Raw genomic sequence first — 72,089 nt, 5'->3', positions numbered from 1 at the left:
TAATGCATTAATAATTTCAACAAATACATGCTTTTAAATGTAATTTAGTAGACGCACATAATACCTGTTTAATCTACCCTTTTCGTTTAATAAAATTTTGGAATTATTTAATAGCAAGGAATAAACATTATATAGACAGACATTATCTAAAACCTTCACGAATCTTCAAATTACAGGTTTTATATAAAGAATTATTAATAATTTCAACAAATACAATTTTGCTCACCATGTATTTACAAAATAATACTTCTTTAGCAAGGTTTGGAATTATTCTTCAACAAAGAGTTAACAGATATTCCATGTAAGCAGACATTGTTTAGAATCTCCACAGATTTCATCTAAACATACATTAATAATATCAACAAATACAAGAATTTTAATGCCATTCTGATTTTTAACTTTCTACCAAACCTCCAATTTCGAGTGATAAAATTCTGGAATTAATCATCAACAAAGAATAAACACCCGATTACAATAAATGGGCCCATTTGGTATTTATTGTCGGGCCACACAGCAAGAGAACTACTTTTAATGATTGGACAGGATTTGATGAATGATATTTACACCGTTGAACAGAAGAAAAAAAGAAGTAATTCTTGTTTTAGTGATAGCAACACACCTAAAAATGGCTTCTGGCTAAAACCACTCATTTATCCGAACCTTCTGTTGCAAACCTTATCACAAAACATGTCGGATCACTTTTCAATACAGAGCTGATTGTTATTACCAAGCGTTTGGGAAATGTAACACCGATTGTTTTTGAGCCAGCTATTAAATAATGATAAAGCTCACTGTGCAGAAGTATTTTAAACATATTATATATAAAGCCAAGTATATAAAAAGAATTCTCTAAATATATATATTACGCTAAGGTGCATTAAAACAAAAAGCGGCCTGAGAAATTCCAGTTCCAATTGTAAGATAGAAACAATTTTCACTTTTATTAAAGTATTTAGGGTCATTTTCAAAAGGAGATTGAATCCCAGTGATAGGACATATCTTGTTTGTGGGTAATATTGTTTGTTTAAATATTTTATGAAAGCTATTATAAAACTAGTGGAAGAGGCTTCCCCCAAACTTTCTCTTATACTTTTCAATAATGGACTTCCCATAAAATTCTGGACCTTAGGTAAAAGTCACGAATGTCTTGCATGATAATGTTGAAAGATAATTACGAAATATAGATCTTTAGTATGAATCTAGTCTTTTTAATGAATGACAAACCAAAATTTGGCATGTAACCTATAGTATGTAGTCACATGATAACATTCTGAATTTCTTTGATTTAAATCATTGCTTTTATGTGTTTTTACGTTAACTTGTATGCGAAAGTACTGAGTCACAGAGAGTCAACCCTTTGACGAATTTGGTTCAAAATTTGATAAGTAACTATATTTTGCATTTTAAATCTGTGTGTTTACATGTCCTCGCCAGGCTGGTAGACTAGCTGTGAATGGATTTTGTTCAAGATTTCACAGAAATCAGCAAATTTAGATGCGATTCTACATACTAGATTTCAACCATCCAGCTTTAAGCGTTTTTGAGTTATCGTGTTCATAGAGAGACATAATTTGAAAAATGAATTTTCAAATTATGAAAACTTCTCGGACTCGGGGGAGGTCTGGAACGAAACTGAAGACGAAAGGTGAAGATTCCTTAAAATCTCTAGTTCGGATTGTTTTGACGTCTACAATACTCTCATTAGTCATGGTAACTTTAAAAGTTACTTGTACAAATTTAATTTGTTTCCGTCATCTTCCTGCGATTGTGATATTGGTGGGGAGGAAAATGTTGAACATGTGCTCCTTCTATGTTCCAAGTTCGTCAAAGAAAGACAGATCCTAAGACTGGCTCTTAAGCACATGAATTTAAATTGGCCTACAGAGTTTCACCAACTTATTTCCACTAGAAGTGCTTTTGAAAATTTCTGTAAATTTATTGTTGACATCTGTAGTCCTTCATAACTGTTAAATTTTCTTATTTTTCTTTTTGTAATGTGTTACATACTTACTTCTGTAAGCCCCGTGTGATACTTTGTGGTGCACGGGGGATTCATAAATGTTCAATAAAAAAAAAATACTCTCATTATATTCCGTATACGAGAAAGTAATTAACCTTTAAGCACTGTTATGAAGAATTTTTAATAATCTTATAATTGCCGTAACAATGAGTTATAAAATGAGAATAAAACAGCGCAGCAATGACTAACTATGCTGAACTAAAAATGATAGCAGTTAAATTATGACAAAATTTCAAACAGTGACAAAGCATCTTTTCTTCTAACATTGTTTGAGAAAAGCATTTGGGAAGAGAAAAAATAATTTAATCTATAGTAAAAGGCAAATACTTGGCATTTTTCATGTCTGAGAAGGCTAGGTGGAATCCTAAAGCAGATGCTTGGAAATTAATAAATAAAGATCTTCGAGATATTTTTTGAAAAAGATTAACAAGAAAAATATTAGAAGGAGAATATTTTGTTAATGAAAAGAAATTGAAATAGTTTCCTGATAACGAAATCATACATTGCATTATGCATCATGATGTAGCATATGAATGGAGTTGTCATACGTCACATATGTGCAAGACTGTCGCTACTCAATTCCGTATACACAGTACCGTCAATATTCAGTCCCGAATTGTTATCTGAACCATTTTCAGCCTAAATTCAATACTAAGCATCGATTTCACTGAGGTTCTATTCGACCAATTTTTATATCTAAAAAATTTAGAGAAGAGTAATATCAGCGAAAACTGCGAAGCAACCATGGAATCGAGTATGGAAGATAAGCAGTTGACTTTTTTTTTTTAGATGCAAAGAATACTGATCAGAAGTCATGTTTAAGACAGTTATACAGATACTGCTTATTCTCGAATTCGGAAACCCTCTATGCTTTTGCGCATGCATCAGGAGGCATTTATTTCGTCAAAAATGGCGTGAGAAAAGAGATGGAAAGAGGAGATTTTTTTTTTAAATATTTTACTGTAGATTGAACTATATTTGAAGAAATTAGAAGGCGTAATTTTAGTTCATCTTTCTGCCTATCACCCCTCAGTGGAGTTCAAGAGACGAAAAGAATTAGTTTAGGGATCTTGAAACGAAAATTACTTATTTGCCATTTCAGTACATAACCGAAATTTGGAGTACATTTCCCTACTAATGTCAATTCAACGGTTAGATGAAAGAAGCTGGTCCCCAATGGAGAAAATTTTAGCAATTTTGATTTGTCACTATAATTTTGAAATGATTTGCACCCATTTTTTTAATTATGTAAAAGAAGAAAATAATATCATTAAGAAATTAAAACCAACTTTGAAATATGACTGGGCTAAAAAGAATTAACTTTGTATCTTGTTATTAATATCATAAATCAATGTTCATTTAATAAGTGATGTCCTCTTCAGATGATATTAGTTTGTTTATGGTTTCTTACTGTTAATAATTAATCTTTCACAACCAATAGTCAAGAGACTATCGTTTTTTTTTTTTTTTTCTTCTTCTTTTTCAACCTCGCTTTCAGTTTAATTACCGCATTCTTGTAATACGCAACTTATGTTTATTATTTTAGAGACTTTTTACATACTTTATAAACGAACGTTTACGACTTATTCTTATGAAATGTAAATGTTTTTCAAAAAATCTATAAATATGCTGTTAATATTAAATTATAATTTTAGAATCAATTTGCGCTATGTTTAATGAATTTTGCTATACATGCAGTAGCTTTCAGAATATTCTAGTAATAGAAAACTTGTGATCAAATTACTTGCTACTATTTTTTTTTATTTCAATTACTGCGACCTAAACAACAAGAAGATTGCTTAAAAAACTAAAATAAATCATTGTCCATCCACTTTTTTTCATGTTTTACTTATATAGCATTTAAACGTCTTGTATCAATGCTTATCAATTATGGAAACTTTACGACTGAAAAAAAAAGTATATTTATTCATTCATAAGTAGAAAAATATAAGTATTCCTCTTCTTATAAAAACTATGTCACATAATAATCTTTTACAGATGATAATATAAATAGTATTTATTACAAATGCAATGGTTTAATTAAATCATATATTAACATGATAGATAATGTTTACAGTTTGGTATAGTTTGATGCATGTAAATTATATCACGCGACAAGCATGTTAAAAATCATGTAAAACGAGTTATAGGGTAGAAGGGCCTTGAATGACTAAATTTGACAAGTAGTTATTTCTTGGATAACTGGTGTTCATTAAAATGTGGGTTTACTAAATTTTAATTATAATTAAAAATCAAAATTTTATTGTTTTACCTCAATGGCTTTGAAATATATTATCGCTCAATAATCATTTTCACTCTTAAAATTCTAAAAAATATAAGCTTTTCAATGACATGAATTTTTTCCGAACAATTTTTCATTCTTTTTATAATAATTCTTTTCAAAATATTTTAAGTAGATTTTACAACAATACTTTACAATGTTTTAGCAACTACAGATATACAAATACAAAAAAGCGTTGTGAAGATTTTTTTTTTTTAATATGCGTTAATACTTTATATTATATATATATATATATATATATATATATACATATATATATATATATATATATATATACATATATATATATACATACTGAAGAAAAGAATTTTAAAAATAAATTAAAGATAAATGAATATATCCTGAAACATTATTATACAACATTTTAAATTAGAGACTTGAATCACCTTCAAATTTTAAAAAAATTTATACCTAAAATAGAAAAGTATTTCTTGAAGAAATTCACAGATCATTAAAATGTATTAAATTTTTTTCCTTATAAAATGCGCGTTAAACATAAAAGTTTCTGCATTATATTAACCTTCATTCTGTTTTTATTTTCATTTCAAAATCTATTTTGATATTTATTGAAGTAATAGATTCTTGTATAAACGAATTAGTGATTTTATGTATTAAACTATGCACCAAATCTATTCTTAATGCAAATATTTCTTACGAATAAATCAGCACTCAAAAACTGCTGCAAGGATTCATGATTCGTTTGGATTTCCCGCTTTACATTACTGGAATCAATTCATTCTGATACGATTCTAGTCAACTGCGCAAAGCGAATTTTAACATCCATTACGCATCTTATATTTATTGTTTACTGTATATATATCACAACGTATATATAGCATAGTTTATCACAATTATATCACAAAGCAATGAATAATCAAGCCATGAAATTACAAGTGTGATAACGTTAATAACACGACTGATATACTTATCGGACACTCAATAAATATTTTCCAAAACGATTGCAAAAAAACTCGTTTATTATCATGTGAGAACATGTTTTGGTTCGGGGTTTTTGAAGCTCCAATAGAGGCAATGAACATTGAAGCTCGAAATCGCATAGGCAATGAATAAAGAATAAATGTCAATTTTCCTCATCATCTTTTAATCGCATATATTTATTTACCTGCTTTTACCGTAGTGCATTATCATTATGTGTACTTCTTTGACATCAGATGCGTTTTTAAAAGGTTGACGTAGTTAACTATGACAGCATAGCTGTCATTTCATCTCAAAATCAGTCGAGTTCCAAAACTTTGTTTGCCACCTAGAAAAATTAAATATGAAAGTTTTAAAAGATATATATATATATATATATGGATAGAGACTAACAGAGAAGTCTCGTGATTGTTTCAAAATGGTTTAAACTGGTTAATGAATGATTTAAATTAAGAAAAATAATGACTTAGAAAATAATAATGTTCTCACAAGATAACTTGAAATTTGCCACCGTAGATTTCATTTTTTAAAAAAATTTTTCTTCATCTCCTTTAAAAAATTCCATTTATGCTTTCCCTGCAAACAGTGCAGTAGATTACTTTTATTATTATTTTTCTTCACGAACACGCGATTTTTTTTAAGGACATTAAAATTTAGATCTCGTCTCATTAATTAATAAACAGTCAAAATTTTCACATTTACATATTATTTAATATGCAGCATTTGGTTAAAAACACTCCTCGCAAATTTAAAAATCTGACTTTAAAAAAAATGCTTTTATAAAAATACGATTGATTAACCAAAATATTTATAAAAAAAATTTTTTTTTTTCTAACGACAGGGAAAATTAACTGAAGCATAATATTTCCCCAATTAATTATTTTTTTACTCACTCGTTAGGGATTAAATTTTTTAATTTTTAAATCTCCCATTATGTAATCGTAAAAATTAAGGTTCAGCTAATTAAGATTATACAGAAACAATTCTTTAAAACTGGAACAGACAAAAAAAGTTTAATTTTTTTATTTATTTATCTGGTAAAATAAAGAAATTGATTTTTTTATTTAAACTCATACATTTTCCTGTATTTTTTTTTTTTTTTTTTTTTTGAAATTCTCTGGATCCTGCCTAGATATCTTGATTTCAACTTTATGTAAATATTTATTCCAAATAAAACAGAAAATGAATAATCTATTAATCAACTGCTCTAAATACATTTAATACTTCCTTTTTCCTCTTTTTTTTTGTTGCAGATTAAAAAAGGCAATGTAGAAAGTTTTGAAAACTCTTATAACGCAATTAGAATAAAAACTTACATTAAACAAAGGAACAAAACATTTTGATAATCAGTAATATTGGAATCATTTTTAATGACATTTCAGAATATTGATTTAGGAAACTTTTTTTATAGATTTAATCTCTATGTAACCACTATAACTGACATCGAAAGTAATGATTGAGGCGAATTAATGAATCCAAAGAACATGGTTTGATTTGATTTTATGGAGCAAAAGCCACATTTGACCATTCTGCGCCAAAAGAACGTGTTGGGTTACTTCCTTTGTTGATGCCATTTTGATAATCGAATGTAAAATCATTATTTATGCATAAGTTGCGTTATCTGTGATACCAAAAACAATTAAGAATACGACTATTCCATAGTAAAAATTCTATAATATATTCAATCTTTTTTTTTTTTATGTCTGTTTGACTCAAAAGAGAGCGAGAGGGAAACAGGAGCTTAAAATTATCTTTAAAAAACCATAAACAAGAATCTGACAAAGAAAAGTTTTTGAATTACGATGACACCATTAAAAGTTTTGCTTTGTGTTATCAAGCTTCTTTTCGTTCTGCTTCGTCGCAGTATTTTTTCCAAAATTCAAGCTGGCACTAATAGCAACAATAAATAATCAAGTAATCAAGCCAAATTCTATCAAAGTAGAAATCGGAGCTTCTTATATTTTTACCGTTAGTATCAAGAACAAAAAGAAAAATGAACAATTACCAATTGCCTAACGATAATAATATTTGAACTAATAGGTGAAAATATAAAAAAATTGTATCCATCTGTATCAGAAGGCAATTATTTACATATCTAGTTCAAATTCAACTTCAAAGTTAATCAAATCTTTAACAATTTATTCGTAACTTTAATCTGAGTGGTCCTGTAATCAGTTTTAAATGCTGTTTAGCTAAATTTCCAAAGCTTTCGAAAGGTATCGTTTTATATTGAGGAAATATACATAATCACTGGAACAAAAATATCTAATTGAAATATCTATTAGGACTTCCATTATTGTATTTAAAAAATATTCAATATAGTTTGATTAATTAAATCAATAATTCCAACATTTCATATATTTTTTAATTTTAATGTTTTCAAAAATAAACCTTATTATTTTCTAAAATAATCGTTTGGAGTTAAAAGAAGTCTGTAAAAGTAATATCTATTTAAGCAAAAGAAATATCGTCTGCAGATATATTTATTTATCTAAGTATAAGATCTCTTTTATGTTGAGAAATAATTATATTTATTATCCTCTTGCCTTTATAAATATCGTTTGGTTCTATTCTTTTACTTTACTGCGTTTGTGGAAAAATTAATTTAGAATTTGTAAGTATTCGTTATTTCTTATTGAATAAGAGTTAAATATTATTTGTTTTTTATAAATGCTTATTTGTTCGTATGATTTTTACTAATTTTATATTTAAACAGAATCCAGATTGTATATTTCTGTAAATCTATTAACTGCTCGAATAGAAAAAAAAAAATAACTGAAGTCGTAATTTATTTTGAATTTTCAGTTATTTTGTCTGAATTTTACACAGTAATTTTGATATGAATTTTTTCCTTTAATAATCATTGAGCTCTTTTAACTAAAGCTGCTGTTCTTCCTTGACTCAGCTGAAGATTTTTTTTTATATATATAAAAATGAATAATTAGTGATTTTTAAAATTTGGTTCGAATAACAAGCATACGAAGTTACTGAGATTTTCCGTAGTAAAAGATATTCGATGTAAGTACCCATTCTTTAATTGTGAACTTTATTAACTTCAAAATATGGTTTGGAAGAGAAAAAAACTATTTTTCTTACAATATCTTGTGAAATGAATCCGCATATCATATAGACTATATTCGTTCTTATTAAGTATTTATTCAGGTTTATTAATTATAACTCTAAAATAGCTATAATAGACGCACACTGGAAGATTCCTTTTATTTTTAGACTTCTGAAATTTAGTTTAATCACATTTCTATCTCGTTAGAAAGAGCAACATGACTTCTGAGATTAGCATCGCAATTTTTAAAGAATTTCTTAACGAATGATATGTATCCTTAGATTTTAAAAGGATACAAATTATAATTTGTGAAAAAAACATTTGTTCTCAGTTTTATTACTATATTTTGCTGGCATATGCATTAAAATTTAGTTATTTCATCATTTTTGATGAATTATATTATTTTAGTCATCATAAAGTTATAACTATATATATATCTTTATACGATTAAACAATTTCTCGTAGCATAACAATAGATTTATGAAAATTTTTAAATTTATTCTATTGTTTATGAATTGCAAGTTTTTCTAACAAAATACCATATATTTATTTGATTTTTTTTAATGTTTAGTTTTGCTTACTTATTATCAAAATATTCTATGCCATAGACAGAAATCGCAGTTTAATATACATAAGAATATATGGAATAATATAAATAAGAGTTTAAACAGGAAAGAAAATATAAAAATATAAAGTAATTTATATAAATTTATAATTTTACATCTAACTGTATAACTATACTTTATCATATGATTAAATAATTATATATTTTCATCACTTTATAAAACAAATTGCATATTTTTATTAATTTTTCTTTCCTGTAAAATTATTCTTATTTCCTACTATAGTAAAAAAAAACAAAAAAAAAAACTGGGGTTTAGTTAACACACTTTATCTATTCTAAGATAAGGTGATCAATCAACTTTCATTACAGATAAATACTATCTAACAAACTGCAGCTCTCTTTAATCAGCATAAAGCTGAAGATAATGGTCTCACTGTTCTTTATGATGAAGTTGATAAATGAGCCTTAATTCTCCGAGATGAAGATGATAATCTTCCTGTAATGAAGATATCGACTTATGGCTAATGATTTGTTTTTACCCTGAGATCGTGTTGATAATTCAACATTCATTACAAAAACGATGTATAGGATTTAATTCTATTCTTTTCAGATTATAAATAGCTGTTCTGTGTTTCAACTTTGAATTTAAAAGAATGCTTACGTTTCTAATAAGCAGAGAAATTTTTAAAATATTATGAAATGTACATACGTTTGTATGCAAATAAAGATATTTCTATATTGTAGGGAAAATATGTAATGTAGTTTGAAAAATAATTTTATATTAATTCAGAGAAATTCTGATTATTATCAAATAGATGAAACAGCTATAGAGAAACAATGAATTTCTTAAAATATGAGTCAAATAAAATAATTGATTAAAAAAACGGAAGTTCAAAATTACTATTTTTAAAAAATTGTTTATCTTTTTTCAAATTTGCTCTTAAAATTGTATTGAATGCATCCCCATTTTCCTTGTTTCAGTAAAGTTTTGGAAGGGAAAGATTACGTAGATATTTAAATTTACCTTTTGAGTTTCATGTTGCATTAACAAATCGAGTTCTGTCTTTGTATTCCCAATCTCTTATTTTATTTTGTAAAAAATAATAATGAACCTGAAAAAAAATCTTTACTGGAAATTTATTCAAAAACGCAAATAGGAAATGAAACTAAGCAAGAATGCGAGAAATATCACTAAAAATTTATGAATTCGATAGGAAAATTTTTATTTCAGAATTAAACATACCTGAAATTGATTTGAATATATTTTATCAGAGAATTTCGCTCGATAAATAGAATTTTGTCAAGCAAATAATAAGAAGAAAATAATGACAACGGGATTTTTTTAAATGAAATATAATATTTTTAATAAAAATTTTAAAAACATTTACATGGCTTTGGAAATGTAAAATTGTTTACTAAAATTATTTTTTTACAGAAATTTTTTTTAAAATTAAAGCTGCAATTTTAAAATTACATGCATTAATTTAAATACTTTTTTTGGGTGTATGTTCGATCACACATATACATTACTTAATAAATAAAAAAAAAAATATCACGACATATATTCATTAAAATCAAGTTATCTGTTTTCTCTCTCGAATTCATTTTATAAAATTACGAATAAATAAACGAATCAATCTAAATATAAGAAACTGTCAAACAATAATGCAGCATTTTTTTTAAATGTCAAACTTTCTTGCCGAAATCAGACGGAGAAAAAAAGAACCTCGTCCCCCCCCCCCCGGATCACAAAACCTTCAAAAAAAATTTTTTTTTTTTTAATTTCTGTGTAGAAAAGATGTATTTAAAAAAAAACACATGGAAAAGAATCACTACTATCTTAACAACTCCATACTTGATATTTATAGTCAATACAAAAACTGCCAAAATGCTTTCGCTCAGCCTTATAATCTAATTAACAAGAAAATAATCAAATATGTAAATGAAGATTCATTTTGCGGGTCACATTTTTTCCCCCTAAGAGAGTAAGTAGGAAATACATTTTAGTAGGTCGGCCGCAGCACAGGTTCATAAATTAAACAGACTCACAATTGGCCTTTGACGCTGACCAATAATCCGGTTACTTCTCCTCAGCGTACGAATTGGACGAAACCATGGTTACGGGCGCGCACGTGACGCCGAGAGGTCGATGACCCAAGGTGATCGACGCACGCGTACTTTGCTTGGTATGTCGCTATAGAGCGAAATGCCATACGAATCGGTAACAAAAATCTCACCTCCAAATGAAATTAAAAAAGAAAGCACTCTCGAATTCGATTTGGAGAAAAAGCTACAGGTAGAAGAGGAAGAAAAAGGTTGAAAGTGTCTAGATATTAAAATTCATCGATGTATGGTACCAACTATCATTTCTAAAAGAATAATTACTTCTTTATAATATAAAATATACAAGATAAGTTGTTTCATGAGTAATTTGTTTAAACTAAAAATACAAAATATGAGAGAATTTGCAAAATTCTTCATACTTCTTTTCGTTCAATGGAATGAAATGAAAACATTTAAAATTAAATATTTAAAGAAGATTGAAATAGTAGTAGAACAAAATAAGTATCGACTAAAATGTATGATAAAATAATACATTTCCCCAAACTTTTAAATAATTCAATCTTTTGATTTCAATCAAACAAAACCTCGAATTTCTTTTCAAGCTGATGGTTTTGGCGAAAAAAGAAAAGTGTTTTCTCGCTTATCTTAAGTCTCTAGAAGATAAGATCTGAGATTGCCCGTAGGGATCTTAATTTTGTCTTCTTTCCTCAGTTTAACCAGCAAACTTGTTCAGAAATATATAATTATCAACAAGTAATTTAAGGTCCTTTTCCTTGGCTATTTGAAAAAAATTAAACAGAATGTGACTGTATAGATTAGATTAGACAGTCAGAAATTATATAAACCCCTCGACCTACAAATTTATTTAGCGTCCTTATTAGATATATTCTATTCGGAACATTTATTATTATTTTAATTCCTATTATAATATAAGAGTATTTGGAATAAATAAGGGTTTTTAAGCGACTTTTGCATTTTAAATGACATACTACCGGCATTTAATTGCAGATTCAAAATTAAAAATTGAGTAATTCGATGCGCGAATTATACTCGGCATTGCATGTGAAAAGTTTAATATGTTGGGACTGCCTGACATTTTTTTTTTTAATTTGTAAGAAGTTCTAAAAAACTTTACTAGATTTAAGTGTTAGAAAGTAACAAAAACAATACTAAAAATTTTTTTTCCAAGCTTTCATTATAGATAAAATATGAATACACTAATTAATATTGCTGACGGCAGACTGAATAAACTGTTTTAATCTGTCAAGTTTTAGTTTAGCTCACATTTTGGGAATATTTTTTAATTTTTATTTAATTTTTTGTTTTGTTTAATAACCGCTTTCCCACATGTTGTATGCATGAACTTTAGGGTATCCGGAATTGTACTTCAGATAGCCAGATTATTTTTTAATGTCCCAATAGTGTGACAGTTATAGCATTTCACTATAAAGTAATCTTCTACTTAGTATTCGTATCATGCATAAAATTCAAGGTAAACGAGATGCGTTAACCACTAACAATTTTGTTTTTTCTTCTGTAGAAAGCTTTTTCTTCCGGGAATCTATTATTCTACAGATTCAACTAAAAAAATTAAATACTTCGCGTGTTTATACCTAATTTTGGCATCAAAACGTTTTAGATTGCGTACAACTTTAAGAAGGGAAAATTTGAATAACAAATGATGGTTGAAAGGTAAATTAAACATTATCTAGGCATATGGTGGCCTTCCTTTTTTAACCAATTGGACATTGCTGACGTCAACGAAATTTAAAGCAATTATCAATCGATAATTATAAAAGATGTAAAAAGAGTGGTTAATAATAGCTCGTAATAAGAAATCATTAATAATAATCAGCTTTTTAATAACTTTCGTTCGCTTTTATTAAAATCCCTCTTGAAAAAGATTCAACATTTTTCAAATATCTTGAGCATAAATCTAATATCTCATTCATGATTTCCATTTTATGCTCCTGACTAATATATATATATATATATTTCTGGCATATACAATGCCGGATTTTCAGAACGTTATATTCAGTGAATCGTAAATGTAAAAAAAACATATAAATATTCAATAGATTCCCAAATATACGAAAAGTGCAGGCGGATAACAGGGATGTGATTCTTCTGCGGATTCGCGGTTTCCCATTTTTTTTTTGGGGGGGGGGTATTTATCCCCCCGCATTTCTAACAAAATGAAATTCTTAGCAAAAAAAAAAAAAAAAAGTTTGTGGCAACCAAATTGAAGGAGAAAGTTCGTATCAAAGGAAGCTAGAAAAAAAAATCTGGTAAAGCTGCCAAATTTCAGAGAAAATTCATTTGAGGAGGGGAAAAAATGTGATCCCAGATGTGATCTCAACATTTTTCCTACATCTGAATCTTGTACGCAAAATGAAACTGCTTGTTGCACTAATGTGACTGATGCTTAAAAGTAAATTATGAAATGTCAACTGAGTGACGTAAATGAAAGACTGCAAAAACAAAAAGCCAATAATGTGTCCAAGATATGCTGCAGTGGTCCATTGATGGTTAAAAAAATGTTTGCTAAAATATGCTAGTGAACTGTATTTAACCCTTATGTTTATTTTGTATACTATACCATACATACAACTTTATAAAAAATAACTACCACTATAAAATAAAAATATATAAAATATAAAAAATATAAAATATTAAAAAATATATATAAAATAAGCTACCTATATACATTTTTTTGCTTTTCTTCAAAAAAGCAATCTTGCCATGATAAGGGTTAAAATGAAGTACTGGCCTTTCCTTCATATTTGTTATCCTATATAAATTTATTTCTATAGGATTATAGTATATTTAAAATTAATTAATTCATAACAATTAATTTTAAAACACTTGTTAAAGTGTCTTTAGGAAAACCATATGCTATTGATTTCTCACTTTCATGAATATATATATTTTTTTATTTAAAAATCAACTGGGTTGTAGTTTTGAAAATTTTTTTCGGTATATTGACAATTTAATTCATACATTTTGCATTTTTTCCCCCTCAGGCGCTGCTTCGCATCGTATTTTTGGTTTTCCTTTTTCTTGCCTTTTGATCAATCATATCCTTGGGATAACAAAAAGACCAGAGAAGCCAGAATTCTATAAATACTCATTATTTTTACTCCACTCATAACTATTAAAAGCGAACCTTTTTACATGAAAATTCACTCTCGTTCATATTTTCTATTCTCTTAGATAAACTTTACTTAAAAAAAATCTTTAAAAATATATCACGGATAAAAGAAGATCTAGAATAAAATACAATACAGATTTTAATAAAATTTTTAGAATTAACAGTTGCAAGTAATATAAGATCATGTGTACACAGTATAACAGGAAGTCAGACTTAAAAATATCTAAACATCAACATAACACCTAGAACAACAAAGCAAAAAAGTATTTAAATTAATCTTGATGTTTTTTAAATAAGCTTACTTTAATGCAAGAAGACAAGCGTGAAATAACAGAGGTGAAACCGATACATTTTAGCACTTGATAAAAATAAATTTTTCTCTGAAAAATTAAAAATTTCTTACTTTATTAACAAATATATACATATATTTTCGACTGGTGCGAACAGCATGGAGGTCGGTAAGTTACGAGACAGATAACCGAGTATCACTGTATTTTCAAGTATTTTCATAAATTGTAAGAATTTGTTTAAATTCAGTAAACCTTTTAAAAACTTATTATTCTTATTCTTATTATTTCTATTCATGAAGCATTTTAAGATGGAGTTGACATTCAGAAGTAACTCAAAACAAAGTGGTTGAGCTCGAACCGCAATCATTTATTGTTAGTCCAGTACAAAATATAATTGGGGATATTTTGTCGATTAACTGAAATCATTGTGTATGCATAATGCTGCGGATTTCCCTTTCTTTTACATTATTCTAAAATATTTCGGATCAGAGATTCGAATCTCTTTAAAAATTCTCTATTTAAATAAAGTTTCAAAAGCTCCCGGAAGACCCAGAGAAATCGAACAAGTAATTTAAAAATTATCTATAAAACAGGGGACAATGCAGGGAGTTTTAAAATTTCCTTTAAAAATCAGGAAAATTTAGAGAATTTTAAATTACTAAAGGTTTTTTTCCCATCATCTAAAACATGCCGATCTTTGCAAGAATAAAAAATCGTTGCAGTTGCTTTAAAAACGAAGCAACATTTGAAATTGTTTAACCGGGGAAGTTCGTACCCTTTCTATTTATTCATCTTTTCTTTTACATAGATTAATCCAATTTCAAAGCAAATGTATCAAAATTGGAATAGTGATTACCAACTATTTGAATACGATTGAAGCTACAGAAGCTGACAAAATACTTTTTAGCAGACTGTTTTATATTTGAGAAGAACATTACGAAAAAAGAAAATATATTCGAATGCATGCCCAAAAAGTTTGATGGTTTACTGAAACTTAACTTAAAAGTATTATGTAAATTGCGAAGAATTGATTTGCTTCAACTTCTTTATTCCAAACTACAAATTTTCACTACATATTCAGAGCGTAAAAAATCTAATTTAAAATTTTCCTTCAAAAAATAAATACAAACAACAACATAATTAATTGAGAAATTTGTTTAGATGATTTCTATTCTAATATTTTTACATCCAAAAAGTCTTTTTGGAAGAGTCCTAAAAATATTTCTTGTATTGTCATATTGCAATGCGGCTGTAGAAAGTGGTTTAGTATCAACAAAGATATACTTGCTGAAAATCTGGAAGACAGTTCTTTAACCTGTTAACTGGGTGTAACGAAATATTTCAATGCAAAACGAATTAAATATAAGTTAATTACCCAGTTAACAAATTAATTGATCTAAGAACTGTGCATGCTGACGTTAACTTCTATGGAGGTGTCTTAAGAGGTCTCAAGTGATTTTTGCTTCAGTGTTTAAAACTAGAGCTTGTGAAGTAAATTAGATTAGTATGATTAGCGCGTGAGATTACATTAATAGGATTCTAGAAGAAATTCTTTTCATGGAAACAATTCTACGAAAAGTTGCTCATCCAAAAGAAGATATGTAAATAATGAAATTACTGAGACTGAAAATCCATGCTGTAAGTCCATATGTTCCGTGCTTATAGGTCCAATGTTTTTTTTTTGTTTTTTTTAATTAGTACCATCTGCGCACACATCTTGCAAAAATTAACCACCTTCTTGTATTCCATTTGTTATATCCTTCCATTGATTCTTCAGCGCATTGATCATCATAAAATGTTATATAAATTGGTTGGTCAATAATTGGAAAATTTCAAACTTATTCCATGAATAAATGTAACCATTTTATTTTTTGGTGCATTTCTAACGAAGTTTCACGTTTTAACCAGGGGCCAATAATGGGATAATTTTACTACAAATGAGTATATATTATGCTTCTTTCAAACAATATACTCGGGTGAAACTGCAGTAATAAACAGAAAGGTCAGGCTGTTCATTTTATACGGTGAAAGGAATAGAGTGTGACCGACACAGCTGAACGACAGCTCAAAGATCAGTCTACTCTGCTGCTCACCTATGACCCCCGTGGCGCTACTGAAATAACGAGATGCCAGTCAAAAGCGGCCTCCCATGAAGACCAAAATGTTAACATTAAATGGTACAAGCAGGTGTATGCAATGCGGCTAGGATAGTACAGGGAGATATTATTCTTAATAATTTTGTTGTTAAATTTCTATTAAAATGAATTATTTTTAATGAATTCAAATTTTCGTTAGTACAATTAAGGGTCTAGTAAATACTTATAATGTGAAGCTTTGCATTTCTTTAAAATTAGAATTAGTTTCCATTGTTATGCAAATTCTATGTATTGTACTTAAAAAAAAATAAAATGCTTCCATTTCGGTTATTTCATGATATACTCTGAAACATTATTTGCAAACTGCATATAAAAAAGCAAACATTAAACGTTTTAAATTTCACTTAATGCATTTTGTATAAAAAACTTTATTTTTGCTTTTTTATGTTACTTGTAATAAAGAAGTAATTTCATCAAAATATATCAAAATCATACACATCAAATATATCAATATTTCATCAAAATCATACACATCAAATATATCAAAATATTTCATCAAAATCATAATACAAAATATATCAAAATCCTCATATAAATCATTTTGTATAAAAATAATCAATCTTCATTGTTATCGTACTGATATAATCTGAAAAATTAATATTCATTGAATGAAAAAAATCCGACATTTCTAATAGCTTTAAAAGAATGGAAAAGAAAAGCATAATCATATTTATCAACATAATAATAATAATAATGATTGTTTGTACTGTTTATTACTGAAGCTCTTTAAACTGGAATATTTGTAAATTAAAAAAAATATATATATTTTTACATTGTAAGAATTTTTACATTTTACATGTGATTAAAGTTCACAAATAAATGCTAATTCGGGTATATAAAATATAGATAATGATTAAAAAAATCTTATCAATAAAGCAGTTTGTAATTATAAAAGTATTACATAGTTGATTTTTGCTCTAATTTGATATGCCAATACGAAATTTAAAACGAGCGTGCATTAAATCTGTTTAGATCCCTCGCTCGTAACTAATGAATTATTTAGCTGACCTTTTGCCATAGGCCTTTCAAACATGATGCACAAAAAAGATTTCTGTATTTTCAATATCGAATCAGTTTCTATTATAATATCAATAAAGTAAGAAAAATAGAAACAATTTAGCAAACTGAAATTAACTATTTAATTATATGTCATTGTTAATAAATATCGTGAATACCATTTGGTTTCCTGAATTAATGAAATTAATTTACATGGCGTCATAATCATATGATAAATGTAACTGGCCTGCTACCGTGCATCCGAAAGTGTGTCTTCTGCTTACTATCCTTTATATTTTTGCAAGATGTTCGATGGGCTCTAATTTATATTGTGGTTACATGTTTGAAGCCGTTAATGCATCTTTTAGAAATATACGAGTTACTTTTAATTAATTTTTTAATATGAAATGCTGAAATAAATAATAATCATCAAACTGAATCACATTGCTTACTATCTAATTAGATAACAGCAATTTTGGGAAGATTTTGTTATTTTTATTTAACTAAGATTCCTCAAAAAGGTTGAGATATTTTTATATACCATGTAATCTTTGAATCGAATTATAATATCTATCTATAATTTCCATTTAAAAATTTCAAAACAGGATAATTCAATGCATTTACAGCAAATCGTTAAATGGTTAATTAAAGTAAGCAAAAATTTTATAAATACCTGCAAAAACTGTTGTTTGACAAGATTTTCTATGTGGCTCTAAGAAAAGCGTAGTACGCAAAATTCAAATTGAGAATCAGTGACAAGAAAATTTTACACTATCTCTCTTTCTACACAGTTAATGGTTTACAGTTAGGAAATTTATTTATTTTCTATTACATCTTGGTATTTCCATGGAGTAATAAATTATACGTCTTTTATTATAATGTTGAATTATTTTAATTATATCGTTGCAAAAAAAAAAAAAATTCTTCAAAAAAAGTTAAATAACTTTATTTAAAAGTCTTTTTTTTTTTCGTTTGAAAATATGCATCTAAATAGCAATTAAAATCTACATATACATATAAAAAATTAACGTCCGTGGCACAGAAATCGGGCTTATTACTTATTGCCGAATGGCAACGTCAGACATAAACAATTATGCTTATGAGTGTTTCAGTTCTAATTGTTACGTCGGTCGAATTTTTTATACTGGATTATGTCAATGCTTATCTAATGGAGCTGCAAAATATAATTAGTCATGTTCAAAAAAAGAGCTCGCCGTTTGACTGAAACTTCCATTCAATCAAAGAAAAGATCAAAACGTGGAAACTTCAATCGACCACTGAAGTAGGCTTACTATCTTTCTTTATATATAATCTTTTAATCACAGATGGTATTTATCTAAAAATACATTGCAAATAACAGATCAAAATTGCTGATCCCTAGTTGTTTATCAAACTTTTAAACTCTGTTAAAAATGCTTCTTTTGATAGCTTAAGTATAAAGTAAAATCACTGATTCAAGAGGTGTTTTTGTATTTTACTTATATAATGGATATTTCTTCTTTTTATCTGAATGATTTTAAACCAATAATATTTATTTTTGAATTTGTTTCGTTATGTAATGTGTACTTGAATGTTGTTGGTTTTCTAAACTTCTGGTTATATATGACAAGATGGTTAGTATTATAGTAATAAGTTGAATAGAACTGTTACAATAAAAATGAACAGCATTTAAATAGAACTGGTATGAAATAAGTAATCATAAAATAATGCATATATCTTTATATAAGTTTTTAAGCATTGATGATATTTATTAAAAAACACATTTCAAATTTAAAAAAAAATTTGTTAATTTAATTAGTTTTTTTTTAAACACAGATTAAGAATTCTTTTAAATATAATTTACAAATATATTGCATTCTTTTCTTTTTATGTATATGATTTTAAACAAACTATTTATTTTTAAATATGTTTTATTTTATAATGTATATATTATGTACATGAAAGATGTAGTTAACTATGACAGCCACCCAGATGGTCGCCAAAAGCGGCTAGTAATTCTTTAAATATCTAACAACCAATAACATTGACTTCTTTATCAGAGCATTATTCAATACCTTCATCTCTAGTTGCCTTAATCTTCAAAAAGATTATAAAATTTGGAGGCGCCGGGTATCGATCCCGGTACCTCTCGCATGCTAAGCGAGCGCTCTACCATCTGAGCTACGCCCCCGTCGAGAACCGATAGATATTATTTATTGAACTTCACATGCGTAATAACAAGTTTGATTAGTAGGTTACATAAACGTAAACTTATTTTGAAAGCAGGTCAGGTTTCCGAAAGAGTTTGATTGTTTGGTCAGCTTTTGACAATGAAAACAAGACAAAATTAAGTGTTTAGACGTAAATGAAAGTTTATAAATATGAAGTTTATAGTTTAAGAAATTATAGATTTTTGATTGGAATAAAAAAAAAAGATCGTGGTGTAAAATGGCATCGTTTTTCTTTACCACTGATAGTATCGACTAGTTAAGGCATTTTAATTTAGAAATATAATTGCAATATCCATTCTAGCCCATTTAATTGATCTTTAATATTTATTTCTTCTTTAGAATATCATTTTAAAGTTCTGACTTTATATTATCAAAGCAGAATTCTTTATTACGTGATTTTGTAAATGTTAGACACGTCATTGTTTAGTAGTAGTGCTTGTTTTAATTCTGTAATCTAACAGTTTCTCGGGAAAAAAAAAGGATAAGAAAATTCCTTTAAATCATGAGTATTTTTAAACATGAATATAAGCATATCTTTCGCTTCTTGAAATCTTGATCACAATTGAAAACTTAATATAATACTGAAAATGGATTTTAGTAAACTTTTCAAGATATTTATCCTAAAGCAACTTTGAAAAACGTATCTATAATTAATTTTTTGTCTCTAAGTTTAATTGCTTGAATTTGTAATTTTTAGGTATATAATATAATTCATTTCATAAAGGATTACTTTCTATGGCTCCTGTAAATAGTTTTAAATCTTTCTACATCAAATGAATAAATAAATCATATCTTGATATATGAAAAAAACATTTTAATGCTCACATAGAAATTATCTTTAATTGCATATTTCTTACATCCTATAACAAATATGTGTAAAATTTTCTCAAACGAAATTCAGTTACCTATGATATATTTAATTTTGTAGATTTTCCAAAGCACTTAGATTTTTTTTTCTTCATTACTCCTTTACTTTTGTTTTTCACTCCTGATTTTTAATATTTATTTTATTTTAAATATGTTAAATAAAAGGTGAGAATGGCCTCCTGGGAATTGTCTCGTATAATAATAATAATGTCTCGTAAATACATAATAAATGTAATTGTGTATTAATAGCCGCATGCTAAAGTTACGAAAGCCCTATTAGCATGTAAATATTTTTAGCAATTAATCACTGGGATGCTACCAGAAAAATGAATATGCATTTCAGGCCTCCTTTTACCAACTGATTAGAACAAAATTTGATTGAGAACTGCGCTTGTTGTCCCGAGATCAGATGCCGATTTTCGTTGATCCAAATCTTTGAGGTCTTGAGCTGTCGCGTTTATATGGATATGAAAGAACATACAGAAAAACTATCAACTTTTCCCTAGATTTACTTTGATAAAAATCCAGAGTTTATATGCTAAAACTGTGTACCGACTGGTTCCAACTGGTTCTTTTCATTTAGTAGTTTCGTGCAAACCTATGTTCGGACAAAATTATTACCTCTAAATTTATTTCGTTCAAAATTTGATAGAAATCTACAAATTCTGTGTAAAGACTATATACGAAATTTCACCTATCTAGCTCAAAGTGTTTTGGAGTTATTATGCCCATAGATAGGCAGAATTATAAAAATACGTCTTTTGGGCTGTGAGAATTTTGAAACGCGTAGAGTTGTGAAAAATTCGAGTCCGAATTGTATACATCTTTAATACGTATTTTGTTATACATCTTTCACGAAGAATTAAATATAGATTAATTACATATGGGAATAAGCAAAATTCTGTAGATACTAACTTATAAATAATTCACAACCATGTTATAGACGCATATAAACTTTCTTTGTAATCATATCCCAACTTATGTCGCAAAATTTGCATACAAATTGTTTTTCAAAGAAAGGAACCTGTTTCACTGCAACAAATCGCAATTTGAACAAGCTTCTATGAAGAGAAAGATAAGACCTTATTTCATTCCTACCGGATTTGTAACGCCAATCAAGCCATATATGGTCAAGCCTAAATAAATCTTTTCTCATTTTAATATACGTAACGTCATAATTGAGATGACGTTTTATCATGATATAATTGTTTTTAATTGCTCCTGGTTTGTAAATTTATGGGGTGGTTTAATTAAGCGGCAATTACAGGGTTTAGTTGTATTAAGGAAATTCCATTTATATCGATCATTAATTAATAAATAGATTTTTTCTTCTAATATAATTATAGGAGGAGGAATTTATGAGCTCGCGGGCATTTAACCAACTAATGTCCAAATCACTTTTAATTTAAGTTTAAAAATTGTTTACTTTCAATCGAAAATTATAGGTGGTGTTGAGGTGTCAGGGTTTGAATGAAATGAATTCGTGAGAAATCAATTTAAATGTTTTGTCATGTAAACCAGTGCATTTTTTTTTTTTACTGGTTTACATGAAAATATGAAATGAATAGGAAAAATGGTTAGATTTAAAAACTTGTCTTTGAGTTAATGATTTACTTGTAACTCAGCACGAATCAATGACTTGACTCCTATCTGATCCTTTTCATCCAAAAATAACTGATTTGATATCGAATTGGATCCGTCGGCGGGGACAGTTTGTCCCAATCAGTACTTTCCAACTTCTGGATAGGCTGTAATGATGAAGAGAGCAGTCTAAAGTAAAAACACAAAGCGAAGCCTTATTACACATTTACTTTTACACACATTACTTTATTGCACATTTAATTTACTTTCGTGTATATAAATTAAATTATAAAAACAAGAAATGTTGTAATCGTCAAACAAAAAAATCTACCTCGAGTTTTCGGCCGATTTCCACATTTCTGATCATGAATCGGACCTCTGTGGCCCATTTTTAAAAATTTGTTTTAAACCAAATATAATAAGAGGTTGACCGTTTCTCAATCTGTACTTTTGCATGCACGTAAACGCTATAGTTTAACAAAGCAACGATTTAGATGAATGAAATTTGGAATGTTGTCTAGTGATAACAATTGCAGTTCTTTGTAAAATTCGCATTTTTATTGGTAGGGAAAAACATGCCGGAAATACATATTCAATTTTTAGACACTTGTGTATCTTGTGCTAGAGTTCGCATAAGACCTCATTCAGTAATAACAAATCACATCAGATCGCATGCAGTAAAATAAGAAGATTCTCGCTAAATATTTATATTCTGGAATCATTGTTTGTCAGTATCATGCAAAGCATTCACTGCCCCCAATTTTATTCTGAGAAAAGGGATGACACATTTATTAGAGAATGTGTGAGAGACTTGAAGAGATCACTCATGCTGGTTCTTTGGATGAAACCGTTCTCCTTGCAATTGTTACTAAGATGAGTAACAAATAATGCTTTTAACAACATGAAATAGCTTACGTATTTCTTGACATTTAATAATTTAACTACAGAATATTTGTTTGAGGCTTGCCGGAATGATTTATTGTTTTTTATGAAAAGAAATAGATATGTTTGAGAATCAGATCGCAGTCTCAAAATTTAGTTTCATAGCCATTTTGCACTTTCTTATGCTTACTATACAGTAATAATGGATCATAAATGTTCCTTTAATTGAATTTCAATGATCTAAATACCCACTATGAATTGGTAAAGAAATAAAAATCATAAAATCATTACTTAAGACAATATAATATTCAAACTATTCTAAGTAATATAAGAAAGATTGAAGATGAAATGAAAAATAGACTCAGTACAAGTTGAACATGCATTGAAAAAATTTATAAAAGCATAGGACGAAAGTTTGAACTTATTTTTAAAAAATAATAATAATAAATAAATAAAAATAAAAACCAAATTGAGTATTAGAGTAATGCAGAGTTGCCATTATGATATAAAATATTCTCCAATGAATTAGACAAACTTATTGTGAATAATATATAACAGCATTCCCTTGGGAAAACTGGAAATATTAATATTCCATTGGAAAGCCAAAATTGAAATTTTATCATGTTCAGAATTCATATTTAGGTTGGATTAGGACTCGGAATGATTATAAAGTGCCTCAAGGATTGCTGGTTCAAAGTCGGAAGTTAGGGATACACAATCAGCATATGCTTATAGACAGTCATTTCTCATGTAATATTTTAGAGTAACAACTCTTGCAACTCGGTTTCTTGTAGCTGCATGAGAGTTCATTTACGAGTGGCATCCTGCTTATCTTGCTGTAATAAATAAATATCAATCTTCATTGACAGTTTAGGCCCATGGAGTACATTTCTCATTCGTTTTCTCAACATATCTTGCATCCTTATCATTTTTCATAAATTAGACACAACGCTGAAATTAAGAATGCATATTGTATTCTCTAGGTTTACCTACTGCCAGTCTTCTGGTGATTCTCGTTTAATTACTTCATCCAGACGCCGAATTTTCTCGTTTTGCTTTGAAAATTTATTAAAAAAATTACATGATAAAATCAAGGATCTCATATCGTATGTGAAACTAGACAGTTACATACAGACTGATGTTATGTATGCCGAATGAAAGCTCAGATAAGGCTAAAATTTCTTTATTTACTTATTAAATTTAATTATATTCTTGGAAAACATTAAAAATTTTTTTAAAAAAACATAGAAAGACTTCTAAGTATAGAAGGTAAAAACTACATATTTATTTATTTTGCATTTTTCTACTGAGTGAAAAAAGTTTCCCTGAAAAAAGGCAGGAAATGAATTCTTTGAAAGCAGTGATGAATATGTGTTCCTGGAACGAGTTCCCGAGACCAGCAGCAGAAACTGATGTTCGAATGTGCTAATTGGATATCATCTTAATTGGGATTTATTACAGCTCCCGGACGTTTATACGGTTTCTCATAAGACTGCTAATTAGCTGATTCAGCCATAAATATCTAATAACGGATTTCATATTAAACTATTAAAAACATCATCGTGATTGTTACGATTTTGCTTCTACAATTCTTGATTCTAATACTAAGCAAATCTTGAGGATTAAGATTTTGAGAAATAGTCTTAAAAGGCAGCAAAAATAAAACGGTTTAAAGCCAGTCAATTCAAGTTACATCATGTGATTCTTTAACTTGGAAATACCATGTAAAATCTGAAAGTACACTTACTGTGTTGCACCATGACGTCATACTTTTTTTCCTATTGCAAGATGCGCAGTGGATGCCAAAATTAAAATGAATCAGCATATTCCACATGCAATGCTGTGGATTCGTGTTCTAAAATTTTCAGTGGCGCTATTCGGAATAAAAAAATAAAATAATAATGGAAAAGCCACAAACGATGTCATGTAAATTTCGAACCATAAAATAACTCATTAGAAATTCATTACAAGGTTGGAAATGAAATATCAAAAAATAGTTTAAAAATAAACGTAAAAACGAAATTAATCCATTTCAGTTTATGATTTAAATACAATCATAAATTGGAAAGGATTGATTTGTTTATAAGCAAGTGCGTCTTTGGATGGGAAATGCGAAACGAAATTTTAAAAAATTTGTATTTTACTCTCCTCATCATAATTAAATAAGCAATGAAAAATCTTGAGGTAAAAGTTCATCTGATTGAATTCAGTTATTGAAAGAAATGGAAGAATGAAATACTTTGAAAATATTGTGAAACAATCAATCTATATGCTATCTAAATTCCAGACATTCCTTTGAAAATAAAATTAAACAATCAAAGAGAAGAAACAATTGAAGAAATGTATCCCGGTACTTTAGAGAAAGAAAAATGAAAAGAGTAATAGTTTTTCACCGCAGAACAAAAGGTGAAAAAATAAATAAGTCAGCAGAAAATAAGATCTACGATACAAACAAGGGGAAAAAAGTAATGACGCCAGTAGCTAAGTGAAACTTGTTAATAATTGTTCATCTCAGATCAATTCTTGCGACTTTTGGAGTAAAAAACAACTGTCAGGTGAGAATTAGGTTAATATTAATAGAAGAATTACAAGAAGCGAGCAAAAACAAAAACAAAAAAAAAAAACTATTTATCGAATTACGGAACAAAAAATGACTTTCCTATTCTGTTCTTCCCTAAGCTGTATTTTTGTTTTATTATAAAATAGTCGTCTTCTATATGAACTCGAAATTAAACATTTTAACTTATTGAGGTTAGGTTTCTGTGAGTTTGTATTAGCTCTTTTGAGCTGCATTGACGGAAACGAAACTATATTAGTCAATATGATAAGGGATATGGAATATCATGATGTAAGTCAAGTTTTTTCCAAAGCAACGATTCTTCCAAATTTTTAATGAAGTTGATTAAATTGAATATTGAAACTCGTAGATTACTTTTATTCATGTATAATTATTAATAATAGCCAGCATGTATAATCTCCCCGAAATATTCTCGCATAATCACTAATAAAAAAATCTTGTCCTCCTTTCCCCATGTAAGATTGGGGACATGGATAAATCTGCAAATTCCTTGCATGGCATTGGCGAACAATAGTTACGAATTACAGATCTTTGGCATGAATTTAGTATTTAACATGAGAATATATATTATAAACATTTTATTCTGCATATTCTCGTTTGGAATAAAAATTTAACAAGGAATGCATTTGCAGCCACTAATCACATATTGATTTTTTTTTATTTAAGACATTGAGTTTTTGAGTTATTGCGTTTAGATGTATGCGAAAGTACAGACCAACAAACAATCAACCCTTTCACAGAATTGCTACCGAATTTGATAAGAATCTACACTTTAGATACTGAAACTGTCAACCACTTTTTATCTATTTGGTTCCTTAGGTTTTGCAGTAATCGAGTTCACTTATACTCGAACCTCCAGACAGATATATTTCCTTTGAATGATTTTTTTTTCAAAATTTGATCGAAACCTATAAATTTGGGCTTAAGTGCATATGCCAAATTTCATGCGCCTAGCTCAAAGCAATTTTTGAGTTATCTGTCCAAATAGACAGACATGATATCAAAAATGTGTTTTTCGAAATCGGAAGTTTGAAATGTGGAGATTCATTTATATCTTGAATTTGAATTTTTTGACGATAACAATACTTTCTGTACACTTCAGACACGATAAAGTAAAAAAGAATATGTATTACGTGTCTATTGAAGCTTTACGAAGCAGATCGAAAAACCTATTCCTACAAATTTGATCTAAACATATTTTTTATGACGGAAATTTGTATCTCGTAATGATTTCTTTGAAATTTTAGCTATAATTTTTATTAATTGAAAATTATATGAAGTTGTAAATTTTTCTGCTATAATTTAAATTAGAAAATATTATTGTAGTAATAGTAATTAAAGTAGCTTTCACATCCTTTCAAAAAGTAAGAAAAACGATACCAATTTAATATTATGTGATAGGACAATTTCTTAAAAAATATTTTTATCGTTCTTTTCAACAATACATTAGGTTTTTGCATTGAAATTGAAATTGGTTACATTGTTTCGTCGAATATTTAATGACGCTCTTTTCGCCCATTGTTCAAAACTAAAAGAAAAGAAAATATTCTGCTCATTATCTGCTCAAGAAAGTGAGGAAACACTAAGTACAATGTGCAATTAGAAGATCGATCCCCCCCCCAAACAATTGCCTTTTAATGGCACTTTGATATCGCAGACTTGATTCCATTAGGAAGACTAATTTACTCAATGAGAAATCAGGCGTAAAGCTATTAAAAAAAGGCTGCCTAAATGTCTGTCACATTTTGATTTTTAGTTAATGCTTTGATGAGGGAATCTGGAGCATCAAAATATGCAGAATAGTTCTAACGCAATCATTATTCCCGGATAATAGCATGTTACCAAGATCGTCTAATTTCATAATGAAGTAAATAAAACCATCCTGTCAAAGACTTTTTAAGAAACCCTTAATGATAGAAGCATATTAATTATATATTAATATCTAAAAATAAAATAAATAAGTACAGTATAAACGCTAAAGCGGCATGCGCTAAATGATAGTAAATATCGGCATTAGGTCCACTGATTATTACATACTGGCCACCATTGGCTATTAGCTAGTTCGTTGAGATTATTAGTTATATTTAATTTCAGTTGAATCATTTAGGCATAAATTCATGTCCATGATTTCGTCACTTTGCCAGATATTAAAGTCGTTTTATTTAAATGGTCTTACACATGTCCAGTTTGTAAATGAATCTACCTGACTTTAGTGAGCCTTTAAAAACGCAAATGTGGTTTCAGCTATTTTCAGAATTTCACTTTATTGTGCTTCACTTCTTTTTTAATTCATGGATTCACATTTTTTGTAATTCATTTGTTAATTTTAATTCTCTTTGGCAAACGTAAAAACATATCCTTCAATACACAGCTTGTTTTATGCTACATTTTGAACGAAGAATAAATTTAAAACTAATGAACATTATTTCACATTTCAAATAATAAGCTGTCGCAAGGAATGTTTTCCGAAAACATAATTTTTTTGTAAAATATTCTTGAACGAAATCCTTCTAAAAATATGCAAACCACTATCTATATATCCTTCTTGAATGTTTTATAACCTAATGAGAAAAAAAAATCAGAGGAAATTAGAAATTCTACACATACATACTTTTCATGATGGGAATAGATATATATTTTAAACGATTCTGCAATCATAAAGGGAAAAAATAATCATTTTTTTTTCATATAGTATTTTAAAAAATTCTTATCTTTACGTCTTTTCGACTCCCATACTTCGAAAGAAAAAATAAATTCACATATTAGTGGTTCTTCATAATCATAGCGGGTCTTCATAATTTTGGATTCTTATTTTAGTGTTGGTTTTTCTAATTTTAACATTACGAAATAGACCTTCTGCAAAGAATTACTTTAACGTTATTTAGTAAATTTTTCAGAGCAGCTGTTTCATTAGTATGTAATGCATCTTTATCTCTTTATTAATTGCATATAACTCAACATGATGGATCTTTCTTTTAAACTCCAGGTAAATGTTTTAACAAATAAATATGCTATAATCAAATAAAAAAATCAATTCATCAGTAACAATTTCAATTCCGGAATGGAATAAACCATTAAAAAAGCACAACACAAAGGTAAATGCAAGCAAGATTTTTAAAAATGCATTTCAATAATGAGTGAATATAAATAGTTTAGTAGAAATGAAGCGAAAGCGGAAATGTTTAGAAATTCCTGTCAACCCTTGAAAGTAAGAAAATAAAGAATGAAATTAGAAATTCAGAAGTGTTTAATTTCTTTTAACTAAATTTTGAATATTTAACTATTATATGTATTTACAACATGCAAAAATTACATTAAATACACGCACACACAAACTTAGAAATGGTTACAAAATGCAAATTTTAAATAGTTCAAAAAGATGCTTCTTTTCTTAAATTCTGTCAAATATGTTGGTATATTTTATAGTATTTTCCGAAATTCCATTTGTATAGTAACCAGCAGGGACAACACTTATTTGAAGAATCATAATGAATATGGATAAGAAAATTACATATGAATTTCATTCCTTTAGAATAAAAAAAAAAATTAACATTCCATTCTAAGTAACTAAAGTAACTGATTTCATGCTTATTTCAGTCATTATCTGAAAGCTACATTCATTAATCAAAAAATTACTTCACTTGTATTGTTCATATTGTGTCAAACCTTTTTATTTAGTTAGACTGTTTAAATCTTGCAATTTTATACATATTTTTTGCTATATTCCACATTGGAAAATTAATGCTAAATTTTTTGATTTATAAGATGTTTAACTAGAACTTCAGCATTAATATAATAATGTATTGATTATATATATTTAGCAGTAACCTTTCAGCTGGCTTTTTTTAATTCTCTAAATAAATGGAATTATCATAATTGAAATGATTAAATTGAGTTACATAGTAATAAAGGCCACTTGAAATATTCCGTAATATTTTTATTATTTAACTCTTATTCGGTAATACAAGTAATGCTTGAAAAACATTCTTTCATTAAATAAAATTTTATGGGAATTTTTTTTCTCTTTTTGTTTGCTCTATTAAATTGACACTGAAATTTTAAAAACTGACAAAAAAGTTTTTAATACTTATTTTACGATTAAATTATGGTATTCATAACGAAATAGAAAGTCCTTTCTTACAGATATTAAAAACAAATTTTATTCTAGGATTTCAAAAAGTAATAATACTTTACATATTGATACACTAAGAAAACACTAACATATTCATAATATATTTATGAAATAGGAGTTTTTTTTTAATGTGATATCTTGTTTATTTTGTAAAGCACATGTTCAGTATGAAAAAAATTATATTCTCAGTATATAATATCCAAAATTTCTAAGTACATACCTATATTTCCAATCTATATGTAAAAACAAGAGGATGTACTCTGAAAAAATCGGGCAATAATATCTCATTAATTTATTTTTAATCTTTTTGTCCTTACTTGTTTCGTTTCTAGAATGCAAATGGATGAAAGAAGCATGGGCTTTAAATTTTTTCATTAAGTGTTCAAAACAGAAACAAACTGTGTCTGAAAGTTATATGCATTATTTGCTTTTATTAAAAAATCAATAAATAAGTAATCGTGTGTAACAAAAATTCGTTTAAATGAGACGTTGAATATAGAAAATATGCAAGTAAATATGATTGATACACATTTAACAAAATGTAACATGGTCAGAAAAGGAAAATTCCGAAATCATTTCCTCTGTTATTGAATATTAAATTTAGGAATGAAAAAAAAATTACCAATAAGATAATTGTTTCTTATAAATAAAATTCCTGTATCAACATAAATGAGCAATCAACAAATTCGCATTATCTACATAATTTCACTACTAAAGCTAATCAATAATTAAATAATGTTACATGTTAAGCTCGATGTAGTAATTAGATATGAAATTCCGGTAAAAAAAATGAATCTCGTTACAATGATTTTGAATTGCAAGACACTTTTTTAAAAAAAATGTTTTCATTTTTTCCTCATCTTTCGTCATGCCTTTAATTTCATGTGTATTAATATACCTCACTAAATGATCTTGAGAATATCATAGAAATCGATTTTATGTAATATTTTTCAGGCCTTTCATTTCAAAATTTTTTTTACTAATTATTTACTAAAATATAAAGGAAAGTCTTGCGTACCTGAATCCGATATTATCCTGGTTAAAGTAATAAATAACCAACTTTGTGTCAACGTTTCTGCAATTGTCAGAGTATAATAATAATAATCGGCTATGAATGGACAACAATATACTGTCAAACTCAACAGTAATATAATAAAACAGATGATCAGTTAGAGCATTAAAACGTTTTTGGTTTAATAAAAGATACATTTCGCGAAGTAACTTTTTATTTTCCATATTAAAAAAAACCCCAATAAAAGCATTTCATTACTTTTTAATGTTTGAAGATAAAAAAAAATGTTGATTTTTGAAGTCAGAATGAAATATTGAAAAATCTAATATATTTCACTATTTTCAAATGCATTATTAAGATTCTGAGGAGTTACGAATTTCGAAGCAAACTATAAACGCTTGATAGAACATTTGCCATAAAGAAATTTTATCTGCGGCTCAATATATTGTTTCCATGCTTATTTATTTTATAAAACTCGTTACTATACAGCCTAGTCTTTATATCAAAAGTATCTATTTCTCGAACCTTTCTCGGGAATTTTAACTTTAATTAGAAAGACATATTCTGTTTAAAGAATAAAATCTCTATATATCAAAAAAAAATTACCATAAAAAATTATTTGAACTTTTGCAGTCAAGAACTGCTAATAGATTTCATCCATAAAACAGAATACTAACGAAATAAGGAATAATAGCTGTTTCGCCAATTCTTATTGAATTAAAAATTCTCATAAAACCCAACGATTGGAAACGAACAAACAATAAACACTTGCAAATAAGTCACATATTATTTTTAGCTTTTATTCCATGAACTGCTTTCCTCAATTGCTTTAAATTCAGTTTAGGTCGAGATTTTTTGTGTTAAGTTTCGACTTCTTTATTTTTTCTTAGTATCGAAATCTTTAAAGAGCGGGTGAGAATTTCACCTAAATAAAAGATATATAAATTAGGATTAAAATTAAAAACATCGCAAGAAAAAATTGTGATTTTGTTGCTAAAATCTTTGAAAGAGTTGGAGGAAACAGGAATTGTAGTTTTATTATAAGTCCTATTTCTTCAAATAAGCAAATTACGTATGCATTTCAAAGTTTTCAAATATAAATTTCTTTGGCCGTTTATTTTCTAAAATCTTTTTTGAAATAAAATAGTTCGTCAATGTAAAATATACTGGAATAAAAAAATTAAAAAATTTGCTTTCCTGGGTCGAGAATTTGTAATTCTATATATTGAAATTTTCATAGGTTGAGTTTTTTTTTTTTTTAAATCGAACTTTTCAACTCGACATATAAAGATTCGACTGTACATTTGAAAAGAAAAGCGAACACATTTAGAGGAAGTGTCTTCGCTTTTCCACTGAAAACACTATTTCATTATAAAGAGACAGTTATTCTTAAATTGTGTTAATTTAAATAAAATAGGCGGATCTGATAACCTTGTTCGAACCGACCTTTAAAAAAATGTACCAAAAACTATGTAATTTATATTTTAGAAAGAAATAATAATAATACTATTGCAACCAAAGGCCAGGAAATCCAATGTACTCACTCCCAAGTTCGTGCGATTAAATTAACGCGTACGAACTAATTCTTACTTTATTATTATATTTAAAATGTATTCGGTGGCAACGTGTTAAAAATATGTTATCTTAATTGATAAGATGAGATGACGTTGACTTGGAAAATGGTGAAATATAAATGATACGGAGTATTAAATTTATTCTTTTTATTAATGATTATTGTTGTTGTGTTGTTTCTTATGGCACTTACCATGGACAGGCCCACCGTTACGAAGACAGCGATTTAAGCCGGTGGGGGAGCGTCTCTTGTTTTTATAGTTGCGCCAACTAGGGCCAAGAGGACGACTTTGCTACTCACGCATCACTCATTCGCTTGCACAACCCCTTTTTACAGGAGGGCACATTCACACATCTCACAGATAGAACAACGGAAGAACAACCATGCTCAAACCGGGATTCGAACTCAGGACGCCAGATCACCGGGAAGACGCGCTACCCCTATGCCAGGACGCCGGCTATTAATGATTATACTATGTTGAAACGAGGGGTGGAGGGGAAGCGAACTTAATGCACTTGAACTTTTTGGTTTCCTATCTAGAATTTACTTTGTAATTTAATTATAAAAATGCATCCGACTTAGCTTTTACATTTAATTAAATTAACCTTTACTTTTTTAATTGAAGTATTTAAATCAAAAAGTAAAAGTATTCTAGTTAGCTTTGAGAAAGCTATATATATATATATATCTTGAAAGTCACCAGATTCCTCAAAATTCAATTATTTTTAACATTTCCGTTATTATTCACTTATCTGATTTTTTTTTTAAATACGAATTCATAGAATTAAGAAATCTCAAGCTAAAAATAATCCTCCATCCAAATTAATTGGCCAATTATACTTCATCATCATATTTATTTTTCTGTGATAAAATAAAACATTATTATTAATCAATTTTGCGTAAAAATATAACAGTTTCATCCATTTTGTTGCTTACACTTAATATTTTTGCTGAATTTATTATTTAAGTAGGTAAAATAAACATACGTTGCCGAAAATTAAAGGGAAACTTAGATATAATCTGCCAGAAACCGTTACTCTAATATAGTAAAATAATTACATAATAACGTAGTTTTAAGTCGATAAATGGCCAGCAGTGATACATAATTTCAGAGCTTCAAAATGCCTAATCTGGAGAAAACGTGTCGAGCATAATAAGTAGAATGGTTGTTTCATCTGTCTAGTGCAAATCGCGTTAAGTAAGGTATGGTCTCTATTCATATTTTTTCTTGAGTAACACGTTAAATAAAATAATGGAATAGATAAAATAATGATCATAAATTAGGTTATATAATTTATTTCAATTGGTATTTATTTCAGTTAACATGCTTTAGATTATATTAGATTTATCTTTAGTATTACTTTCAAAAGTTAATATAAATAATGGTAGCTTTAAATATAAATTTCCGACACTTAAACTGTAAGCCAATGTTTTTGACCTTTCGAAGGTGTTTTCCTAGATTATGAGATTACTTTAATATCATAGTACTAAATAATTACAGATAATTTTTTTTCACTTCAATCAATTTTTACAATCGGATTCTTTTTTTTATTTCATTATTTATTGCTTAAAGGAGGGTTGCAAAAGGTGTTTTAGTGTAAATATTAATGAATGAGATCCTTTTTTTTGTATGCAATTTTGATTTGATGAAGCGGTTTTGAAATGAATGTCAAATTTTTTATCGCTAATTAATGCATCAATCTGTAGGAAAACATTCTCAAGAACCAAAGACATTTTTTAAAATGTATATAGATATAATAATAGATAGAGATATAAGATAAAATGTCAGATATATCAATTTATTCGCAGCAGCATTTAAATATTAAATAAAATTACAATATTTTCAAATTTTTTGGACATACTTATAAATTCTAATGAATGAATGTATATACTTGTTAATAACTTGAATGCCCATTTACTTGAAAAAGGTACTTTGGCGGAGGCTTGCAGTACTCTCCAGTTCTCTTTGTTGCCAGAAATACACAATGTTATGAATTGAAGTGTGAATCAATCTCTTCACGAAATTTTAATCTCCTTTTAAGAAAGACAGAAATAAGAAAATGTCAAATGGGAAACGTAGAATTTTTTGATCAGATATTTCGCTGATGCGGAAAATTTTTTCTGTAAGAACTGATTAGTAATATAAAATTAAATCAATTGAATAATAGCAATTTATGGTCTTATCAATGTACGAATTGTTTATCCAAATAAGGAATAACAGTAAAAAAATTATATATACATTTTTAAACGACAGGGTCAATTTCTCAAATTTCAAAAGTTAATTAACTATTCAATTAATTAAATAATTAATTGAAATTTTGTCTTTTTACCTTTTACCTTTTTATTTTTACCTTTTCAATGATAACAGATTCCTTTTTGCTCAATTTTTTCTTTCATTGTTATTAATTATTTCAAGATGAAGCTACAATACCAAAATTCTGAGCTGAATTTTGGTATTGTAGCTTCGGTACTGTTATTTGAAATTCCTGTTTCATATCTTTTGAAATTTATTTTATTGATTTAAAGTAATTATTTAATGGGGTTTAAAAGAACTGAAAGGTATATCCTTCATTTTTCAAGTGATTGCAATACTGCAATGCCGAAGGGTTGACAATCAAATGGTGTGGTAGAGTAAAAGGATTGTATCTTGATTAAAATAATTTATTGTAAAAGTATGAATACATTATTGCTATTTGTAAAAGTAAAAGTATGAATACATTATTTTTATTAGTTTTTTAGGTTATTTTTATTATTCATATTCATATCTTTCGAATTAATTACTTTTATTTCGCATAATACGTAAAACTTAAGTTATTCTTAAAATTTTTGACATTTTCAGTGGTTTTAGTATAAAAATACTATTATAGTAGTAAAAAATACTAATATAATGGTTTAGTATAAAAATTCTAAATGAAATAAAAGGGGGCATAATTAACAAAATATTATGATAATCCAAATTTCAATTTTTTTTTTCAAAAGAGAGGGAGACAGATTTAATTAATATAGTAATTGTCTCGTTATTGTTAAATAATATATTCTTCTATAGGTAGTCAGTTTTTTTTAAAAAAGACAATTTTTTTATCGAGTTTTCCATTTATTAATTACAGATTTAGCTGAAATTTTTATGGGAATTTGAATAACTGAGTAATAATATTAATGATTATGTCTTTTTTGGTTCCTATGGTAAGCTTAGTTCTTAAAAAATAGTTCTTTTTTCAAGGAAACAGTACTTATTTTTCTCAAAATATGCCGTTCTCATAAAAAATCAAAAAAATCATAAAACATCTAATTTTAGGAAAAAAGTTTTTATACGTAATTGTCGGAATTTCGCTTTAAATCCATCCATTAATGTACAAAGATTCATATTTCTCACTTTCAATTTTCGCTTTCATTCTCATTCCGTTTGGCGACTTTCGCTTCCTGGAAGCACTCATTTGCTATCTCGGTATTATTTGTTCCTCTCACCAGCCACAATGTCTGGGTCCAGTGTTATTCTCGCCATCTGACTTTATTTATCCTTTGGCATCAATTTATTTATCCTTTCAGGTATCCGTTATTTGATCCCAAATACGAACACAAATGTCTTTGGAGATAGCCATTTTGCTTGTTCACAATCCTAACTATTCGTTTATTCGCCGCCCATTGAATTTGTTATAAATTATATCAGGCTGGTAAAAGAAATTATTAATAGCAGATCATTGAATCGTCTAAAATGTGTTCAATTCAGTGCGGCTGAATATGTCTTGCAGAAAGTATTTTTATATATATTTTGAGAGAGTATTTTATATATTTTGCATGCGTGTGAAGATTTAATAGCTTAGATTGTTGAAAAATGTAACTTTTTAATGTTAAATTACAGTTAAATGCAGCAAAGCTTTTTTTTTCTATTTTACAAATCAGCGAGCCAACGAATACCTTAAATATCAAAACTATATCATTCTTCGATTTGTTTCTTCACTTCTGAATAAATGAACAGTCAAAACGATTTATTACGTCGATATAACATAATATTTTTTATTACATAATATTTACCTGAGGTTTTTTTTTTTTTTTTAATTTTAAAATGGATGAAAACAGACTTTTGATTATAGACAATTAAAATATAGGTTGGATTGCGTAAGAATGAACTAGAATTTGGAAACCCGATATCAAGGATATTTCCAGAAACATCTCTTAATTTTCAAACCTACACGCCTAGCTAGCAAGAATTCCGAGCAATTTTATTAATGTTTCATAATTATTTTCTGAATTATTTCATTTGATAATTTTTTTACATATACTAAAAGGTTACCTTAGGTTGTTTTTTTTGCATGAAGTGATAGAAGATATATCTTATTATTTTTTTTAATAAAGATTCTTTTGTAATTTATTACATATTTCCGAAAATGATACAATATCATCTTTAAGCAATTCAATTTGATAATTTTTAAATAATCTTTAAGCAATTCAATTTGAAATAGTAATATAAATTAAATTGAGTCACAAATCCAATAAAAGCAACTGTTATTTTTTAAAATTTGATCACTGAAAAATAACTTCTCCAAATTTTGTAAACACAATTAAAGTAAAAATATTTTTTGTAATAACATATGAATCCAAATATGACATTTTATGCTTTGTCTCATTTCTTTTGATTCTTATATTATATGAAATATAATATATCTTCCTTTATATTATATGAAAACCATATACCCTAAATTCTTCTTCTTAATCAATGTTTGATATTTCTAATACCTTTCTTTTTTTGTTTTGCACTTTTTTTCCTATTTCAATTTAAAGAATTGTCAGAGGTCATCATTGCATTGTTGAGTATTCTTCAAGTTCAAGATATTCAAATCAAGTGTGCTTTGATTTAAACATTCAGATTACTGTTTGGACTCAATTTGAGCAGCATTTAAATGACACTAAAATTCACCTTACCTTATCTTATCTTTAAATTATTTTAATAAAATCAGTACAATAAATTACAGCTAAACAGGTTTCCTCTCTGAGAATGCAATAACATATGCCGCTATTTATTTAAAAGCATCATAATGACTATTAGTTTTATTAATTATTTTATTGATAATATCCTGAAATAAACATCTGATTCCTAACTGCAAATACGTTGCGTTTACTTTAAAAATTGGATTCGCAAATCACATTTTCATTGTTACAGAGTAAGTTGTCTATTTTATAGTTCATATATCTTTATTTTTATTTTTACTTACAATATAGATGAAAGTATGTGTGTGTATTTTGTATGTATTTGCGTTCTACAGACCAGATCGTTTGACCTAGAGCTACTAAATTTGGGTGCATACATATTTTGGGGGACAGAAATGCGTATCACAGAGCGATTTTTCTTTTGAAATTTTAATTAGACTTTACTTAATTAAAAATAAGCGACATTTCAGTTTATTTTCCTTTATTATTTACGAAAATATTTCAGTACAAATTTTTACATTTTCTTAAAATTAAAAATTTTTTTTCTTTTCTATGATGCTAATTTTTTAAGCATATAAATTAAATCTCTATTTTTAATAAATTTTTAAATAATATTTTATGCATATTTTACAACAATTTATGTCACACAAAACAAAAGATTCAACCCACATGAGCAAGTTACGCGTGAATGGGAAAAATTAGATTTTATCAGCATGTTTCTATCATTGGAGAAAAGATCAAATTAAAGGATTCAGTTAATTTCTTACTGGAAATTATGAAATTTTCAGCATGCCTCTGTATGAAATGAGATAAATACGAAATGTAATATTTTATTTAAAAAAATAAATGTGTGAAAACATTTTTCGCAACCTCCTAAAACATTTATATTATTAATTCAATAATTCAGTTTTATTTAAGACAAACATGGTTTAATATATACAGGATAACCACTCTGGTTAGAGCCCAAAGCTAATTTTGAACCTTTAGTAATATGCATATATGTAAAAACCAACGGAAAGGATCTCTCCAAAATGTTCTTGCATATTCTCTAATAAGCTTGTCATGTCAGGAACGCCTTGCTTGGCGTTGGTATACTATTGTATACCAATTTTATAATTCAGTTTTATATTACTCAATATTTCAGTTAAGAAATGTTGACTTTTGGCTAACTCGTTTTGACATTTTTACTCGATATATCGTGTTATCCTTGGCGAATGTTTTGGCTATTAACCCCTGGCATGCAGCTAATAGTTTCTGAAAATCGAATTTGTGCTTTAGACACGTTTTTCTCAACCGATTGGAATAAAGATTTGACACAAAACTGAAATTTTATTCACAAAATCCCATACCAAATTTGACATACTTAAGTCATTGAATCTATGAGTTATCGCGTTTGCATATTACTGAAAGTATAGACCGACGGACAATCAACCTGTAGGTGGATTTGTCTCAAAATTTGATAGGTGTCTACATTATAGATTTTAAATCTGTGTACCGAATTTCATCTATCTAACTCTCTTCGTTTTGTAATTATCATGTTGATTTATATTCGAAAGACGGACAGTCGAACTTCCTTTAAACAGATTTTACTCAAAATTTGTTAGAAATTTACAACTTAGGAGTAAAGACAGAATAATAAATTTCAACTGTCTAGCTCAAAGTGTTTTTGAGTTATCTTGTCACCGACAGATGTGCATCTTTCAAAAATGTTTTTTCGAACTCAGCGAGGTCTAAAGCGTGGAGATTCGTCAAAATCTCAAGTTCGTATTTTTTGACGATTACTGTACTTTATCTGTACGAATACGAAAATATAAAAATTTTTGAAATGAAGTAAATTATATTTCATGCAGTTTGAATTTACAAATGTTCTGATGAATTACAAATTTTAAATTTTTATACATATCTTCAGTCTTGTGTGTCATGTTCAATAAAATATTCTTGGAACATTAATATTTTAAAAGAATCCACTTTTTTGTGACTAAAACTGGCTGAGTGATGAAGGTTTAAATATCGCTATCGTATAAACATGCATGATTTTAGGCATTTCCATCGTCAGTCTTGAAGAAAATACGCCATTCAAGGCTTGGACTTTTCTCCATTAGTTATTGTCAAAAATAATAGAATTTTCGACTGCCCTAAAATAATGATATTAAAAGCTTTATAACTCGGTCAGGCTTTTAATCGCAGAAGATTAAAACGTTAGATTATCAAAATGCTTTTAATGAATCTAATTTATAGGGTAAACAACTGTATAAAATTTAGAATTTATATATGTTTTCCAATATACATTAATTGATAGAATTAGAATAAAATTTTATTAATAGCATTTGTTTTTTAAGATAAAACTTAATTTTGTAATGAATCAGAAAATTTCTTATAGAATAATTCTTTGAAATATAACATAAATTATTAAAAAATTTCTGTGGTTAGAATAATATTATATCGCTGCAGGATTCAATTTTATGTGCTTATATTTTGAAATATGTGTTTCATCAAGAAAATCTTTTACATTTATTGAAGTTTTATCCCTTTCGCTTCAATTTAAAGTTAGGTCCTAATGGGAGATATTTAGTACTATGAAAAGAATATAGTAAGTCTTCTGTAATAGTATGAGGTAGTGACTATCAAAATTTGAAGCTTAAAAATATTTTGCTGAATAAACTCTTAATAGACCAAATTATATAAAATATTCAAAAGTTTTATCGATCTGGCAAAATTTCTGGTCGCCACGATGGCTAATATTTAATAAAGTTGATGGTGTAAGGTACTGGTCCAATCCAGAAGACTCACACCAATGGGCATACATCCTCCGATGAATATACCTATAAAATATGTCTCAATAGTTATCAAGTTGTGTTTATTAAATATATTATACTTTATTTTGTACTTCTCAACTCACATTCTTGCGTCAACCATTCCAGTTCCTCGATTTCATCTATTTCTGGAACCGCCACTATAATTTAACTATGTTAGCAACGGATTTGCGAATATTTTATACAAATCTGTCCATAATTTTTGTTATATTGAATTTTATTAGATGAAAATACTTCCAACGGATTTTCAAATGCCTCTAAAATAAAATAAGAAAAACCGTGTGAAATATTTCCATGAATTATTTATAGCTCCATTTATTGTTTCCGGAAGATAAAATCCTACTCAGAATTCCTTTGAATCGAGGGTCATTCAACCGACTACCCGAGCTCAAAGCACGCGCGTCAGAAATGTTCGTCGTTCCTCTAATAACGGCACTGAAGCGTTCGAAAACCCGCTTTCGTCTGCCACTAGCACCGCCACCGACACCTCCCCTTCCGAACAGTGGTAGGAAATTCTCCACCCCGATTCCTAGTCTCCCCGCGGGATATTTAGGAATTTACCCTCATCTTGAATGTATAGAGTGCGCGGAGTTGGATCCTATTCCTGTAAGCACCACATCTTGTTTTCAGTATCAATGTCAAAAGAAGCTACCAGTATGTGAAAAGAGAAAGACAATCATAAATATGATAGAACTCCGTAGCTAAGATTCTTCATCTAGTGTAGCCTCAATACATGATTTCAACGGAAACTCAAGACAGCATTTATCAGGTTCTTTAATTCAGTTTTGCAAAAGTAATAAAATTAACTTTGCTTTAAGATTTCATTACAATGTGTTATGCATTTATAGATGCTCTCTGGGTGGTAGATGACCCGGTTACTTATGGTTAGAATATTTTTTTTTATTTCAGTTTATCCTCCAAGATCTATTTACTTATATGCCATACATAAAAAGTGTAAGAAAAAAATAACACCGAAAATTGTCAACTTGCACTTGTTGAATGCACAGGTTTTAAAATTTTACTTTTTCTTGTATGCCATACGAAAAATTGTAGTAATCGTCAAAAAATTCCAACTCGAGATTTTGATTGATCTCCACGTTTCCGACCTCCTTGAGTTTGAGTAACACATTTTTATAATGTGTCTGTCTGAGAACAAAGATAACTCAAAAATATTGAGTTAGACATATGAAATTTTGATATTCAGTATTGATATTTAATTTGAGTAGATTGCTATCAATTTTTGAATCCGCCCAGAAAACTCTATCGATCCAATTCTTCGAATACAAGTTAATACAGTAACTATAAGACGAAACGAGTTAGATAGAAAGAATTTTTACACAAATGTATCGCATAAAATGTAGATATTTCTCAAATTTGAAATCAAATTCATCAGGGGTTGACCTTTTGTTTGTATTTCTGTAAGAACGTGAAAAACTATCACACCAAAACTCAATGAGTTAAATATAGAAATTATGAAGTATAATTTTGTGATTACAATTGTAGTTCTATGTCAAATTTATATTTCAGTAGGTCCATAAAAAAATTACATACGGTTTTAAAACCGATTGGGTACATCAATCACCTAAGATCGCGCTCTTGTAGGTTCTTTCGTAATTATTTATAGCCAAAGGTACGCTTTTAGTAATTATTAAGTAATTATTGCTGGGAAGTATACGAAAAAGTTTTGGAACGATAACTCTCGTTTTTTCTTCTTTTTTTTTATTGTTATTTATTGATTCATTTCTCATTCTCATTCTCATACATTTCCATGAGACCTAACTGAGACCGATCCATGATATTTTGTAGAGGAAAGTAATGAGAAGGTCTTAATAGAAGGATCTTGCCAAATTTAAAACTCTCGTTACTTCCCCCCCCCCCCTTCTTAATGGTTATAAGCAGCAGTCTCTCTAATATCATTGATTCCTAATATCAAGTGCGGGTTAAAATATATATCTCGAACTCTTGATAGTGCGGCAAAGTTTTGTTTGAATCATGCCCCCCCCCCCTCTCCCTATCTTTCCTTACCTGAAAGAAATCATTAAAAAAAAGCAGAATGATAATGGAGGACTATAATCTAGTAGCTTATATGCTAACTAAAAGCAGAACTTTCAGAAAACACACCTTTCAATTTTTGTTTGAATTATGATGAAAAACCACTTACAATGATTCACGCACAGGACAAGTACAAATTCTGTTAGTCTGTTCTTCTAGTCATCATCCTCTTAGATACCATTATATCTCAAGTAATTATAGTTACTTATTCTCAAGTTGCACTTCTTTAGAAAGGCAAAAAAAGATTTCTTTAAATAGTATAAATATTTGCTTGCAAAAAAAAAAAAAAATGAACCGGAAATTTGCTTTGTTTGAACACAGAAGCTTCATTTGTTACCTATTTCTACTGGGCTATCTGTAGAATGTTTAAAATATTCATATGATTTCTGCGTTCTTTTAACATTCCTCAAAAGTTTTTGTTGCATTAACTTGAATATTTTTTTTCAATCGCTTTTTTTCCAATAAATTTTGAAGTTTAAAATTATAAGTATCAAAATACTTTTTATTTGTGAGATAAAAAGAGATTAAAATAAACCTGTCATTTATCACAAAGGTGATTTTGAAAAAATGTGCCTGACGGATAAATTTCGAAATTAATTGCCAAAATATAGCTAAAAAGGCAAAAAAAAAAAAAAAAAAAAAAAAAACCCTTAGTGTATTATTTGAAGAGAATGGCTCGAAAGACCGACTGCGAGAGGACAAGAAATAAAAACACATGGGAATTATTATTTGATTACAAATTATCTCTTTCACGTACTTAATCATTTTTAACATGACCGATACTGTATTTTTTAAAATTAAAATATATATCATTTTCTTATTGTGGTTTCAATGATTCAATTTTTTTTAGCTTCTTGTGTTCTTGTTATTTTTGTCATTATATCCCGTTAAGAAACATTGATTTATTGAATCAATAGAGACTCTTCAGAAGCCTCTCTCTATCTTATTCTGTATGCTATACAGCTAAAATGTCACTTTTGGCGAGATTAATGGAAGTTACAATTGTTTTTCAGCGTTCTCTTCCAACTTTTTTTTTTTTTCAATTTTCCCCTACTTCTTTGCTTCACAATATTGTTTTTATTTTCAGTCTTTCCTTCCTTACATTATCTCATGTTTCTGTCATTGTCCAGTTATTTCGTCGTTGCCAAGAAAGCGAATATCAAAGATTGCAAAACGTTATTTATTTGCTTACAGAATGGCCTTTAATTCAAAGTTTAAATTGAATTCTTTTTAAATTCAACTTTTTTCTTGGTTACGTGAGTATTGTTTAAAATAGATTTTACTGAGCGTTTTATTATCTTTTCAAATCTTAGAACATGCATTCTTAATGGTCCATTAAAAATGCTGAACATATGCCAAAAATTATGGTTTAAAAATGCATAGATATTATTGATAAATTTTATTCATTAAGTGAAGATGACTGATTTTCGGTATGTAACAGAAACATGAAAAGGGTTTTTATTAGGATTTACAATTTTTTATATTACACCACGCCAGAAAAAAAAATTAAAATATCTTTAGACAAACTGGAGGTTTAACGTGCCAGTTTTCAAAACTGCAATATAAAGTTATAATCAAAATAAAGTTTTAACTTGTTCAATTAGTGCAGTAAAAACATATATGGTGCCGCAGAAGTTTTGTAGGAATGTCACTGATGCAGACGATTTATGTAATTAAAACTATTTCTTCGACATTAAGATAATTTCGCACAAAAATTAAAATTTTTCCAGCTGTAATATTATTTTGAAGATTTTCAAAAACAATCCTTTGAATCCTTATTTTGTGATTGCTTTTAAAAGCAATACAACAAATTCAGTTGAAATTTTTTACAGGTTATTCGATTATTTTTTACGAAATCTTAAAGGCAACAAATTAGAGAAGGGGCATACAAGCACGCTGGCATTTAAAGTATGTTAAAACTATAAATAAATCCCGTTAAATTATCACACCGATTATACCTTTTTACTTTCTCTTATACGTAGTACAGAAAAAGTATAGTAATAGTCAAAAAAATTCGAGCAAGAGATTTTGACTAATCTCCACGTTTTATATATTTTGAGTTTCGAAAAACATATATTATTCGAAAAATGTCCATCTGTCTGTTTGTGACAAAGTTAACTTAAAAGCGTTTAGAGCTAAACGAATGAAATTTAATATACGATATTTACACCAACTTTGTAGATTTCAATCAGATTATGAGAAAAATCCGTTCAGAGGAAATCTACCTGTTCGACTGTTCAAATACAATTTAACACGATAGCTTCAAAAAGAAAAGAGCTACATAAATAAATAAAATCCTGTACACACATTTAACATCTATAGCGTAGATACGCATCAAAGTTTGAGCTAAATCCGACCATGGGGTGGCCGTCTGCCGGTATTTACAGAAACATGCAAACGCGATAGCTAAAAAACGGTATGATTTGGTGTGGCATTTTGTGACTACAAAAGTGCAGGTTGTGTCAAATTGTTGTTTCATTCGGTTGGAAAAAATATGCCTGTAAAACACAAATTCTACTTTCAGATACTATTAGCAGTATGCTAGGGATTAATCGCCAAAGAACTCGCCAAGGATGACACCACAGATTCAGTAAAAATGGAAATTCACGTCAAAAGTTAATATTTCGTCACTATTATATGCCAATGGAATGCAAGTGGCATGACAAGTTTGAAAGAGAATAAGCGAGAAAGTTTTGTGGTGTCGACTCCGGCTGATTTATCAGTATTATGCTAAAGACAATACAATACAATATAATTTTTAGAATTCTTATTTCAGAATTGCATTCAAAATCATCATCTAACGATTTCTGCTGAAGTTTCGTGTAAATAATTTAATTAGCATTATTTTTTTTTCATCAAAAAAAAAAAAAAAAAAACATGATATTTTTTAAAGAAGAGAATTATCATCTCAAACTTTCAATAGATATAAAAGGCGTGCCCATGCATGCCGTGCATTGAAATTTCCCAAAATCCAACTCGGATTGTGAGAAAAAATAGATACGTTCTGCTAAATTTTAAAACTTTAGTTAATTTTTCTCCGTTATAATATCATGTTCAAAACAACAAAATACAATCTTAGAGTCATCTTGTGATTTCATTGCAACAAAGTCTGTTCAAGTTTCAAACAAATGTTGCTATTTTCATAACTAAAAAGATAAAATGTAACGATTTAAAATTAGAAATATATTTCAAAGGTTAGCAGCGATAAAAATAATGGGAGGGACACTCAACGTGCCGTGCATTGAAATTAAGTAAAACCCTACGCAAATTAGAAACACAGATAAGTCCCGTTAAACAGTTACATGATTTAGATGCTACGCCTCATTAAATTGAGACGCTATCGGTATTGCAGATCTTCTTCGGAAGTCTGGCTTCCACACCTCAATGGTGATGCAATTTTTTTTTCTTTGTATTTAAAATGGGGTATTGAAGATAAAATATCTTAACCAAATCGAGTTGTCTCCCCAAAACTTTCTAGCATACTCTCCATTAAACTTGTCATGTCAGAGAAGCCTTACATGGCATTGGCGTACAATGGTTACGAAATATTTACTTTCGACGTCATTTAGCATTTTTACTGAATCTATCGTGTGACCCTTGGCGAATTTTTTGGCGATTAATCCCTGGCAAGCTGTTAATAGTATCCCCATATCGAAGTTGAGTTTTAGACATGTTGTTTTCAACCGATTGAAACAAAAATTTAACACAAAACTGTTCTCGTAGTTACAAAATCGCTTCTCAAATCTGATATATTTAAGCCATTGCATTTTTGAATCATCGCGTTTACTTATTTCTGAAAGTACAGACATACAGACAGTAAACCCATAATTAGTTTTGGCTCAAACTTTGACAAGTGTCTACTCTATAGATTTTTAATCTGTGTGCGGAATTGTATGTGTCTAGCTCTTTCCTGTTTGTAATTATCGTGTTAACTTATATTCGAACACCTGGACAGACGGATTTCCACTGAACAGATTCTACTCAGGATTTGATCAAAATCTGCCAATTTGGCGTAAAAGCCGTATACAAAATTTCATTCTTTTAGATCAAACGTTTTTGAATTCTTTGTCATGAACAGGCATTTTTAAAAAGTGTGTTCTTCGAACTCAGGGAGTCTAGAACGTGGAGTTTCGTCAAAATTTGGAGTTCGAATTTTTTGACGATTCTTATACTTCCTGTATATACCATGTTTATGAGAAAGTAAAGAACAGAAAGGTGCCCTGGAATTTAATTAAACTTAGCAATGGAATATGTGTAAAATTTTATAGATAGTTACTTTTTAACTGTAAGTAATTAATTTTTAGGTTGTAAGTTAATTTTAAGGGCATATAATTAAAAATAAAATAGAATTTAATGGCACTTAAAAATCGCAAATATACATGCAAAATGTATTCTATCAGCTGTATTTTAAAATCTCGTAAATCTTTTCGCATTTTCTCTATTCGCATTCTACCTGCTTTATTCTAGAATTAACTTTACTGCATATCATTAAGACGTTCTATTGTTTAATGACGGTTTGTCCATAAAAACTATTTTCCCTTGAAACTTATATTCGATCAACCTTAACTGACAGATTTCATCTGAACAAGATTTTACTCAAAATTTCATAAAAATCTGCAAATTTGGTGTAAATACCATATACCAAATTTCAACCATCTAAGCGTTTTTGAGTTATCTTTGTCACAGACAGACTCACGGACATTTCCCAAACATGTATTTAGAACTCAGAGAGGTCTAAAAAACATAGATTCTTCAAAATCTCGAGTTTCAATTTTTTGATGATTAATATGCTTTCTCTATACTACATATACGAGAAAGAAAATATTGTAAAAATTCATTGTAACATAATGTTGGGCATCTTTTTAATCTCACATTAAAATGGGAAATGCGTAAATAAATAAAGCATCTATCTAGGAATCATTTATTGACTGAAATTTATTCAACTTCCTCAATCATGCAGTGTTCTATCTCTCTTCTGATGAACGTTAGTAGAAAGACAGGAAAGATAAAAGCATAGATATGTCAAAACTCGTCAAATGAATGAATATAAGCGTTTTACTATTTGATTAATGGAAGAATTGATAAAGATGAATATAAACTTTCGGTAAAAGCGAAAATGGTATTCGTTTGCGGACTATTTCCTTTGAGTGGTAAATTTTATCACGACACGAACTCCTAACTGTAATCAGAATTTATATGAACGATTAAATGGGTGAGTGATGTTTTATTATTCCAAAGCGCTAATTACCTACATTAGATATAATTAATTAGTTACCCGCATTAAATATACAACAATAATTAATGGGATTGGGCATAAAATATTATACCGTATATTTCGATGAAATAAAAGCACGAGACCTCTAAGATTATCATTAGTAATAAATTGAATTCATAAGTAGGTATTACTGGTGCCTTTTCATTAAAATAAGCATAGAGAACCTTTTTTAAAAAGTATTAATAAATTTAAAAAAATGTGCTCGGCAGAAGAAATTAGAGCAGTCTGTCAGTTTAACTCACAAACTATTTAAATTCTTCACTGTATTGTAATATTGTCACGTAGATGCTTTAGTGTGGAACGCAATGACACACACAAGAGGTAGAGCTAAACCAATTTATTAACTGAATTCCCTACTCAGAACACAGTGACTGACGAATCTTCTGCTTTTATACTAGCAGGGAAAGTTCCAGAATACTTTTCTGGAGACAGTAAGAAAAGTCCAGAACACTTGTTCTGATAAACTAAAGAAATGTCCAGTATCTTCTGGAACATGAAATAAAGGAAAACATAAAATCAAGGAATTAAATATTTACATATACTATTAATTGTATTGTCTCTAGCGGGATTCGAACCCACGGTCTCTTGACTATGAGCTCAGTGCCATGACCATTCGCCCACGGAAATTCAACTGTCTTTCTTCAATGCTGCAATATTGATGTACGTCTTTAAGTTAAATTTATCATCGAAAATGATCTTTTCATCGGTTTTATAATGTATTTGACAAGATGTTACAAAATCAAAAGCTCTTGGGTTCTGTTACTTAATATAAAATTATTTTTTGCAGTGAAAGATTCAGCAGATGTTTCGTCAGAGATATCAAGACTAATTATTATTTAAATAACAGTATTATGGTTGTACTAATTATTATTTAAATAATAGTGTTGTAACAATAATTGTTGTTAAACTCTTTCCCTATGAAAATTGAAATGATTATATTTTTGAACTAATATAGTTAGCTGTAGATTCTCTGCTTCAGAATAAGAGGAACATGGATTTGATATATTATTAATTCTATAGATGATCCACCATGTATGTGATTCAGTTGTTGTGACATGGAAACCTACCAGATAAGCTGCATTATTATTTCCAGATAATGTTTCAGTACTGTGAATTCTTCCCAAAATGGACTTCATGTTGCTACAAAATGGTAAGTTATTCAAAGCAAAATAAACTCGGAAATTCATACTTCACTTTTAAGTGTTTCAATAAGTATTTAATTTTTACTCGCATTTTTGAAATATCACTTTTAAAGGCAGATTTAGACATAGAATTTATGCTGAAAGAACAGAACAGAAAAAGAAATTGCCGTTGAATTTCATCTAATCGTAAAATAAAAAATTTAAAAAAAAAAGTGTAAAAGTACTTCTTAAGACACGATTTTAAGTGCACACGATTTTAAAATTGACTTTTTCAATTTTGATATTAACCAAAATCGTTTATCATTTTTTTAGATTTACAGCGAATGTACTTTTTATTTCTATATGTCATAAAGCAGCTTAATTTGTCAGTGTAATAAATCAATTTTTTAAATCATTAGTACAGCATTCAAAATAGAAAAATAAAAAGTTTACATATTTGAGGGCTAAAATTCATTCTTAAGAAAATATAATAATGGAAACGAAAACGTTAACATTTTATAGATATTTAATAACGATTAAAAATGGAATAGAAGCTAAGAAGAAAAATTATAGAGGGTATTTACACATTTTTTAGAACGATTTGGATAATTTTTTTTAAAGGCTTTGTAATAAAAATTTTTTGGCAACTTGCGTATTGTTTGAAATGATAAATATTTTTGTATTTTTAAATTTATTCTTCATTCAAAATGTCACGCATAAACAAGTTGCGGATTGAAGGATATGTTTTTGTGCTTTTTGAAGAAAAATATTCCTATTCTATATTTCAAAAATGTTGCAAAATACGTAATAATAACATTTTTAAATTCAAAATAAGTAGCATTATATTATTAATCGGATAGAGAAAATTTTTTAATTATTTCTTTCACATGAAAGAAAATTTCAAACGATTTCTCATAAAAATACGTAAAATTTCAAATATTTCTAAATTAAAGTTAATAACAAGAAAAAAATCCGCCAATGCAGAAATCAATGGAAAAAGCCTTAAATGCAACTATAATAAATAAAATAATGAACCAAAATTTGCAACTTAAAAAAAAATTGAAACTAAAGACCATAATGCGTACTAATTTTTGCAAGATATGTAGTTGAATGCAGAGTTATTTGTAAGAATCTGTATGAAAATTATTTAATAAGAGATTAATGGAAATGCATTGTAGCTCTTGTATAAATATAGATTTATCTAAATAATGTTCCTTGACATCCTTTAAAATTAATGACATTTAGTACAACAAAATTAGGTCGAAAACAAATGGAAAAAATATACAAATCCAATTCCGTCAATGCAAAGAAAGCCCTGTAAAATGTGTATGATAGTGTCAGGATTCTCTTACAATGGGAAATTAAAACTAAGAAGAGTGGGGGGGGGGGAACTGTTAAACTCAACCCAGAGTATTATTGTCAAGAGAAAATTTAGAACTATTTATTTGCAGAAGAAATTCCACTCTTTATCCCAATGTCTTTCAAAGAGTGAAATGTTATCAAGGCAGAGCTGTTAAATCATGTTCTGAAAAGTACAGTTGTATTCTTTCAAAAAAATGAAGACCTATACAGTATACAGGCATTCCATTTACAATTTTTCAACAAATTCCAAGGAGGTCCCTGACGTTTCACCTATGGGCTGGTGTGCTTTTGGTCTATTGAAAAGAGCTCTTTATAAGTACAAACCAATCGCAAGTATGACGGATTTGATTCCACGTGGATTCTGGAAAGTAATAGAAGAGAAATGGAAATGAATACCTCTGGAAGTTTTTCGAAAAGCCCTTCTATCATGAAAGTCAAGATGTAGAATTTCAGTCTAAAAAATGGCAATCAAATAAAAGATTTTTAAAAAATTAGCTTTTACATTTTAAACATAAATTGAACGGTCTCGATGTTATTTTGAAGATATGTAAGCATCATCTGTATAATTACGGATTTAATCATTTATGAGTTAATACAGAATATACATTTACAATTTTTACCACGCGACAGTAAATATTTAAAACGGCTTACAAAGCAAATTTCTTCTCAATAATCTTCATTCAGGAACACAGACAATTCTATGACAAATAAATTACATGATTTATTGAATAAATTTAGTTCAGCAATTATATGGCCATGCAATTAAATATTCATTGATGAAACAAGTGTTTGTCATCATTGCGCTTTTCTAATTAACCTATTCATCAGCCTTGAGGAGTTAAAGGGGGGAGGGAGGATTATTCTTCATCTAATAGGAGAAACAAAAAATTAATTACGATTCATTGGCTACAAGCCCATTTACATGTTACAAAAAAATAAACGGTCCTAGCTGTCGTTGAGACCATAAAAATTTTCTCCACTGAAGCATATAAAATGAAGTCATGATTTAATAAGTCCCCCCCCCCCGTTCATTACACTGACGAAGACGGAAATTATATCAGCAGATCGTAAATTATACGTTTTATTTATCACGTGTCAGTCCGTTCCTGCTCCGCCCCAGAATTGACCCCGGCCGATAAACCCGGCGGTTGTTGTAATGTAATTACGAATTGGAATCAAAACTAACGGGAGCACGAGAGGGAGATCTCAATAGAGATGTCTGTTGTTGAGATTTGTAATTAAATGCCCCGCTTGTGTAATGTTTGAGCGAGGCGGTCATACTGGATTGCATTGGTGTAATGTAGGAAAATGTTGACTGTTGTGTTTAAATACAGGTCAAGTCGTAAAAGAGGATTAGTCGAGTTCAAACTCAAGGAAAAGGTTGCTCAATAAAAAGGACTGTTTATGGAGGATTTAAATAGTTTTTATATTTATTGTTTATTTCTTAACTAATATACTCAACAAGGCATAAAATAGTTTAACTTACTTGAACAAATATACATTAAACTATAAGGAAGTGGAGTGAATATTTAGCTTAATTCAGCGATGGAAGGAATTTTAATGAATTAATAGAGGAAGAAAAGAAAAAGGGAGGTAGAAAAGAGGAAATGGCGGACCAATATAATCTATTTATGTTACGGGCTATGTAATTAATCGGTTATTATTATTCATAACCGCATTTAGTATTAACAGGTGGTTATTAATAACATGTCAATGTGATAATTTTTACAGGTTATTATTAATAGTAACTGATTAATCGCATTAATTAGAACATGTGAATAAAGATAAATGTTCCTCTGTTTTTTTTAAATCTGGTCTTGAAATATGGCACATGTATCTTTTAAAACAAGAAGAAAATCACTGTAAACTTTTCAAAGTTTAAAATTAAATTTAGCAAGATTGGTTTTAAAAAAAATCCTTACTTCTGAAAATATTATTTCACAAAAATAATTTTTACACTATCTTAAAATTTAAAAAAAAAAAATACTTTTTTTGTGATATTGATTTTATTTCCATGCATTTCTTTTCTCTAATTTTGATGTTTTTAAAAAAATCTCTTTTGACGCCTGGCTTGTAACAATGCTGTGGTTGTCATGGTGAAATTTGAACTGATTTCATTGTTCCATCAAACCATTCAATCGATGCGTTTGCCGATATTGAAATTCAGATAAGATATCGATTTCTTTGAAAAAAAAATTTCCGAAATGGAATTGTCACTTTCGCTTTTATGACTCAGTGTACATACTTTTTTATTTGTTCAATAATTTATAGTAGACTAATTCCATTAAATTTATATTTTTTACTTTTATTAAACAAAAAATGAATTTTTAAATAAATATACTTTAAGCATGATTGTGAGTTTAAAAGCTTCACAATCAGATAAGCCAATATTCTGGCAAGCAAAACTATCCACCATTTAGCAAAACCCAATAAGACACAAAAAGTGTTGTTTAAAAATTCTTTAATACCAATGACGTAAATAAGCCGCGACTGTATTGCTAGAATTTATATTTTACTTTCAATGCAGAATTTCAAATAGCAATAAAATTTCTTTACTAGCGTTTTAAAATTTGCAACGAGCCGGCTAAAATCTCTAAATTAGCAGAATCTGGCAGACAAGTTGTAATTTGCCATTACTAGTGTAAGCGATAATAGAGAGGAATGAACTCTTTAACTCAATTGGTCTGTTCTTAGTGAATTAAGCGTTTTTTATCATTTTAAAGTAAATACTATTGAGTGTAAACCGAAGCAATTGAAGTAAACTATACAAGGTAAAACGGCCTTTTCTTCCTTACTGGAGATAATTAGGGACCTCCCATGTTTTCTTTCTTGAATTCTTGTTTCTTCCCATTGTTTCTTTTTTTCCTGAATGTTTCTTCCCTTTTCTTTCTTTCTTTTTTCTTTTTTTATTGTATCAAATTGTTTTATCTAAGTTCATAAAATCTGCTTCTGCTTTTCTAAGAGTACACTTTTCTTGTGAAATAGCATTAAAACAAGTGTTTAGAGTCTCTATAGAGCAACTCATATATTTACTGCTTTTTATATATTTTGAACACATCAGCATCAAAAATAAACATTGTTGTCTTTATGAATTAATAATATAAATGATAAAAGTATATTTAAAAATCTACTGAAGCTCTTTTCTCCTTTAAATTTGGAATGACACTAAGAAATTCCCTCTCGGGAAGAAAAATTACTCCACATAAGAAGAAAAATTACTTCTAATAAGCAAGTGGAATTGATATTTATGTGCCACAAAATGAAAGCTAAATTTAAAGTTTTTCGAAGTAAAATGCATTTGCTTTCAGAATTGTGAAATTTTTTTACCATACAGAAATTTTTCAATACTACAACTTTCATCGCAAAGCAGACTCGCTACTTTTTTTTTCCTTCAGTAACCTCCTGATTAACTATAATATACGATTAAGCAATGAAAGATTTTCGCCAATATTGGCCCTGAAATATTAAAAAAAGTACTCTTCAAACCATTACCCATTATCGATAATATTTATTAAAATTTCCGGAGCAAATTTTCTAATGAAACACAGTTATCTTCATATATGCAAAATAAACACAGAGTGCGCTAACACTTGATAAAACAACAACAACAACAAAAAAAAACAAACCCTAAGCAAATTCATTTTCCAAAAATATTTCATTTGCTTCATTTTCTTGCATGTTTCAAACTCAATGGAAGTACCTCACATTTTGTATTATTTTGACGTAATAAATTTGTAATTTGCATCTGTATTTGTGATTTAGTGTATAAGTAATAAATCAATAAAAATATATAATCTTTAAAATAAATAATATTTAATGATATGAATATGCTTTTAGGCTGACATTCTTTCTATAAATTTAATTATGTAAAAACTGTTAAACGTGGAATGCATCTACTTATACAAACATGTCAGACAAAGCAAAGACTAAGAACTCAAACTTGAACACTGTCATGCTATAGGGGTTCGATTTTATGGTTATATTTTTCTTCTTTTATTATAGGATTATTACATTCTGAGGTTTAAAAAATTTTCCTATTTATTTTACTGTTCATTTTTCCACCTAACATTTATTTTTCTTGTTTTGCATTTTTCTTACGATATAGTAAAATTAGCTTGAAAACACTTCATTCAATCTTTTTTTAACAAATAAATGTATATACATATCCCAGAAATTAAAGTACAGTAACAATTTCTAAGAAAAAACAAATTGTAACAGTTTTAAACTCATAAAAACTTTTTAAAGGCAAAACAGAAAAAAAAATAATAGACTTATAAGAATATACTTGAAATGTAGGATATTAAACAAAAACATGCCAAATTATGGTTTTTAAGTGATAAAATTATAAGAATTTGTTAAAAAAAATTTAATGGTATTTTAGCTAGGCATTTGTCGATTGTAAAACCTGCATAGCATCGGTTGTGCATGCTCTAAATCAGATTGCCAAAGAAAAACTGAAATAAATTATACCTCTCCTGTTTAAGCTCAAAACAAGCTCCTTGTGCTTAAGTAGTTTTGAACTGCGCCCAGTCGTGCGTTACCCAAGTACATCCCATTCATATTCTATGGAATTAAAGTCGAGTGAATGTACAGACGCCTCCATTTGTTGTATGCTTCAATTTTCAAAATGACTCTCACCGTACGCTGCATGATGACAGCTGCCTTTTTCCTTCACAAAGATGAAACAATTTCTTGTGGCTCCACAAAAATTGATTATATGAGTCACTATTATATCCTGGTAAAAAGCATGCGTATTCATAATTTTTCTCTTGAAGACTAGGGAGTTTCGCCTTGTGCTCGTTTTCGCTCGCCAACCCCCATGGTGTCTACCCGATGTTTGTCAGTTCCAGTTAGCAAATTTTTAAACTTCACTGGCCATACATTCAAAGTCGAAAACTTAATCTTTCCAACAGGACAATATACGATCCGCCTATTTTTGATTCAAAACTGAAACTCCACAGTGAAAACATTCATTCCTCATATCTCCAATACCTAAGTATTGTTTCAATTTTTCACATTTTGTTGCCAACGTAGCAGCTTTACGATCAACTTTTCTTTTCAAATTGGCAGATTTTTGCTCTGTCTTTCTTCGCATCTTTTTTCTTCATCTGTTATTTAAAAAAAACAATGCAGAGTTAACAAGTATATTGCTTAGATATCCTAACGATTGTTAGCCGAAAATTTTCAGTGACTTAATAAAAGTAAACAAACTGGAAAGCTATTTATCAGTGTTGCCCCAAACGTTGTATGTAAAAGCAGAATTAACAAAAAAAAAAAAAAATATTGTGTTAAGCTTATTTGCAATAAATTCGCTTTTAATAAAAGCTTTACTCTTCTTTTTTTAAACTATTTCACCTTTAGTGTAATATAAATATTTACTAAAACGTAATAATACTTTTCATTAAATATTTCAAACAGTACTGGAAAAAACAAACCTCAAATGTCATGAGTCAGGTGATTCGGTATCGACCAATCACAAAGCGAACAAAACGCAGTGTTTACATAAAATTTTTTTAAAACTTTAATATGCCCATTTTATTACAGAATGCACCACCCTTTCTGTAATAATTTACTCCAAAAATTTTGGTAAAATTAAAAGCAAATTTGGAAGAATGTCGAAAGTACTTCCACTTTGAATCGGAGGATAAACAAAATTTTTTTTTCATCTGGAAACATTTCCCCATTATTAATCATTCCAGATGACGAGTTCATGACACCACTCATAGATCCAACAGGTTTTCAGGAAAAAGAAACTAACACGATTTAATCTCTTTGTAATTGTCTGACTGTTATGTCCTTGCTTGTCTGCATCTGACGATTCCTTTTAACAGTTATCTGCATATAACGACCCTTATTCGTTATAGTTTAGGGCGATCGATCAGAGCTAGAATAATATAATCTAGTAACTGCTTTAATTTCATAAAATTTTGTCCACAACCATCCAAAAGCGTTTTTGGCGATTACGAATTCATTTACAATTTCTTTAGTAGAGCAGACTTTTTAAATTTATTCATAATTCCTTCTTGTGAAAAATCAGCAAGTGCTGTTCGATTCGAAAAATTATCTTATAACAAGAGAAAAAAATATAAAACATCTTCATAACGTATACATATCTTTTTTTCACTATCTCGAACACGAACTAATACATTTATCATATTTTTTTTACTTTCTGAAATACATAATAAAAGTATTGTAATCTTTAAAAAAAATTAGTTTTTTTTGTTTCCAAAGACAACATTATCAAAATTACTGGTATAATAATAGCTAAAATAATTACTTAAGTTTAGAGGAGTTTTGTTCCTATTTTTTTTTTTTTTTTTTTTTTTAAATATTAGGATTTTTCTGTTACTTTCTCGTATTAAATGAAAGTTATGTAAAAAATCTAACTCGAGATGTTTCAAACCTTTTCCTAATCCAAAAAATTAATTTTTGTCTATCTGTTTATGAACACGATAACAAAAATACCTTCGGGCTAGGTTACTGGAATTTGTAATGTGATATTGACATCACATTTGTTGATTGTTATCAAATTTTGAACGGAATTCTCCACCAGGAGTTTGTCTATCTGTTCGAGTGCAAAAGAATTCAATACTACTGAAAAGAATCAGATAAAGAAAATGTTGTATATATTTTTAGAGTAAAATGAATATCAAAATAAAATTTTTCACCAGATCTATTGAATAGGGTAGACCGTCTACTAGTTAGTACTCTCGCACACATTAATGCGGTTATTAAAAAAAGTAAGATAAATGAAATTTGATACGGGATCTTATTGGAAAATAAGATCCCGAGCAAATTTCAGTTTCATTCGGACGAAAAGATGTTTATAAATTTCATATTCGTCTTTCTTTATTGTGCAAGAAAGGGAAAAACGCTCATGCACCAAAAAGCAAACACCAATTTAGTTATATTAACAAACAGCATCTAAACTTTGAGAAATATTTATTTTAATTTTAATTTTACTTCAAAAAGAAATGAAACCTTTCTCTAAATCTGCTTTTAAAGATTTATTGCTATAATAAAACATTCATAGTAAGTCTTTTATTGTTTTATTTTGTTTCCAAACTGATTTAATCTATGTTTTTTGAATCCCTTTAAAGATAATAAATCTTTATTGTGGAGATTTACTATAAACACGACCTTAATAACGGTAAAAGATTACATTGATAAATTTTAAAAAACAGATTAAATTTAAAAAAATAAATGGTTTAGAATAAATGGTTGTAAGCAATTTTGCATGAATCAAAGAAATAGTTAAAGATAAAAAAAAAAAATTAAGAAGCAATATCTTTGTGTAAAACGGTAAATGATTCATTTCGCAAAGTACCGAACATTATTATTGAATGTAATTACGAGTCAGAATCAGCCGAAATGAAAATACATGAAAGTCATTTCAAAAGAGATGTCGGTCTGTTAACTATCAAATGCTTATTTATGTAATATTCTGAGAGAGGAAATCTCTTAAATTGGAGAATGTAATGCATCTGAAGGAGGACATCTTCTAAATTAGATAGGTGTACACAAATAAAAAAATTGAATGATGTGTTTAAGAAAAAAGAAATTGTAAAGAGGATTTGAAGTCGAACTCAAATATAAGGAAATTTTTGATCAATAAATAAAGTTTGGTTGCAAAGATTAAAACAGTTCTTTTTCTTTTACTCGTTGCTCTTTATTCTGAAACAGATGCGCACGGCTTGAAAAAAGCTATTAATATATTCATTTACTTTAGGATAATAGAGGGAAATATAAATCTTTTGCAAAACATCAATTCAGACATATTCATATTTTAACTTCGCATTTCTAAAAGCATGTAAACAATTCGACTTTTTTCTTTTCAAAAAAAAAAAAAAAAAAATTACTTTCCGAAATAAAGCCAATGACAAAACAAATGTATTGCTAAGATTTTTTGTTGTTAAAACAATATTTTAAATATATACAGAACGGATATTTTTTTTCTTTTACCAATATTGTTTCTTTTCATTTATTTCCATATCTGAAATTACTGTTTAAAATTATTATTTCACTTCTAACTTTATCATTTCACTTCTAAATATGCAGCTGAAAATACACATAGACGAAACTGCCTTGATAATAAGCTAATGGAATTAAATCGAATATTAAGAACGTCAGTAAACCTGTTGGTTTTGCAGTAGTATCACTCATAGCGTTTTCATTCATATCCTCTGACAGTTTATTAAAAAACAAAACAAAAAAAAGTATATTCTAATATGAAATGTTTAAAATATTTAGAGAGGAACAGTGTTAAAAAAGTGCCGATGTGCAATGAGTGATTGGAATCCTCGAACTCGAGCTTCATCATTCCTAGACATTACTATCACTAAACCCAACGGGAAACTGACTCTCGTATACTCTCTAATAACTGTACTTCAGTGTTATTAACGGCATGCCATTACGGTAGAACCTATGGGAAGTCATATCACTGACTCTCCGACCCGCTCGAAGGCACACGGATAACGAAAACTAAATGACTGGACCGCCGTAACAGCAACACTGGCTGGAACTGTGGTTGTGCCCCAAGGGCCATCACCGGCCACGGTACGACCCTTCCCGAAGGAAGTACGTCCCGTCATCGATGGGAGGAGCCAGATCCCCCACCTTTTTATGTAACCCTCCAGGATGGTGAGATCCGACCACCATATAGGAAGCATCTCATCCTCATTTCTAGGTGCCCCTCCGGGGGTCATAGAACTTATGAGAATGGAATCTTTGATAATCAGTTGCTGGGATAGGTGAAATACACAAGCACCAGGAAGTCGAATGTGTTTTTAGGATTTTTTCCCACCCAACTGCAACTAAAATTTGGCACAGGACTATAATAGTAGTCATAAAACGACTTACCGAATTCAACGCATTTAAATCATAGCGTTTTTGAGTTATCGCGTTTACATACTTGTGAAGGTGCGACCCGAAAGGTTGGTGAACCCTTGGATAGATCTGGTTCCAAATTTGGTACGGATCTACGCTTTTTAATGTTAAATCTGAGCAGTAAATTTTATCTATTTAATACTCCTTGTTATCTAGTTATTGTGTTAACTTATTATCGGTCAGCTTGGCTGATAAAATTCTTCTAAATGAATTTTGGATAAAATTTGATAGAAATTTACAAATTTGAAGTAGAGGCCATATACTAAATTTCATTCGTGTATCTCATAACATTTTTCAGTTATCATGTTCAGAGACCGACGCAATTCCAAAAATACGTTTTCGGACTCAGGACGAAAACATGAAGATGCATCAAAATCTCGACTTCGAATTATTTATGTTTACAGTACTTTATATACTTGTATTAAAAAAAAAGAAGTAAAAATGGTAGAATTAGAAATTGCAGTTACTTAATAATTTTGGAAGTTCCATTTAACTTACTAGTGCTAATTCCGCATTAAGAACAATTGATAATTTATAATGCTTATAAAATTTGAAATGAATCTGTTACGAAATGATTCCACCTTAATTTTTTAACATTATGAAACTTCAAAATAAATTTTATATTTAATCTTTTGATTTGAATTGTTTAAAATCTATTGCAGTTAAACTTCCATGCTCAGAATTAAAATTTGATATATTGAAGCCAAAAATTGTTCAGAACCGTAAAATCTATTTTAGTGCAGGCTATGTCTCCTTCAATACAAACAAATTATTATTTACTTCAAAAAATTCTCCCAAGCATGTAAATATCCTGGTGTCCAAATTCGGATGACAGTTACTTCCAAAATCGGACTCCTCTAAACTCGCTTAGTTTCAAATTTTAAAAAATATTGCAATGAATCTCTCTGACCTCTATTTGCATAGTTTAGTAATTGATTCTGCCGGCGTCCTGGCATAGGGGTAGCGCGTCTTCCCCGTGATCTGGGATCTGGGGTTCGAGTCCCGGTTTGGGCATGGTTGTTCTTCTGTTGTTCTATCTGTGAGATGTGTGAATGTGCCCTTCTGTAAAAAGGGGTTGTGCAAGCGAATGAGTGATGCGTGATTAGCAAAGTCGTACTGTCGGCCCTAGTTGGCGCTAGGGCCGACAGTACGACTCTATAAAAACAAGAGACGCTCATTCGGCTTAAATCGTTGTGTTCGTAACAGCGGGCTTGTCCATGGCAAGTGCCATGAGAAACAACAGTAATTGATTCTGCAACTATCAGCAGAATCTTAAAAAAGAATTCTATCTTCCAGTTTTAAAATTTTGCAAACACCTATTTTAAGAATAACTTTAAAATATTTTTCTCGTATGCTTATAATCGTTGAAACAGTGAAATTTTCCACCAGCTAGTTAATAATAATTTTTAATTAGAAATATTAAACACTTTTAATATTTCTAACTTTTAATTTTTAACACACTTAATTTAATTTTTCACACTTTTAATTTTTAATTAGAAATATTAAAAATTAAAAGTGTGAAACTTTTATTATTATTATATTTTTTTAACATTAAAGTAATATTACTTCAACAATGTAGATAATTTCTGTGGGCAAAAACGGTGTGCGAATTCAGAATGTTTCATTTAGTTTATGTTAATCGCATTAAAATTTCTTAACCCTAGTATAAATCATGGATTAAAATAATATACACATTTTTTTATTTTTATTTTCTCTTCATTATTTTTATTTTTATTACATTTCATTTTCCCATATAAGAGATATATAAAAGGAAAATATTATAATCGTCAAAAAATTCGAACTGCAGATTTTGATTTTCCCTGCGTGCGAGAAATGCATTTTTGAAATTATGTTTGTCATGTGAACACGATAATTTAGAATCATTTTAACTTAGAGGGATTAAATTTAGTATATAGTCTTTATACCTCATTTCTCTATTTTTATCAAGTATGTATTGGTAGATTTTTATCAAGTATCTTTTTTCCGAATATAAATTAACACTATGATTACAAAATGAAAATAACTAGATGAATAAAATTTGGCAGACAGATTCAGCATCTAAAGTAGATCCTTATCGAATATTAAACCAAATCTGTCAAAAAGCTGACTGTCTATTTTTATATGCATATAAATATGTACGAAAAACTTATGGCTCAAAAATCAAAGACATTTGGTATTCCCTACAAGTGCAGATTTGCGTCAAATTTTGTTTCAATTAGTCAGTAAAACCACATCCTATCAATTAATCGCCGAGAAAAAAAATCGCAAGCTAATTGGTTCTTTTGCATCTATTTTGCATCCACCAATGGCATCCTGTTATTAATACGCATGTACATTTATAGAGAGTACGTTAGAGAATTCTACTGTTTTAAAAAATAGTTAGCATGAAAAATAAGATAAGGTAAATTTCGATGGTAAATTAGAAATATTTATATTGTCAGTTTTCAAAGTTTTAGACTTTATTTTCAAGTAAAAAAAAAAAAAAAAAAAATTAGTCTATTTTTTTTATGATTTTTTGCAGTTTTAGCAAGCTAAATCGTAGCTCCTACAAAAATTCAATATGCCGTTTCTCAAGTACCGACTTAGACTTCAAAAAGAAGAAAGCAAATTTTTAATCGAAATGCAAATGAACAGAAATCTATAAAGAAGAACTTAAGTAATACACTCAAACTAATGAAGAAATGGAAAAGTGAACACGTTCAGGAAATTTTATTAAAAGGTGAATATACTTCTGCTGACCAGCTTTTATTCTATATCAGTATTATGATAAAAAAAATCATTATTTGAATAATAATTCCAATTCAGAATTATTGCTCTGTTCATTTAGTAGCATCATAGTTCTTCAGTAAATTGCGTGATTTAAAAACTTTACGTAGAGAATTCAATGCTACTGCTGTCAAACCGAAGAATAAAAAGCATATATGATACGAAGTTTGAAGCTATAGTTTCATATCGTCTTTATTTTTCTTATATATGTGTGGATGTTTCGTGTTTTGATAAAAGTACAATTTCAACATTATAGCTAGTTTTTAATAATGCTATTAATGTTATAATTTATCATTTTAAAAGTTTTTGTAAATCGTTATTTGTAAACACATATTTATAACTCTCGAAGATTGTTTTAAATAGTCTTTAAATATTGCAATTTTTTTTCTCTCTTTTCATAAGCTTATCGATATTTATGGTATTCAACTTTATAATATTTAAATTGGTGCATTTGATCCTGAAAGTAATTCTTTACTCTGAAAAAATTCTAGATAAAAACACGTGTTTAGCTAGGGAAAAATATGGACTACAGGAATTCGGTGAAAATGTTTCTTTAGTTATGAAAATAATAAATAGGAATATAAATATTTTTTTAAAAAATATTCGTTTGATATGTTAATCGAAAAAGCGATTATTTCATAGTTTTAACGAATTTTTCATTTAATGTTTTTAGAATATAAATCATAATATATCATTAACGAATTAACTGATCTCGCAACAAAGCTTCTGAAATAGTAGCATAATAAAACTGTTAAAAGAATCATTTTAATAGAGCTCCCAAAAGCATTTTCAAATTCAAGATCTCATAAAAAAAATATCAAAAGCATATAAAAGCATATATTGAGTGAACTCTATTTAATTTGCACATGTTTCAGTTAGCATTTTTAATAGGAACTTCTATTTCCAACCAATTTAAATCCGTTGAAAAACAAATAAAGAATTTGCATCAAGGAATCCTTAAAAAATTTAATAACTTGATTTAAATTATTGGAAGACAAGTTATAAATGAATTTTTAAATGTACTGATTACATGCATGAATCTTATTAAAATTCAAGAAAATGTTACTCTGAAGAATATGATAACATAAGAATGGTGCATTTCTAAATGAAGAGATGGTTTATTTACAATTAATACTTCATTTTAATTCCTTGTTCTTGGACATGACAGTTTATTAAGAGTGACGAAATTCTGTGTAAAAATGTATGTTTAATTTCAAACTTTATAACTTGGAAATTTCAACAATAATAGTATCTCAAGCAAGATAATGAAATAAAAAAAAAAACAACTTAAAATGATTATCCAGTAAAAAAATAAATTTTATACCAAAATTTTTTGTTAATTCGAAATACATAAAAAATAATCCTTAATTAAGAAGCTTAGTATTCAAAGTTTTTTTTTATCAGCCCATTTAGCATGACGTAAGAAAAATCGAGTACTGTAGACAAAAATCACTTAGTATTTCGACCACATCTCTTCAGCTAGTGAAGCTAATGATAAATCGATTCCCTTGTTGTTTTATAATTATTTTTCCTTTGAAGGTTATTTATATCAAATCTTCCATACATCATTTTGATAGCTTCTTCTTTAAGATACCACAGCAAAATATATAATTAAACTATCAGCTTGATACCTCTGATAATAACAAATTTGTATAAGCCAACTTGTTCCATTCATCAAAATGCTAGTTAGTATTTTTCTGCTTTTTTATCTTTTATTAGGATGGGGAATTTGTAATATTTTTTTTCAATTTGTCATATTTATTCAACAGTAAAACTGCAAAAGGTTAATAATTACATCAAATAGATGAGAATTTCATTAGTTTGGTAATTAATTTTAAATCATATTAACACTTTATTTAAGGCAAAATATCGTTCAGAGAGTTTTATGGGAAAATTATGAAAATTCGATATAATCTAGATGCATGACTTCGCCAAAATAAGGAAGCAAATTAGAAAAACAGAAAAAAAATTTATTCGGGAAATGAATAGAAATAAGGGTTTGTATTTTCCGTAGGCTTTTTATTTGTATTTGAGAGTGAAATTTTGCAAGATAAAAAGCAACCAATAAGATAGGTACATAGAAACCAGATAAACCTGTAGCTGATGTTATCCTTCATTTCAGTTCTAAATTAGGAATATTCAAAATCCAATTTACTTTGTCGCTGTCCTGTTCCATATCTGATTCATATTTCTAGAGATATAAATTAATATTTATTTAAATTTCGTTCTGAAAAAAATGCACTAAAATTCTGTGGGGAAAATCTTCTCACTCTGTTTCTTCAAAAATGCAAACATTTTTTTTCCCCTTGAGATGCCAGGCTCTCCCCAAATTTTGGCGAAATCTCAATATTTTGCCAAAATAAAATAATTTTCTAAGTTTATTACTTGCACTGTGAATCTATGTAGATAAAACTGAAATATCTTAATTTTTGTCCCATACGAAAATTTAGGTTACCAAATAGATTTTTCATCCTATTTTGCTCACAAATTCTATGAATCATAAGGACGATTTTAGTTACTGTTAATTAATTTTCTGTTAATTAAACTTATAATTAATTAATAAATAATTAAAAATCTTGTTTCCGTCGCGCATGAGAATTGATCAAGCAAATAACACGGCTGCGCGTAGGTTTTATTTAGCAATCTAGATTTAAAGAGACAAATCAAAAATTTATTACCTTAGTGGAGTTAAAAAAGTTCTTCTTCTAAATAAAGAATTGTTTTAAATTTACCTGCTATTTAAAAGTTGATTCAAAATTTGATTGTTTGCTTTTAACGACCGATAGGGATTGAAAATGGTTGTCTTTATATACCAAATCATAAACACACATTTAAATGACGTCTTACAATTTTAATTAAATGTTGTGCAGTTATTTAAAATTTATTAATAAAGTAAAAGGGGGAAAATAACATTCTGTGGTTTGCAAAGAATGTTTAAGGCAATATGTAATTAATCGAGAAATTGTGAGATATTAAATTTCTTTGATGAAACAGATTTTTCTTATTGCAAATACTAAAACCTATTTAATCCAAGCATATGTCAAGAGTTTGTATCAGTTGGCCAAAATTAAAAGTTTATCTCTGCCTTTTAAATATATTTGAAGAAAATCATTATTTGCAATTATTTTTTTCCATTAAATTCAGAGAATGACATTTTATGATAACAAGTATGAACAAGTACGTATTGATTTTTCAGTTATATTGAAGTAGAAATTCGTCTGCTTTTCTTATTTAACAGTGGGATTAAGATCTTGTATGTTGCGCTTTTAAATATTGAAATTATAATTATTAATTGGAGTAAAAGGGAATATATCATTAGAATTTTTAAAACGTATTTTTTTATTTATGTATTAATAGCATACCATTAGCGAACTGTAGGCTTAAAGGCATGTCATTGAGGAACATAGTTAATAGATCAATATGATATCTTTGGTAATTTTTTAACTAATAAATTGTTATTCCCTTAATACCAGTACCCAAACTTCTGTTAAAACTATAATGGTTATCCTTTAAATACAGTATACTCTCCGTAACATAGCACACATCAACCAAAGGACCGCCAAATTAACAAACGAATAGAAATAAAGAAATTCAATTAAAATGCATTTAAAAAACAAAATTTATGTTTATATGCAGAATTGTACACAAAGTCCTTCTTTATATAATGAATATTATAAAATATAATTTCAAATTTGAGCAACAACTTTTTTTTTACTCATTGGAACGATAACTGACATACGATTAGTAAATTGGTTTGTCACAATTAACAGTCGTTTTCATGATAAATATTTTCTTTGGATAACAAAATATTAATTAAAACTATCAAATAGTATTTAATCACATTTAAAGAAAAAGTCTGCTACCCAAGAAACAAACACCTGACAAATTTCAACTATATTTTTAATAGTTAAAAAGATTCTGAGATCAAGGAATGCTTGGATGATATTTCGCTTTTATGTATCTTATTATATATCACGATGAAAATAAAATTTTAGGAAACAATTTGGTGTGTTTTAAAAAGATAAATGGAGAATCGGTGGAACCAATTTGTAACTTTTTAAGACGATATGTCGCTAAATATGTTAACCCGTCTTCTTAATTTCTAATTTAATTAGTTAGTTGGGCAAGTTTTGATAAGTTTGGCTAGAATTTTTTCCGCATTAGCAAGAAAACTGGTACGTGATTTTCCTGTATTACTGGAGAAATAAAACAAAGGCATTCACCCTCTCGCTTCCAAGAAAAAGTTTATAATAAGTTCATTAAAAAAAAAAAAAAAAAAAAAAAAAAACTAAAACATGCGCAGCTTCTGAAAAGTTTTTAAGCTGATCATTTTTGCATAATGTAGCTACGAAATATTTCCCGCCCCCTTCATTTTTATTTAATTATTTTAGTTCAAGCTTTGAAACTTTAATTCACGTTCATTTAAAAAATATCAAAGTATGGAAATGAAACATAAATAAAAGTTTTATTCCATTTTTTTCTGCAAAATTTGCGGCATAAATTGTTTGTTAAAAAAAATCAAAATTGAGTTTGAAATTCAATTTTTAGCCTAAACTTCTAAATAATTGCAGGGATCAAAAACTTTAAATATAAAAGTTATTCGTCTTAATGAAAGTTTTTATTTACTTCTCTAGTTTGATTTATTTTTTCATCTTCAATTTTTAAGAAGTTATAGAGAAATGAAAATTTCAAACCTCCGCTGTTTCCATTTGTTTTGAGCTAGATGGTTCATCTACGAAATTTTTATATTTCTTACTATATATCGTATTATAAATAATAGTCTTCCTTTAAGGTATCTACCTAAAAATGTTTCTAACTATAAAAGGATTTGGTACATTATAGTATTTATGCAAAAGTAGTTTTTAAGTTAAAAATATCATACGTGAAAGGATTTTGTTCCCGAGAAAAGCCAAGTGTATCAACTAATTAAAAATAAAGTTAGACAATATATTTAAAAGGCGCTGGGTTCTTAAATAGGATTCAAAAGCTAATACTAAATATATTTTTAATTTCTTGTTTGTAATGTTTACACAAGGATTTTTCAATCGTTGATGAGATATTTTAACTTCATTACGTTATAAATACTGCAAATTTTTCTGACAAATATTAATATATGAGTAAAGCTTTAAAGAAAGTATTGCGAGAGATTAATTAATTAATGTGTTAAGTTTTCATTAGTAGAAAACATGAAAATAATGTCACACTCAGAAATGCTATGTGTATTAGCTAGTGTTAAACGAATTTTATTGCCTGCTTAATTTGCATTCCTGTTACTTGTAGGTCATGGATTAGAAAGGCAGATTTTCCACAAAAGGAAAGTAATTTACCCATAATGAATAAAATGATCAATTTAAGATAGAAATAGTATGTCGCAATTGAGGAAACAGTTGGAAAATTCGGAAATTTCTACAAAAATATTTTGGAAGCGAATACCAGGAATGCTTTTTAACTGTTATCTTTTTAATAAATTGGCAGACACATTTTTTAAAAAACTGAGCATTGTTAATGTGAAAACTAAGGAACAGCTGTATATATTTTGCATAATCTAAATAATTATTATATTACAAAACAAGCGTTTTTTTTTAAACTTTCAGGAAAAGATTGTTCAACGAAATAAATTTTTTTTAAAAAAAAGGGGGGCGAAGAATTCTAAAGAAAAGATTCTAAATACAACGGAAGAATGGGTTCTAAATACAAAATATCAGGCTTATTGCCAGATATTTTGATAAAAGGAAAAATTCTATAGCTGTTTGGTATTTTTCATTTGCATTCAGAATAACAGAGTTCTTGAAACAAAGTATGTTTACATTAATATTTTTAGAAAAGATTAGGAGTTTTTGTAAAAACATCGACAGATTTTTTTCAGATCTTTTTTTCTTTTTGAGAACCGAATCTTTTTTCTTTTGCACATGATACAGCTATATAATGATAAATTAACGAGTGTAAAAAATAAAAGTGAAAATTCGATATATTTCTAAATTTTTTTTAGTTTGGAACAAAAATTAGTAATGCATAAATTTTATTGTTAAAAATCGTCACAGAAAGACAAATTTTCCAAACAAAAGTAAGGAAAAAGAAAAAAGAAAAAAAAAAAGGAAGGAATTTTTTGGTTATTTTTTACAATTTCTTCTATACCACGTTAATTTAAAATAGATACTATTGGATTATAATTGAGAAATAGTTCAGCAAAATAATGATACTAATCTAAATATGCTTCAAATATACCAAAATTTTTTTTAATGTATCCATTTCAATGAAAATAGATATTAAAATTCAAATAGTAGGGGAGTTGATATCTCAACGCTATTCTTTCAAACAAAATTTAAGAGAGATTTTGTATCGAAGTTAACATTCTTTAAATTGCTTCAATTACATTTGTGAAATATTTAAAATATTAGTTTTTATTTACCAGAATATATATTAATCTTTCAAATTGTTTCTCTTTTTCAGGTCATATATTAAAAATAATAATTAAAAGAATTATGAATTTATTAGCATAAATTATTTATGAATCCTATATAATGTATGTAAAATTTATGCCAGATACTTTAGTGATTTGTGATAATATTTTCAAACTTCTTCTGTAATAAAGCAGGCGGGTAATATCTGCATGGATATTTACCTCTTTTTGTAATTTCATGTACATAAAAATTTTTTAATTTCATATTAAAGCATTCAATCTCTACTTTTACATATAAAATTTGAAAGTACCTGCAGTATCTAGATTTCTTTTTGCAATCCATTTTGTTAACATTCTTAATGGATAAAAATCAGGCGCCATTTTCTGTTTAAAATGAAAAACGGAAACATTTTATGCAAAGTTGCAAAATACGATTTCAAATAAAATACAAAATGCAATTAAGAAACATTTATCCGTTTTTCAAACAACTGACTTAAACAACACTTAGAAAAAAAGATATATTATTGAAATTTTGTTTTTAAAAAAACTTTGATTGTTACAAATTCTCTAGTCTTGGCGCGAATTACATGTAAAGGAACAATTTCAAAGATTTATTTTAAGGCAGTACTAGTTAATTACTATATAATATTAAAAACAATAATTAATTAAATAAATAAAATTAAGCATTTTTTATTATAGTGTGAAATTATTCCATTGTCGTATAACTTAAATGGGAATTATATTACATTTTAAGCAATTTTTGTGGATGCAAGTGGATTTTTAATTTTAAAAAAAATTTGCTAATAGTCGCATATCATATCCATTGTGTGTCAATATTAAGAAGGGCGTTACGAAACAAATTAAGTTCAGTTAATATTTTTCTACTAGTGTTTTGACAAATGAAATTTTTCATATAGTCTATAGCGTTTTAAAGAAGAATCAAATAACTTCCACGTAGTTCAAATTAACATCAAGCGATTTATCTTTAATTAATTCGTCATCTGTGACATCAAATCATTATATCACAGTTCATATACTGCATGAAAGTGTTCGAAACCATCAGCAAAAGCGACGTATAACCAGTTTCGTGCCTTTTGCTAAGTACTTCGTCATAATGATGGTTTCAAATGAATCAGCACTAGAATAAAATGACGATAAATGAAAAATTTATAAATGAGGCTTTATTATACATTCTTTTCCTAGTTTGTTTAATTTTGTGCAAATATTTCGATTAAAATGTCTATTTCTAGCCACCTCCTTTCAAAAGCAATATGAAACGAAAGCAATCAGTTAAAAAGCTGAAGAAGTCTATGAGATATTCAATAAATTAAAAGTTTAAATATGTGCAGTAGTTTTTATTATCTGGTGATAATAGATATATTTACAATACATTTGGAAAAAAAATTCTTATATCCAAGAAATATTTCAATATTAGTCGGAATATAGCAGCGACTTTTCAATTTCGCCTTCTTAAAATAAAAGAAATCAATTACAAAGTCTTATCATCCTATTCCACTCTTTTAATTTGATATGGTGTTTGCAGAAATAAAAAAAATGTATTATTAATAACTAAATCCATACTTTTGAATTAAATCTATATATAACAAACTTGAAATAAATAGACTATGCAATTTAATGTGAAAATAACAAATTAAAACTATGTATGTCAATGCAAACATTATCAGATATATAAATCAAAAAATTAACTTTAAAAAGACTATTCGACAATAGGAAGCTGATTAACTCTGCCTCGAAGCCCTTAAAGAACTCTTATCTCATCCTAGACAACAAAATAAATAGCAGAAAGGTCACATGCTTTGTCTGTTTCTTTAATGTAATATTTATGAGTTTCTGTTGCTACATGTCGAGCACTAAACACCTACTTAAGGTCTGGGATGGCAAATGGTTTTGCTATTCCTTCGATGTACTTATTTTGTATTTGCTGATTAAATCTTGATAAATCTTGCAAGTGTATATTATACGATAAATCATGCGCAACCCGTCTGTGTCGACAGGGTTCATTCATCAATCATTTTCTTTACGATTATATAGTCGTTTGGTAGCTTTTCGGAAACACTGTCAGATAAAATTTAAAAAGTATAAAACTGCATCTGAAATGAAGACATATAATTCTGTTTGAACTTGACAAGTTAGGAAGGTCTTTAAAAGTACTGTTAATAATACTGCGCTTGTTGCACACAATTTATACTGAGTTTTCATTGCAGTATAGAATTTGTTACTTTATAAAATGCTTAAATATTGCATGAAATAACAGATGAAATAGATTAAAGAGCAAAATATTTTTTATTATCCGTGATTTAGTTAATTATTTTATAGAATAATCACCGATATCCAGTTAAAGTTTAAAATATTAAATAGAAAGTAAAGTTGCAAGCTATTTTATTACATTAATTAAATTATTATTTTTTGCATTAAATAAGGAAATATTAAAAATATTGATGATGATGAATTATTTTACTGATAAGGATAACAAAGGCAAAAAAAGTACAAATTAAGTGCGATGCGAAAAAAAGCAGTTATTTATTTCCTCCTAAAAAGATCTGTCATTTTATTTCATAACTTGTCAATCTAACTATCGGGACAGTCTAGTTAATTTCTAGACTATCCAGCTAACATGTCGAATTATTAAAGTATTTCACGTTTAATTATTTGCCAATTATTCCACAAAATATCTGAATCATGCATTTTAGCCGTAATATACGTATGGAATAAGTAGGAAAATTTTTGTAATGAATCTAATGAACAGTTCTTACAGCAGTTGAAAATGTAATACTCTATTCATAATAAATTAAAAGTTTTAATTTCTTAGATAAACAGAGTCATACATAAAAGAAGCAGGTATTTGTTTAAAAACCATCAATAAACATAGTAAATAACTTATTCCGTAATCAGATCCAAAAATCATGTTACTTGAATGTTTTTGATTTTGTCAGAAATAAAAATAATACAAATATCAAGATTCAAATCTGTTTCAAGGTGGATTCTTGTTTTTATAATAAATAAGAAAAAAGATTTTCTTAAGTTTCATTAAAAAGACTATACAAGAACAGAAACACTAAATTACTAATTTTCTGTTGATTCTGAAATTTAGTTTGCTGATTGTCTTACATATTGTTCTTTCACAGTTGATCCATTTTATATATAAAAAAAGAAGCGATGATATTTTGTTTCATTTGCAAAAATAAATTTTAAACGATTGTCTTAAAATATCCACAACGCTGTTGAAATGCTCCCGAGGAATGCGGTCATTTATTAAATAAACTAAAAAAAAAAATTACAAGAACAACTAAGAAATAAATTATTAAAAATTTGTAGGAACTGATAGAAGATGATAAACAAATGTTAAACTATGATTTTTTCTTAAGATTAATTTATATACTATGGTATATTCATAGTGCACTTCTTTCAATTTTTAATTTTTTTCAAGAAATTATGCCCAATAAAAAAAACTGATTCTAATCAACATATTTTGAATTTCTGTGGTTAAACTGCTTTCGGCGTTTTCATTTTAAATGAGTATCTAACTTTTTAGATAGATTAAATATCCTAATTAATATGCATGCATTTGTTCCTTACGGAATATTAACTTAATAAAAATGTAAAAGGAATTCTTATGAATTTCTTAGTTTAAGTTCATTAAATATTGTTCCGATAAACTATTCGATTTAAAAAAAAAGAAATAGGGAACGATCCTAGACGTTTTGCTTAAAACCAAAACTATTTTAGTACATCTTCTTAAAATAAGAAATGAAATAATCACAAACCAAACTTCCCAGCTAATGTGGATCATTTAACCGTTATATTTAAACTTCTCTTGTACTGGAAGTTCAGGTTCATCATGGTCATAGTGACTACCAAAAACATAAATTTTTAAATAGTTGTAATAAGTTATTACAAATTGAAAATAATTTTTATTTAATTAGTTTATTTTAAAATAATGATTGGGCGCATTTAGAATGAATTTAATTAATTTAATTCTTGGCTTATATTCCGAAAAATAAGCCAAGAAAAATTTGAGAAATAGTGCTTTTTGAAGTGTTTATTTTATATTTCAAAATAACTATGAAACTAACAAACCGCATCTTCACCAA

The 72,089-nt window shown here is 28.1% G+C and overlaps 1 long non-coding RNA gene and 1 other non-coding gene across 2 annotated transcripts; one reads left to right on the top strand and one right to left on the bottom strand.

Moving 5' to 3' along the window:
• Window positions 1-18,684: 18,684 nt before the first annotated feature.
• On the top strand, window positions 18,685-61,538 carry LOC129980551 (uncharacterized). Its single transcript, XR_008785248.1, has 3 exons — window positions 18,685-18,823; window positions 48,463-48,592; window positions 61,333-61,538. It is a non-coding gene; the product is annotated as an uncharacterized LOC129980551 (long non-coding RNA).
• Trnaa-agc (transfer RNA alanine (anticodon AGC)) lies at window positions 19,639-19,711 on the bottom strand. Its single transcript has one exon. It is a non-coding gene; the product is annotated as a tRNA-Ala (tRNA).
• Window positions 61,539-72,089: the final 10,551 nt, after the last annotated feature.

Source organism: Argiope bruennichi, chromosome 8 (genome assembly GCF_947563725.1).
Source record: "Argiope bruennichi chromosome 8, qqArgBrue1.1, whole genome shotgun sequence".
NCBI lineage: Eukaryota > Metazoa > Arthropoda > Arachnida > Araneae > Araneidae > Argiope > Argiope bruennichi.
This window is presented reverse-complemented; position numbering and strand designations above follow the sequence as displayed.